This window comes from Sarcophilus harrisii, chromosome 2 (assembly GCF_902635505.1).
Source record: "Sarcophilus harrisii chromosome 2, mSarHar1.11, whole genome shotgun sequence".
Lineage (NCBI taxonomy): Eukaryota > Metazoa > Chordata > Mammalia > Dasyuromorphia > Dasyuridae > Sarcophilus > Sarcophilus harrisii.
The window spans coordinates 385,570,996-385,643,084 of record NC_045427.1 but is presented as its reverse complement, the minus strand read 5'-3'; positions in this window follow the sequence as shown (position 1 = coordinate 385,643,084).

Here is a 72,089-nt window from a genome sequence, read left to right as displayed (position 1 = left end):
TAGCATCAATTCATATAATTCTTTATCTCTGATATGACTAAGCCATGTTCCTTTGCAATTTTTTTCATTAATTCCCTAAAAATTATTGAACTTTTATGAAACATAGTATGTTAGAACTTGAAGACACCTTAAAGATAATTTAATCCAACCCTCTCAATGTACAGACTTGGCAACAGAAACAGAAAAGTTTATTGACTTGGTCAAGACCATGCAAGAATTCAAGAAGAGATACATGAACTTATTGTGTATCTAATTTATATTTTAATGTATTTAACATCTACTAGTCATCCTGACATCTGAGGGAGGGGGTGGGGGGTAAGAGGTGAAAAATTGGAACAAGAGGTTTGGCAATTGTTAATGCTGTAAAGTTGCCCATGCATATAACCTGTAAATAAAAGGCTATTAAATAAAAAAAAGAAGAAGAAGAGATACATGAGTTGTAGGTAAAAAGGAGAGTGGTTAGAGGCATCTAAGTGGTACAGTAGATAGAGCATCAGTCCTGAAGTCAGGAGGACCTGAGTTCAAATCTGGTCTCAGACACTTAACACTTCCTAGCTGTGTGACCTTGGACAAGTCACTTAACTCCAATTACTTCAGCAAAAAGAAAAAAGAAAAGGATAGCTGTTATAACTTCTCAGAAAAGTAAAATTCAGATATCCTCAAAATGAACAATGCCCAATAGTTGACTATATAGCATTATTGATGCAAATTAAATATCAAAAACCCAGCACATTCTATAATTATTTGAACAATGAGATGCATCCAAGATGGTGAAGTAAAGGCGGGAGGCTGCTCAAACTCACCAATTTCCCTAGAAAACCACATGAAACTAAGCCTCTGAACAAAGTCTGATGGAGTGAAACTATTCTCTAGTTCAAGACACATAGGAAGCAGTTCAAGAAAGGTCAGTCTCACTGAATGAAAGGGATAGTCAACCCAGTTCACATGGAGTCTGGGAAAGCCAGTGAGAGAATATTAAACACAGCAGATCAACAACTGAGACCTTTGGTCAGTAGTGGAGTAGATGAGTGGAGCAATCTCCAGTTCCAGTTCAGAAGGCAAATTCTGGGAAACCAGGTTGTTTACTGAGAAGAGCAGGTAAAGCTACTTCCTGCTGTGAGCAAAATACCAAATACAAGGGACCCCTATGCTCAAAGCCAAATCTCAGAGATGTAGAAGAAACGTACAGTGTCCACTATACCCCAGGAGCAGAATTGAACCATAAAAGACAGAAAAGAGTAAATACAAAAAAAGAAAGGAAAGAAAATGAACAAGAAACAGGAAAAAAAAAAAAAAACCACCTTTATCATATAAAGCTACTATAGTGACAGAGAAGACCAAAATACTAACTCAGATGAGGACAAAATCTCAAAAGAGAAATTTCAAAGAGTGATATGAATTGGTATCAAATCCAGAGAGGTTTCTAGGGAGAGGCTTCATAAAAGACTTTATAAGACAAATAAGAGAGGTAGAAGGAAAAAAATGAGAAAAGAAATGTGAGGTATGCAAGAGAGAGTCAACAATTTAGAAAAGGAAGGGAAAAAATTGACTGAAGGAAACAGTTCTTTAAAATACAATTGGTCAAAAGCAAAAAAAAAAAATCCACTGAAAAAATATTTTTTTAAAAAAACACAGCAGGTCAAATGCACATAAGGGGTCAGACAACTAGATGAATTGGGATTTTCCTCAAATAGATTGATTTTAGACAAATTTGATAAAACTGATTTATGTTCACAGAGACATATATTATTTATTATTGCTGAAGAATGCCCTGACAAGGAAAAGGACATTTTGTTGATTTTTGCAAATTCTTCATTTTAACTTTCACCTACACAAAAACTGACTTTGAAAAATTTATTTATCTCTGGCCCTCATTCTGTGTAAAGTTATTGTACTAGATAATCTTAAAGGTTCTTTTAGTTTACTTTCTAAGGAAAGGAGAAAGGAAGGAAGGAAGGAAGGACGGAGGAAGGAAGAAAGGAAGGAAGGAAGGAAGGAATAAAGGAAGGAAGGAAGAAAGGAAGGTAGGAAGGAAGAAAGGAAGGAAAGAAGGAAGGAAGGAAGGAAGGAAGGAAGGAAGGAAGGAAGGAAGGAAGGAAGGAAGGAAGGAAGGAAGGAAAGAAGGAAGGAAGAAAGGAAGGTAGGAAGGAAGAAAGGAAGGAAGGAAGGAAGGAAGGAAGGAAGAAAGGAAGGAAGGAAGGAAGGAAGGAAGGAAGGAAGGAAGGAAGGAAGGAAGGAAGGAAGGAAGGAAGGAAGGAGGGAGGAAGGAAGGAAGGAAGGAAAGAAAGAAAGAAGGAAGAATAGAAAAAAGAAAATATTAAGCATTTTCTAGGTGCAAAGCACTCTGTTAAACATTAAGGATACAAAAAGAAAAGTGAGATAATTCCAACTTTCAATGAATTCATATTTTAATAAACAAAGTTTACACATGTAGAAATATTCATCTGGGGGAAGATCCTTGAGTCCAGATGGCAAGCAATCCACTTTGGTTAGTAGTATGTCATGGGGGAAAAAAAGGCTTATATACAAACACATATACTTTAATGTAATTTCTATTAATTATACTATGCCTCTGTCTTGATATTGAGCTACGTGATAAGCCCAAGAACTTTTATGATGAGAACTTTCTTCTCCAGGTTTATAGTAACTGGGGCTGCTAAGAAGATGGAGACTATAATATATATAAACACAGTTGCCTATTTGCTTCTTCACTACTACTATTGGCATTCCTGGGCATAGATCCTAGACTATCTCCTGCTGTTTGCTAGGCTGAGTTGCCTATTAAAAAATGGAAGTTGAGTGGTGGTTAGTGTTGACAGTGTCAATGAGCCACACACTCCTCTCCACTGGGATAGTTTTGAATGGTGGAAGTAAAATACATTGCAGGCAAGATGAGTGGCTTAGGAAATGCAGCTATGCATGTTCTTCCACCATATTAAGAGGATCTGAGGAAAGAGTAGTGGTATATACTCTTCAGGGTGCTTAGATGCTTCAGTTAAAATCACATGTTCATAATGCGTGTTTGTATACACATATTGTGTATATTTATTACTTTGTTAATAATTAGTCAATAATGACAGTTTTGGGCAGCTAGGTGATGCAGTGGATAGACCTGAGTTCAAATCTGGTCTCAGACATTTAATACTTCCTAGCTGTGTGACCCTGGGCAAGTCACTTAACCCCAATTGCCTCAGAAAAAATAACGACATAGTTTTCTTTAAGAAGAAAATCAGAATTAATGTTTTCATGTCTTTGCACACATATATCCTAATTTAAACAGTGTTTTGCCATCGGTGGAGGCTGTCTAGACGAATACTCATGTTCATCTACTAGGCCTGGTGCTAAAAAGTCAAGGTTCAATCAGTCAACAATTTTTGAATATACATAGCATTAACTTATGTTTATATGGCCTAATCATCGAGTGACTGACATTCATTACCTCATTTGTCTGTAGCAAACTCAGTGAAGTAGAAAATTCAAATATAAGTATCTCCACACTTTAAGAAGTTTAACTAAAGAAGTTTAAGAAACATGAGACTCAGGATGGGAAACTGACAACCAAAGTCACATTGTTAATAAGTAATTCATATTTGAACCCAGACATCCTTATTTTATTTTTTTTTCAAATTTTTCCTCTCTTACTCCTTGCCTCTCCCCTTCCCAAAACAGCAAGCAATTTGATATAAGTTATACATTTTGAACACATTTCCATATTAACCAGGAGGGAGAACCATGGAAAAGAAAAAAAAACAAACAAACAAACAAAAAAGGGTGAAAATAATATGCTTTAGTCTGCATTCAGCTTCCCTAGTTTTCCCTCTGATCATAGATGGCAAGTCTATAGGTATTGTTTGAGATCACCACATTGAAGAGAAAAGCTAAGTCCATCACAGTTGATCACCACATAATCTTATTATGTACAGTGTTCGTGTAAGTCTTTCCAAGCTTTTCTGAAATCTACCTGCTCATCATTTCTTATAGAACAATAATATTCCATTACATGTCCATATCCCATTCCCAGAAACCATTCCATTCATTCCCATGTATTCATTCCCATTCATTCCCTTATTCAGCCATTCCCCAACTGAAGCACAGCCCTTCAGTTTCCAGTGCTACTATAAAAAGGGCTGCCACAAACATTGTTTTACATATAAAGTCCTTTTCTATTTTTTATGATTTCTTTGATAGATCCAGCAGTGACATTGTTGGATCAAACAGTTTGATACCTTTGAGCACAGTTTCAAATTCTTCTTCAGATGGCTGGATTAGTCCACAACTCTACCAACAATGCATTAATGTCCCAATTTCCCCACATTCCCTCCAACATTTATCATGATTTTTTCTAGTTATCTCAACTAATCTGAGAGGTGTGAGGTGCTATCTCAGAGTTGTTTTAATTGGCATTTCTCTAATTAATTGTGATATAGAGATTTTTTTAATAGAAATGCCTTTAATTTCTTCATCTGAAAAATGTCTTCATATCCTTTGACCATTTATCAATTGAGGAATGCTTATATTCTTATAAATTTAATTCAGTTCTCTATATATTTTAGAAATGAGATCTTTGTCAAAAACACTGGCTATAAAATTTTTTTCCCATCTTTCTGCTTTACTTCTAATCTTGAGATCTTCTCATTTTAAATCCAATGTTCTTTCCACTACACCCCACTGATATTTTAAACATAAATAGTGTTATGCTATATATCACAGCTTTATTGGACTTTACTGAATCACTGTTCCTACCTAATCATTCTCTTATTCTGTTTTCTTTGGTACAATACTTTTCATCAGAACATCAAATTTGAGTTAAGCTTATCAAAATATGTGGCAAAGAGGAATTTTGAATAGAGGCAACTTCAATCCTTGTATTAAATACCCTATTTTCTCTTAAAGTTATATAAAAGTACTTAGAGAAACCCTTGAAGTCCAACTAATCTATCTTATAGGTGAAGACATGCTTGTGCTGACCTTTCTGCCTTTATTTACTTACAAAATGGGAATGTAATTCTCCTCACTGTTTGCTAACCATTATTCCTATTGGGTCAGCAACTGTGGGAATATATGGATTTTATGACCCAGTTGTGTATCAGAGTTGGGGGTATGACCCAGCCTGAATAATTGAATTATCAGCACAAAGTTTTAGTTGTGATGGGGTCAGGCGATACAATGGGTTCTTATATTCAAGCTATGTCCAGTGAGACTTTCTCAGTCTCTTGCTGAATGTAATCTCTCCTATGGTGCTGTAGGTATTTCATTAAGTAAGATATTGCATGTCTCATATTTTTTTTTCCTTTAATGCTTATCCCAATACTTGGTTCCCTATAAATAAAAAGGAATGAGAAATATAACCCTATTTCTTGATAGGTCAAAGAACTCCGGGTTGGAAATATTGTATTGGGAGGCTGAGACTTCAATAGGTAATAAAGAAGGGTGGCCCATATGTTACTGACTTAAATTCTTTCAATGTACATGAAAGAAGTCTTATGATTTCAAGAACATTCAATGATTTATAAGCTGAAAGTGGTGAAAGACTGGGTGAAAAACAAAAGTTTCAAATATATTGATAAAGGGTGATTATATGAGCACTATCCAAAATTCTGAATGTCCTAATGTCTTTTTACTGAAAGACTTCATTCTTGGAAATGACATTAAGAGGTCATGTAATTCATTATTGTGTGTTTGGATTAGAATTCAACAAAATAATTACAACTTAATGCTGCTATTTCCTTTAAAGGAAAGAAAAGCCAAGGTGACACATTGGAAAGAATATTGGATTTAGGATTAGAAGACTTGTATTTGCATTCTGACTCTGTTGCTTGCTTGCTTTCCATAATATATAGCACTCAAGGAGGTTGCTAATTCCATCTCTAAGAATATCACACACAGATTTCAGTAGTGGAATTTTATTAGCTCCATGGTAAGGAGTTGCCTGTCCCCATAGATATTCAAACATAGCCTTCACAACAATTTGACAGTGATTTTATAGAAGAGATGTCTACTACACATTGGCATTGGAATAGATAACTACTATAGTCTTTGATTCTATAGAAAGGATTTGTATAAGTCATTTCCATTCTCTGAACCTCAATTTCCTCATCTATAAAAGGAAAATAATAATGGCATTATCTCTCTCATAGGGCTGTTTTCAGAAAATCCTTTGTAAATTGTCAGGCTTTATGAAAATATGAAACATCCATACATAAAAAAGTATCTCAGACATATCATTTCCCCTTTTTCTTTGCTTCAACTATCTTCTTCTTCAATGAGCATTCACATCAGGAAATATAAGCCTTCTTGGCAGGGCCATTATTTTTCCTGATGAGATATGAGTGGATTAGAGTTGATTCTCATGAGAAATTACTGACAGTATAGTTCTGAGACAAAGAGACAGTGAAAATAAATTCTCTTCAAACTAACTACATATGGCATTAGAGATGTGGGAAATCTATGATTGTAAATCTTCTGTCTTCTTTTACTGCAGAAAGATTATATGTACACCTTTGGGAAAGTCAACACAGTCCCTTGCATTCAAATGGAAAGAAGAAATTGAATCTTTAGGGAATGTTTGGCATGATTGCTTAGATTTTTCTATTATTTTACCAAATATGGAGATTTTGAAGGGAAAAAAAATAACATCAGTATCTTCCCCAAACTTGAGGCATGGGATATATGGAAAGACCACTGGATCTTAAGTCATGGGGCTTGAGTGAGAAATCTGGTTTGGCCATTTCTTGTGCGATCTTGGGCAGATCATCTAACAAATAAGGAAGTTTTACCAAGTAACTTATAAAGTTCCCTTCTATTTCTAAATCTTGTAATTAACATACTCCTCTTTTGAAATTCTGCTTTTTTGTTGATAGTAATACCAATCTCCCAGGCAAAGAAGCAAATATTTCTGGGTCACCTTTGACTCTTCCTTTATATCATTCAATAAGTTTTCAAGTATTATTGATTTTATTTCTATATTATCGTTAGAAGTCATGTCATTCTCTTTACTCACAATGAACTAGATGATGCAGTGTATAGAGTGCTGAGCCTGGAGTCAGGAAAGCTTATATTAAAGAGCTCAAATCCAGTCTGCTCAAATCTACACTTGCTATCTGTGTGACTATAAGCAAGTCATTTAATTGTAATTGTCTCAGTTTCTTCATTTGTAAAATGAACTGGAAAAGCAAATGGCAAACTATGTCAGTAAATTTGTCAAGAAAATCCCATATGGGGTCATGAAGAGTCAAGACAACTAGCACACCTTCAAATCTCCCTTTCTATCATCCAATAAGTTACCAAGTCTTATTGATTCTGTTTCCATGTTACCATTTCATACCATGTTACTATCTCCACTTAAAATGACACCAATATAATTCAGGTACTAATCACCTTTCACCTGGACTTGTGCAGTTGTATAGTAATCTGGGGCTGGATTTGGAGTTAGCATATTTCAGCATTACATTAACTTTTATTCTCTGTGATTTTGGTTAAGTTATGTAACTTCTTTAGGCATCAGTTCTTCATCAATAAATGAGAAAGTTGAACCAGATAGTTTTTAAAGTTCTTTCCAACTCTAAATCTATTAAACTGTGGTTACCTTGAGCCTATGAACCTTTTACAACCCATTCTGAATACTTTTTCAGAATAATATTATTTAGGTATATGCCCCCTCTGCTCAAAACCTTTAATACCTATTGCTCCCTGAATAAGATACTAAAACCTTAACTTGACATTCAAGGCCTTTCCACCTGGTACCATTTGATTTATTCAATCTTAATTTATCAATATTCTTCATTATAAAAATGTTCACAATGGATAGAGTACTGGGCCTTTAGCCAGGAAAATCTAAGTTCAAATCCAGCCTCAGACGCTTAATAGTTGTGTGATCCTGGACAAATCATTTATCCCTATATGCCTCAGTTTCTTCATCTATAAACTAAAATTAATAAAATTCTCAGAACTTTCAGAACTTTTGTAAGGATCAAAGCAGATAATATTCATTAAAAAAAAATACTTGGGGCAGCGCCTGTTACATAGTAAGTCTTATGTAAGTATTAGCTATTATGACTTTTATTGTTGATGTTATTAGTCATTGTCCCTTGTAAACATATGGAACTTTCCTGCCTTTACAATTTTGTTCATGTTGTTCCCTACAACTATCATTCTATTCCATTTAATTCAATGACAATTTATTGAATCTACTTAAAGTCAACTATATGCTTGGTTCTGAAGATGTATACTGCTATACCATACTGTCCTCTTTATTCCCACAAGGGAAAGTTATCATTAACACATTTTCATTTATTTTAATAGGGAATTATTAGGCTGATTTATCAGGTAATTTTGAGAAAAAATCATTTCAGAGTTAGATAGGCACGAAAACCCTTACATTCAGCCAGTGAATAGGACTAATAAAGAGATTAGTGGGAATCTGTCCATCTTCAAAAGGTGAATTTTTCAATGTGATGATGCTAAGTAGGATGATTCATGCAAGGAATAAAGATATTTCTATTGAGTCCTGGTTTCTCTAGAATATGTTGGTATGAACTATTGATAAACTCCAGATTGGGTAGAAAGAACAGGAAGGGAAGATAAAACTTCTCTTCAATCTCTAAGAACAGCCTGAAGGCTGCCTATAATTTCTTTTAAAAGGAATTGTTACATTCCCTTTTTTATTGGTAACACTTTAAGATAATGACTTAATCATTATTGATTCTACTGATATGCATGTAATGACATGAAAAGAGATGAGACTCTTGGCTATTACTCTAGAAAGGCAACAGTATCAAGCAGCTTTGCTTCATGGAAAGAGCACTGAAAACTTGCAATACAAAGACTAGAATTCCAGCCCCAGTTTTTTAAACACATAAAAATAGTACAGAAACTGAACTCTCTCTCCAGGCCTCAATTTCTCTCCCTGCAAAGTGGAATAAAGTTATAAATAATCTTTCCCCTGTGGTGTGTGTGCGTGTGTGTGATAAACATGGGATCTGGGAGGTGTAGGTGTGATTTTTTGACTAGTAAGTAGAATTTCTTTTATTTATTAGATTAGATTAAAGCCATGATCTCCTCTTGACTCTCTTCCATTTGGCTTCTGACCTCATTATTTAACTGAAAAGATACTATAAAATAATGGTCTTTATTCCTAAATTTGATAGTCTTTTCTTATTCCTCATCTTTCTTGATTTCTCTGAGTTTTCATGACATTTCTCTTATGATTCGTTTATATCTGAATAATCCTTGTCAATTTCCTTTGTTGATTCTTCATTTATTTCACACCCATTAGCCATAGTGTCCCCTAAGGCTGTTTTGGAACCTCTTCTCTTTGCTCTATACTGTCTCACTTGGTGATTTTATCAGCCCTGAGAGGTTCAATTGTCATTTCTATGTAGATACTTTTCATATATCCATCTCTAGTTCTTCTCCTGAGTTCCAGTCCTGAACTACCAACTGCCTTTTGGGCATTTTGAATTGTATATCCCAAAAAGATCTCAAAAATAATTTGTCTAAAAGAGAATTCATTATTTCCCCCCCAAATCCACCATTTTCCCCCAACTTACTGATTGCTTTTACTATACTTCGTCACCTAGACTAGTCTTCTCAGTGTCATCCTCAATTCCTCACTTTAACCAGTTCTTTATATCCAATCAGTTGCCATATATAGGATATATATCTTTATAAATATATATTTATTTATTTATTATGAAATTTGGCAACTGATATATATGTCTCTCATATCTTTCTCTGTTTTTACTCTTTCAGTCACTATGACTTCTTACTTGTATGATTTCAATAGCCTCCTAACTAATGTCCTTACCTTATCTCACCTCACTCCAATTAACTCAGAAGACGAAATGATTCTCTTAAAGCACATATCTGAACATGTCTTCCTCCCCATCCTTAGTAGTACCCTATAATCTCCAGGACCAAATGAAAAACTCTTGCTTTGTCATTTAAAGTCCTGCAAAACCTTGTCCCTTCTTAATTTTCCTTCCTTTTTTTTTAAACATTTTACTCTCCATGATCCAATTAACAGCCTTTTTGTAGTTTCTTACACAGGACATTTCTTTTCTTTTCACAGATCCGAGCTATGGGCTGACCTCCATACCCAAAACATTCTCTCTTCTCATTGCAATTTCTTACTTTTCCTGACTTCATTCAAGAATCAGATCAAATTTCACCTTCTTCAGCAGTATTATATCTACCACTCTTTCCTAGCTAGACTCTGAATAATGAATTTTGAGGGTAGGGACTGTTTTTGCCTTTCTTTGTATCTTCAGGATTAACATAGTCCCTGACACATAGCAAACATTAAAAAGTAATCTAGAAATAATTAGAAAATACACATCTACTTCAATATCATGGTTAAACCAATCCTTTTTAATCTTAAAGTGTAGTATATAGTTTATTCTTATTAATAACCAAACTAATAATTTTCCATTGAAGTGATATGGAAATGTTCTTGGATTTTAAAAGATTATGACAAGCAACACAGACTCTAGTAGATCCTCCCAATCTGGAATAGCTTCAAGCAAGAGCCTAGCAATTTACTATGTGTCTGTTATCTGAATAATAGCCTAGTGTAGAGAAGGTCATCCAAAAAAACACTGGCCATTACAAATGACTTGTATCTGCCACAGTCACTCAGTAATGAGTGAATGAATGAAAGAATAAAATAAATGGAAAACATTGTATTGATTGTTTACTTTATGCAGACCACTGTGCTAATTCTAAGGGATACAAAAAAAAAAAAACAAAACATAATCTCTTTTCTCAAGGAACTCACATTCTAATGAGAGACAATGTATATTAGAAGTATCAACTATACATCAGAGGGAAAGGTGTAGAATTCTTTAAGATGCAAAGGCAGGATATGTAGTGGTATCATTTCCTTTTAGAAAACTATTTTTGTCCTTGATTTTGAATCATTCAACATTTCCTAAGAAAACTATTTGTTAAAAACAGAAGAGTTGTAATCTGCACCAATTCCAATGAGTCACAAATCCCTGAAATAAGGAATTAAGTATAAGGAAAACTTCAGTGCCTTGGGGGCATACGCAATAGAGAATATCCCTCAATCAATGGAGAAAGTTAGAAAAAAATCAAATAGGATAGGATGGAAAGGGTTAGGAGCATCCACAAAGATAAAATTAAAGATCTTTCAAACTTGAATCAAAATGGGGACAAAAATGACACAGGTCAATTTGAAGCTATGCCCAACGGGCTATAAAACCATGTATATATACACTTTGATACAGGAATATCACAGCTAGGTTTATATCCCAAAGCCATCCAAAAAAAAAAGGGAAAAGCACTTATCTGTATAAAAATATTTATAGCAGCTCTTTTTGTGGTAGCTAAGAATCAAACATTAAAGAGATATTAAAAAATTGTGGAATAGCTAAAGAAACTGCAGTATGGGTATATGATTGTAACAGAATGTTATTGTGCTATAAGAAATGACAGGCAGGATGATTTCAGAAAAAGCCTGAAAAGACTTACATGAACTGATGCTTAATGAAGTGAGTAGAACTAGAAGAAGATTATACACAGTATTAATAATACTGTTAGTTTTGAATGACTTAGCTATTCTCAGCAAAGATCTAAGACAATTCCAAGGGACTAATGATGAAACATTACCACCCCCCCCACCCCACCCCCCGCCCCAGAGAAAGAACTGATATATTTTGAATAGACTGAAGCATGCTGGTTTTTTCTTATTATTATTTTACTTGAATCTTTTTGTATAAAACGACTATTATGGAAATGTTTTACATAATTGCACATGTATAACTAATATCTGATTGCTTACCATATAGGAGGGGAGAAGGAGAAAAAAAGGGGATAGAATTTGGAACTCAAAACTTTAAATAAAAATATTTTTTAAAAATAATAAAGGCCAAGGAGGAAATCCAAAACTCTTCCTATGGAGGTAAGATCTTTCATTAGCATGATCAAGGTAACCAAATGGTCCTCAAAGCAAAAGCAAAATCAAAATCTTAACCAGAGAATCACTCTGGCAGGTACCAGCCCCTGCAATCAACTCTATAATTGCCTCACCTGGAATTACAAGCTGGGCACTACTAGTGAATCCAGGCCTGGAGACTTTGAAAAGCCTGATGAATTTTAGAAAAAATTGCTCAGTGTAAAAGGGGAGAAGCTTCAAGTCCTTCCATAGGTTCTGATCATTCTTTTGAAGGGCTGTGATATAGGGAAGCCATCTTCTTCATTTATTCATTAGTCAGAAATGAAGTTGAAAATGCTAGTGGTAAAATGAAATAAGTAGGTATAAGAAGTGCCCAGGAAGGGAGCTTGATAGTAGAGATAGAGTTGATCCATAGCTATCAAATGCATATTTGTGTGTGTGTGTGTATAACAGGAATCAGTGAAAGTCTTTTGGGGCATATACATACAAACTCATACACAAATGTTATGTCCACAAACATACATGTGTGTTATGTATATGTATGAATATGAAAAATCAAGAGAGTCTGCTCTCAAGGAGATCTCATTCTAATAAGGGGATAAATCCTACTATAAGCAAGGAATTTTATATAATGTTATATACTAGGTTTCAGTCAAAAGTTAAATGGCATGGCACAATGCAGCAATAAAAAAATATAAAAATATATATTTTAGTATCATTTCTATATATCTGTATATATATGCATATGTATATGAAAACACACATATATAAACCTATGTATGGACAAAAATGTATATATTAGTCTGACAGACTGTCAGCATTAAGGGCAGCTAGTTAGTATAGTGGATAAAATGCTAGGCCTGGAGTTATAAAGATCTGAGATCAAATCCAGTCTCAGACACATTTTAGCTTTGTGACCTTGAGCAACTCATTTAACTCTGTTTGCCTAGTTTTCTCATCTGTAAAATGACTTGGAGAAGAAAATAGAACCATTCCAGTTATCTTTGCTAAGAAAACCTCAAATAGGGTCACACAAGTTAGGTAAAACTAAAAAAAAATGACTGAACATAGCTGGAAGTAAGCTCCCCTTTCTTAAATGATCCATCTCACCATGTGAATTAATCTTATAATTATCTGAATACAGCAAGTTTGCAAACTTTTTAAAGGCAAGGACTAAATTCTTTCCTCTTGTTGTCTCTCCCAGTTTAAGATACATGAGTTGCTTGTTGAAGAAATGAAGTATGAATTCTTTCTGTGGTATTGGCAGTCATATCCAGCTTACAGTGATGTACAAATCATTCTCTTCCAAGTAGTCCTTATCATGGTAGTACCAATCCAGTGAGGAAGTTTTCTTTTTCCTTCTATATTGCCTTCTTACAACTTTTACCAACTGTTCCTAGTTATGTCTTAATTCATGTACAACAAATTTAATCCCTTACCCCATAAGTCTTTTAGAAATCTGAATATAGAGTTCATGTCTCCTAGAGGGGAATTGACATATCCAGGAGTCAGGTTAGCAGTTAATGGATTAAAGGAACTAAAAACCAGATCTCTTCACTGCCATTACCCTATTTATTGTTACCACCAACAAGTAAATGGCACAGTGGAAAAATGGACTGAACCTAGTCTGGTAGACCTGAGGTAAAATTTGAACTTACACTAACTAGCAGTGTGATCCTAGGCAAGTCATTTAACACCTTCCTCAGTTTTCTCAGTTGCAAAATAAGAGTAATAAAAGCACCTACCTACCAAGTGTTATTGAAAAATCAAATGAGATAATTTATTGTTATTGTTATTTATCCTTCATTCTTAAAAAGAGACATGACATCAGGGAGATGATGCCATGACATGAAAATGAACTGGATTTCATTGAGGGAGAACTATGCAAAGTCACCAACCTCATTTTCTCCTCCAGAGTCCTCTGAGACCAGCAGCCAGATATAGATCAGGATGATCAAGATGACTGGAGAAGGCCCTGGATGTTAGCAAAAAAAGTTTATTTTCTTCCTTTCTAACACTCCAACATTCTTTGTACTACACTGTAGAGAATTCCTTAAATAGATACTGAGCAAGATAATACAGAAATACCTGCACTAAGTACCTAAGAGAAATGCAGAGTGCTATGAGTGTGAACTCTTCAAATCAGGGACTTTTTCCCTTTCTTTGAATCCTTAGTGTTTAGCATAGGGCTTGGCACATAGTAGGAATTTAATAAAGCTTAACAAGAACTGGAAAGGGACAGATAATTTCCAGATGAAAACTTCAAAGGAAGTTTTTTGGAAAAGATGGATCTTGACCCTTGATTTTTAGGGATGGATAAGATGTCAGATTTTTATTGGAGAACAGTGGTAGTTTAATTTCCATTACTAGTTTATAGAGGGAAAGAATGCCCCAGGAAATGAGCACAGTCCAGGGGGGGAAATTCCAAAATTTAATTATTCAATTCAATTCATCAATTATTATCTTCCCTGGATATAATTAAAGGTACCCATGATGGTTCAGTGAGAACTCTGTAAAGTTTAGATAGCGTGGTACAATAGACTTATGAGATAGCCATCAAAAAGACTAACATTGAAGTCCAGTCTCTGACATATACTCATATCCTGGCTGTATTCTGAATTACCTAACCAACTTGAGGACTATAAATTGCAGGGAAGGAAAGGAGAGAAGTAATTAAAGAAGAAAGGAGGGAAGGAGACAAGGAAGTGAAAAAGGGAGGGAAGAAGGAAAGAGGAAAGGGAGGGAGGGAGAGAGAAAGGAAGGAAGATATTAATTTAGTCTGAGGTTGAATTTTAATTCAGGTCTTCTTGAGTCCAAGACCATCACTGCTGTACTACTATCTAGCCTCTGAGGTACTGATCTGTCTTGTAGGGAGGGTCTCTTCAGGAGTTCCCTGGAGCAATGAAATTGAAAATATAAACTTTAACCTATATCTAAGAACTTAATAGACCTTAGTTCAAGACTAGACTATGGGTCAATAGACTTTAGTTCTGCTACATGTTCCTGTCAAGTTGTTTTCCTTATCTTGGATTTTTTTTTAAACTCTGTTGTCAAATGAAGATAATAATTTTCATTGTACTTACTTCCCAGGGCTGTTGTAAGGACAATACTTTGTAAAATGCAGAATGTTACAGAAACAGGAGCTGTGATTAGTAATAAATGGTAGAACACAGAACAAATCTAAGTCCAACTCCTTTATTAAAATCTTGGGGAAAGAAGGAAAGCTTTCATAATTACTTAAAAGCCAAGACTGAGTGAATGAATGAATGAGCACATATCAAATAATTACATTGTGCTAAGTACTGTACTAATCAATGAGAAAATAAATATAAAATTATGATAACCTCTGCTTGCAAAGAACTCTCATTCTAATAAAAGAAGATAACATACAGGTTTCAGCTGCAAGTCAGAAGGAAAGGTCCAGTGCAAAAACAAAATATATGGAAAGACATCTTCTTTAGTATAATTTCCATTAATAAAATCATATTTGAAGCTGAAATAGTGCATGGTGTCAATGACTTTAGTTGTGAGAAACTTCTTTTCTTTTCTGGGTTTTCAGTCACTGTGGCTACCCCAACTGCAGCATTTACTGAGGTGCCAGTTTGCATCTCAGTAAGGGTCATTTCCCTAGACAATGCCTGTAAAGCAAGTTAGAAGTTAGAACTGGTGGAATGGGCATGTGGAGTGCTTCTTTTACTGGGGATCTTGAGCTTATCTATTAATGGAATTAAATCATCAATTTATTGTGGTAGTGTGTCAAGTCCCTTCCTCATAGCTGTTACTCCCTTAATATTAATAGAGATTGACTGCTAAAGATTTCTATTTGACCTCTTTCCAATATAATAAACTCTATAATTGCTGCCTGAACAGATCTAATAAGCTACAAAGGAAGGAAACCATATGAACAAGGAGGAGTATATAGCTATGAAGTCACTCTAGACAGGAAATTGACAAGGAAGAGAGTAACAGGATGGTAAAGGGACTACAGACCATTTCATGTTTCATCATTTGAAGGACCTCAGGATGTTTAGCCTTGAGATGAAAAGGCTTAAGGGAGGATATGGTCATTTGGTTCAGGCATTTAAGGGATAGGTAAAAGAGCTTAGAATTGCTTTGTTTGACCTCAGAACCCAGAAGTAACAACAATAGGGACATCTTCAGCTAGGTGCTCTGTTATTATTCAGTCATTTCAATCATGCCCCATTCCTTGTGACTCCACTTAGTTTTGTTTTCAGCAAAGATACTGGAGTAGTTTTCCTTTCCTTCTCCAACTCATTTTACAGATGAGGAAACTGAGGCAATCAGGATTAGATGACTTTTAGGGTAATATAGCTAGTAATTGAAGCCAAATTGGAACTCCTAAAGAGGAGTTTTTCTGACTCCAGAGTCAGCATTTATTCACTACTCCACCTAGCTGCTCCTTCAGAAAGGTAAATGTTACCTCAAATGAGTCTGTATACCTACTTAGTATAATACTTGGAACATAGCAACCATTATTTAATAAGTGCTTTTCTTCCCCCTTCCCCCCCCCCCCACACTCCTGAACACAAGGGGGATCTTTCTAAAAGTAAGAACCAACCTAAATATACTGAATTTCCTGTCACTGGATATCTTCAAATGGAGTTATATGACCAGTTGTTTGGGTATTCAGGTTCTAGTATTAGTTGAACTCTGAATTACTTTCAAATTATAAAATTTTATGTGCTATTTAAGGGAATAAATGAGGGAGTTAAATGAGATGGGGAATAATAATACAAATTCCCCACTTTTGGAAACAAAAGAACATTTTCTAACTATGAGAGAAATCTAATTGTGGATTGGCTTTCTTGGGCATAGGGGTATGGGACTTGATTGTTAGGAATGCCATTAAGGGAATTCCTGCTTCAAGCACAGATTGGTTTACTTGTCCTCTGAGATTCTTTCTGGGTCTTTCAGGTCCTATGCTTCTCTGATTCCATGATTTTAGCAGGTTTCAACCATTTGCCTAAACTTAACATAGTACTCCCAGGTGTCAAATGCAGTCCAGCAAATACTAAACTATATTGTCATCAAGCATGGGAAATTAGGTTAAGCCTGCTGCAAGTAGGGCTGGATTGACAGTTCTCTGAATTGGAGTTCAAATATTTAGAAACAATATAGGACAGGCTTCTTTCTACCTCCAGAGTCCTCTAACAGGGTTTGCTTTATGGTGAACAAAGGACATTAGTCAGGGGATTCAATGAACAAGTAACACAGTATAATGCATTCTGAACTCAGTGCAGACATGTCAGACTTCCAACTAGAGATTTCTGGGACCAAACCAGAGTTTTCCCAAGGTTAATGATTGTAAAAATAAGAGGAGTTTGCATTTGTGTAGTACTTTCTCATTCATTATCTCACCTGATTCTCTTAGCATCTATATAACACTTAATGGGAAAGATTGTTCTTCCCATTTTACAGGTAAGGTAACTGAAATGCCATCAGGATGAGTCATTTGTATAAAGTTGCATAGGTACTAAGCAGCAGAGCTGAGACTTGAATCATTGTACACTCACTGGATCATAGATTTAGAGTTGAAAAAGACTTTAAAGGTGATTTATCATTTAACAAATAAGAAGTTGAGGTCCACAGAGGTTAAACATTTGCCTAAGGTCACACAAATAGTAATTAATTCCCAGTAGTGAGATATGAACAAAGGGTTTCTGTCACCAGAACCAGGATTCTTTCTTCTCTCCTTACTCCCTAGGTTGATGACAACTTGAAAGACAATCATTAATACATATGGAGATCGGGGGGGCGGAGCCAAGATGGCGGAGAAGACACACGCGACTTTCTAAGCTCTTCTCTTACCCTCTTTATCAATATTATATCGAGCCTCAAAAATAGTCTTGACTGCTACAATTCGTAAAGATAAGAAGTAGAACAACTCACCGGCCAAAGAAAATCTGCAGTCTCACCAAAAAAGGTTGGTTCCGGGGCCAGGGGGGAGATCGGCGCAGACGGGGAGAGAAATTAGGTTCCGAGGAGAGTCTCAAACCGAGGGTGAAAGCACAGATCTCAGCACAAGCGCGCAGCCCCAACCCGCAGTAAGGGCTTTTCCTTGGGGCAGTTGTGATCCTGCACGGCAGGAGGACGCAGCCCGGGTTAGCCTCCAATCTGCACAGTGGGGAGCTCGGCTTGGGGCCATAGAGCTTTTCCAGGGCCGATTTGCATTGGGCAGAGACACTGGGGCAGAGTTCGGGCGGTCTGCGGTCTGTGGTCTGCGGTCTGCTCAGCTGCTAATACTCACAGTCCCACAAGAGGCTCCGGCCTGGGGCAGTGACACTTTCACCACTTAGTCTCTAGCCTAGGGCAATCGATAATCCACTCAGCCCTACTAAGCCGTTTGATAGCTCGGCCAGTGCTGAATCCACTTCCTGTTGGGGGAAGGGAAAACTCTCACTCGGAGCACTCCCATACCTCGGAGCCGGAAATCGCTTTAAATCTTTCCCTGCTCTGCAGAGGAAGCTGGTAACCCCCTTGCCTAGGAGACCTACCCTAAAGGCTTTAAAACATGAATAAAAAGATGAAAAGAACGATCGACAGCTTCTATGCAGAAAAAGAGCAGGTCAGCAAACCTGAAGAGACCTCAAACAGCAAAAATGCATCAGACTGTCCTCCTTTACATAATGCTCTCATAGAAGAGACCATTAAAAGTCTCAAAAGAGAGTTAGAAGATAAATGGGGAAAGGAAAGAGAAGCCTTACAAGAGAGCAACAACTTCCTGAAATACGAATTGGAAAAGTTAAAAAATTCCCAGGAAGTGCAGGGAAACAAAATTGGTGAATTGGAAAAAAAAAAAATCACAGGAAAGTAAGAATTGTGAATTGGAAAAATAAAGAATTCACTAGAAAGTAGGATCTGTGAATTGGAAAAAGAAAATAATTCACTAAAAAAAAAAATTAGTGAAATGGAAAAAAATTCCACAGACCAAAACAATACATTCAAAAACTCAATTGGACATATACAGAAAGAAGTAAAAAAAGCTAATGAAGAAAATAATTCTTTAAAAATTAGAACTGAACAAATAGAAACTAATGATTCATTGAGACAGCAAGAATCAGTCAAGCAAAAACAAAAAAATGACAAACTGGAAAAAACCATGAATTATCTACTTGCAAAAACGACAGACTTGGAAAATAGATCTAGGAGAGATAATCTGAGGATTATTGGACTTTCTGAAAACTATGATGAAAAAAAGAGCCTAGATACTATTTTACAAGAAATCATCAAAGAGAACTGCCCAGATGTAATAGAATCAGAAGGTAAAATAGGCATTGAAAGAATTCATCGAACACCTTCTGAAAGAAACCCTAAAATAAAAACCCCAAGGAATATTGTGGCAAAATTTCAGAACTATCAGATTAAGGAAAAAATTTTACAAGCAGCCAAAAAAAAACCATTTAAATACCGAGGTGCCACAATAAGGATCACCCAAGATCTGGCTGCCTCTACATTAAAGGAAAGAAGGGCCTGGAATATGATATTCCGAAAGGCACAAGAACTTGGGATGCAGCCAAGAATAAACTACCCAGCTAAGCTGAGCATTTTCTTCCAGGGAAGAAGATGGACATTTAATGAAACAAATGAATTCCATTTGTTTCTGAAGAAAAAACCAGAACTAAACAAAAAATTTGATCTCCAAGAATAGAACTCAAGAGATGCAGAAAAGGTAAAAATAACTCTTGAGAATTGTATTTCTGTTGTGGATATACAAAAAGAATACATGTATAATTTGATTGTACTGATATAACATAAAAAAGGGAAGTAGATATGGAAAAGGGATGATGGCAGAATAAGGTGGGAAGGAGGGATAAAAAGAGGGAAACCACATCCCACAAAGAGGCTAAGGAAACTTATCATATCTGAGGGAATTTAGAGAGGGGGAGGAACATTGTGTGAATCTTACTCTCATCAGAGTTGGCTCAAAGAAAAAATAATTGACATTTGTTTTAGAGAAAATTCTCTCTCGCCTCATTAAAAACGGGGGAGAGGAAAAGGGAAAAGAAAAAGAGTAATAAGGGAAGGAAGGGGGAAAGACTCAAAGGGGGGGAGGGAGGGATTATAAAGAGGATAAGTATCGTGATACAAGAGGGGTACATAAGTTTAAAAGGGGGAAAGAGGGTTGGGGGAGGCAAGAATAAGTAAAGCACAATCTGGGGTTATTAGGATGGCAGGAAATACAGATTTAGTAATTCTAACCGTAAATGTGAATGGGATGAACTCCCCCATAAAGAGGAGGCAGATAGCAGACTGGATCAAAAGTCAGAACCCTACAATATGTTGTTTACAAGAAACACATTTAAAGCAGGGGGATACATATAGAGTAAAGGTAAAAGGCTGGAGCAAAATCTATTATGCTTCAGGTGAAGTCAAAAAAGCAGGGGTAGCCATCCTTATCTCAGATCAAGCAAAAGTAAAAATTGATCTAATTAAAAGAGATAAGGAAGGAAACTACATCCTGCTAAAGGGTAGCATAAACAACGAAGCAATATCAATATTAAACATATATGCACCAAGTGGTATGGCACTCAACTTCCTAAAGGAGAAGTTAAGAGAGTTGCAAGAAGAAATAGACAACAAAACTGTAATAGTAGGAGATCTCAACCTTGCACTCTCAGAATTAGACAAATCAAACCACAAAACAAATAAGAAAGAAATTAAAGAAGTAAATAGAATATTAGAAAAATTAGGTATGTTGGATCTTTGGAGAAAATTGAATGGAGATAGAAGGGAATATACTTTCTTCTCAGCAGTTCATGGAACCTATTCAAAAATTGACCATATATTAGGACATAAAGACCTCAAAATTAAATGCAAGAAAGCAGAAATAGTAAATGCTTTCTTTTCAGATCATGATGCAATAAAAACTACATTCAACAAAAAGTTAGGGGGAAATAGACCAAAAAGTAATTGGAAACTAAACAATCTCATCTTAAAGAATGATTGGGTGAAGCAGCAAATTATAGATACAATTAATAATTTCACTCAAGATAATGACAATGATGAGACATCATACCAAAATTTGTGGGATGCAGCCAAAGCGGTAATAAGAGGGAATTTTATATCCTTAGAGGCTTACTTGAATAAAACAGAGAAAGAAAAGATTAATGAATTGGGCTTGCAACTAAAAAAACTAAAAAAAGACCAAATTAAAAACCCCCAATCAAATACTAAATTGGAAATTCTAAAATTAAAAGGAGAAATTAAAAATATTGAAAGTAAAAAAACTATTGAACTAATTAATAAAACTAAGAGTTGGTTCTATGAAAAAGCCAATAAAATAGATAAGCCTTTGGTAAATCTGATTAGAAAAAGGAGGGAGGAAAATGAAATTAGTAGTCTTAAAAATGAAAAGGGAGAACTTTCCACCAATGAAGAGGAAATTAGAGAAATAATAAGGAGTTATTTTGCTCAACTTTATGCCAATAAATTTGATAACCTAAGTGAAATGGATGACTACCTCCAAAAATATAGACTTCCCAGACTAACAGAGGAGGAAGTAAATTGCTTGAATAGTCCCATTTCAGAAAAAGAAATAGAACAGGCAATTAAACAACTCCCTAAGAAAAAATCCCCAGGACCAGATGGATTTACATGTGAATTTTACCAAACATTTAAAGAACAATTGGCCCCAATGCTATATAAATTATTTGATAAAATAGGGAATGAAGGAGTCCTACCAAATTCCTTCTATGACACAGACATGGTACTGATACCTAAACCAGGTAGGCTGAAAACAGAGAAAGAAAATTATAGACCAATCTCCCTAATGAATATTGATGCTAAAATCTTAAATAAGATATTAGCAAAAAGACTACAGAAAATCATCTCCAAGATAATACACTATGATCAAGTAGGATTTATACCAGGAATGCAGGGCTGGTTCAATATTAGGAAAACTATCAATATAATTGGCCATGTTAATAACCAAATTAACAAAAACCATATGATCATCTCAATAGATGCAGAAAAAGCATTTGATAAAATCCAACATCCATTCCTATTAAAAACACTTGAGAGTATAGGAATAAATGGACTTTTCCTTAAAATAATCAGCAGCATCTATTTAAAACCATCAGTAAGCATCATATGTAATGGAGACAAACTGCAACCATTCCCAATAAGATCTGGAGTGAAACAAGGTTGCCCACTATCACCGTTACTATTTAATATTGTATTAGAAACGCTAGCTATAGCAATAAGAGCTGAGAAAGAGATTAAAGGAATAAGAATAGGCAATGAGGAAGCCAAATTATCACTCTTTGCCGATGACATGATGGTATACTTAGAGAACCCCAGAGATTCTGCTAAAAAGTTATTAGAAATAATCCACAACTTTAGCAAAGTTGCTGGTTATAAAATAAACCCACATAAGTCATCAGCATTCTTATATATCACTAACAAAATCCAACAGTCAGAGTTACAAAGAGAAATTCCATTTAAAGTAACTACTGATAATATAAAATATTTAGGAATCTATCTGCCAAGGGAAAATCAGAAACTTTATGAGCAAAATTACAGACCACTTTTCACACAAATTAAGTCTGATCTAACCAATTGGAAAAATATTAAATGCTCTTGGATAGGGCGAGCAAATATAATAAAGATGACAATATTACCTAAACTAATCTATTTATTTAGCGCTATACCAATCAGACTCCCAAAAAACTATTTTAATGACCTAGAAAAAATAACAACAAAGTTCATATGGAAAAACAAAAGGTCAAGAATTTCAAGGGAATTAATGAAAAAAAAATCAAATGATGGTGGCTTAGCTGTACCAGATCTAAAATTATATTATAGAGCAGCAGTTACCAAAACTATTTGGTATTGGCTAAGGAATAGATTAGTTGATCAGTGGAATAGATTAGGTTCAAGGGATAAAACAGTCAACAAATATAGCAACCTAGTCTTTGACAAACCCAAAGATCCCAGCTTTTGGGATAAGAACTTACTGTTTGATAAAAATTGCTGGGAAAATTGGAAACTAATATGGCAGAAACTAGGCATTGATCCATACTTAACGCCGTACACCAAGATAAGGTCAAAATGGGTTCATGACCTAGGCATAAAGAATGAAATTATTAATAAATTAGAGGAACATAGGATAGTTTACCTCTCAGACCTGTGGAAGGGGAAGGTCTTTATGACCAAAGCAGAACTAGAGATCATTACTGATCACAAAATAGAAAATTTCGATTATACCAAACTGAAAAGTTTTTGTACAAACAAAACTAATGCAGACAAGATTAGAAGGGAAGCAATAAACTGGGAAAATATTTTTACAGTCAAAGGTTCTGATAAAGGCCTCATTTCCAAAATATATAGAGAATTAACTCTAATTTATAAAAAATCAAGCCATTCTCCAATTGAAAAATGGTCAAAGGATATGAACAGACAATTCTCAGATGAAGAAATTGAAACTATTTCTAGTCATATGAAAAGATGCTCCAAGTCATTATTAATCAGAGAAATGCAAATTAAGACAACTCTAAGATACCACTACACACCTGTCAGATTGGCTAAGATGACAGGAAAAAATAATGATGATTGTTGGAGGGGATGCGGGAAAACTGGGACATTGATGCATTGTTGGTGGAGTTGTGAACGAATCCAACCATTTTGGAGAGTAGTTTGGAACTATGCTCAAAAAGTTATCAAACTGTGCATACCCTTTGATCCAGCAGTGTTACTACTGGGATTATATCCCAAAGAGATTATAAAGAAGGGAAAGGGACCTGTATGTGCACGAATGTTTGTGGCAGCCCTTTTTGTAGTGGCTAGAAACTGGAAACTGAATGGATGTCCATCAGTTGGAGAATGGCTGAATAAATTGTGGTATATGAAAATTATGGAATATTACTGTTCTGTAAGAAATGACCAACAGGATGATTTCAGAAAGGCCTGGAGAGACTTACACGAACTGATGCTGAGTGAAATGAGCAGGACCAGGAGATCATTATATACTTCAACAACAATACTAGATGATGACCAGTTCTGATGGATCAGGCCATCCTCAGCAACGAGATCAACCAAATCATTTCTAATGGAGCAGTAATGAACTGAACTAGCTATGCCCAGAAAAAGAACTCTGGGAGATGACTAAAAACCATTACATTGAATTCCCAATCCCTATATTTATGCACACCTGCATTTTTGATTTCCTTCACAAGCTAATTGTACAATAATTCAGAGTCTGATTCTTTTTGTACAGCAAAATAATGTTTTGGTCATGTATACTTATTGTGTATCTAAGTTATATTTTAATATATTTAACATCTACTGGTCATCCTGCCATCTAGGGGAGGGGGTGGGGGGTAAGAGGTGAAAAATTGGAACAAGAGGTTTGGCAATTGTTAATGCTGTAAAGTTACCCATGTATATATCCTGTAAATAAAAGACTATTAAATTTAAAAAAAAAATACATATGGAGATCTAGTTTTGATCTTATGTTGTTTAATATTTTTTCTTAATTTGAAAAATGAATATAAATCAACATGTGCTATGTTTACTTTCTCCCCTTTTTCTTCTGTTTTTCCCTTTTGCTCTGATTTTTCTCTCCCAAAATGATTCATAAAAAAATATGCATTAAAAATTAATGTACATGTATAACCATACTTTGATTCCTGTTTTGTAAATCTTAATGCACTATAGGAATCAGAGTCATGTTAGACTCATCAATTTTTAGTACTGGGTCTTAGAATCAGAGAGTCAGAGCAGATATTAGAAGTATCATTCAATGAACAACCTAAGTCATGAATCTCTTCTGTAAAACCTTTGCTTTTAGGGCATAAAATGTTCTTCTGGTTCCAGTCATTTCATTTGCATCAGTTCATGGAAGTCTGTCCAGATTTTTCTGAGAGCATTCTATTTCTTATAGCACAATACTAAAAAATCTATGAGTCTATAATATAACCATTCAAACATGACATAATAATAATAATATGATTCAGATTTCTATAGTGCACTAAGATTTACAAAAGCCAAAATGTCAGAATAAAGGCACAAATTTGCCTCAATTCTCCCCCCAAATACCTCGAAAAAACTTTAAATAATGAATAAAATTCTAGAGCAGCAGAACCCAGAAAAAGATGAAGTGAAACAATTCTCTAGCCCAAGACAACTTAGAAGATCATCAGGGAAGGTCTGTCACACCAGAGTATGAATGAAGTGAAGTCTAGTACAGGCCTATACTAGCACAACCCTGGCCCCACAAAACTTAAAAGTTTGGCAGAAAAAAGTTTGTCAAATTTAGGTCAGAATAGAGCACAGTCTAGTGCACCATTTTACCAGCACAGCCCCAGAAAATCAGGAGCAGGCCTTGGGAGACACTGAAACAGCAATAGCAATAATGGTGGGGGATTTTCATCTTCAGTAAATTTATTTTTTTAATACATATTACTTTATGAATCATGTTGGGAGAGAAAAATCAGAGAAAAGGGAAAAACCATGGGAGAAAAAAAAAAAAAAAAAAAACAGAAGAAAGAAGTGAACATAGCATGTGTTGATTACATTCAGTCTCCATAATTATTTTCTTGAAGCAAATGGCATTTCCTGCCCAAAGTCTATTGATATTGCTTTGTATTACTGAAGCACTAAGAAGAATCAAGTCTTTCATAATTAATCATTGCACATTCTTGCTATTATGGTATACAATGTATTCCTGGTTCTGCTTATTTTGCTTAGCATCAGTTCATATAAATCTTTCCAGGTCTTTCTAAAATCAGTTTGTTCATCATTTGTATAGAAAAATAATGTTCCATTATCTTCATATACCAAAACTTATTCAGCAATTTCTCTACTGAAGGCATCTATTCATTTTCCAATTCTTTTCTACCACAAAAAAAGCTGTTACAAACATTTTTGCACTTGTCAGTTCTTTTCTCTCATTTGTGATTTTCTTGGGATACAAATCTAGTAATAGCACTGCTGGGTCAAAGGGTATGCACACTTTTATGGCCCTTTAGGCATAGTTTCAAATCACTCTCCAGAATGGTTGGATCATTTCACAACTCCACCAACAATGCATCAGTGTTCCAGTTTTCCCACATCCCCTCCAACATTTACCATTACCCTTTTCTATCATCTTAGCCAATCTGAGAGGAGCGAGTGGTATCTCAGAGTTGTTTAAATGTGAATTTCTCTAATCAAGAGTGATTTAGAGCATTTTTTCACGTGACTAGAGATGGCTTTAATTTCATCATCTGAAAATTGTCTGTTCATATTCTTTGACCATTTATAAATTGGAGAATGGTGTGATTTCTTATAAATTTGAGTCAATTATCTCTATATTTTGGAAATGAGGCCTTTATCAGAACCTTTAACTGTAAAGATGTTTTCCCAGTTTATTGTCAAGCATTCTTGATGAAAACAACTAGAGCTGAATAGAAAATTTAACTTTCAAGTATAAGACTCTAGAGAAGCATAAAAAAGAAACAACAAAGAGAAATCATAAGGAAATGAATAAATTAAACTTTACATTCCTACATGGAAAATGATACTTGTAATTTATAAGAACTTTTTCATTATTAGAGCAATTTAAAGCAATATAGATAGACAGAGGGCACAAGTATTAATTGAACATAACAGAATGATATATAAAAAAAATAAAATTAATAGTGAGAGATAAATGTACTGGGAGAAAGGGGAAAGGAGAAGCAGAATGGGGCAAATTATCATACATAAGAAACAACTTTTACAGTGGAGAGGAAGGGAAGAATAGATAAGGAGAAGTGAATGAAACATTTTTATCAGAACTGACTCAAACAGGGAATAATATACCCACTCATTATAGGTGTATAAATCTATTTTATTCTACAGGAAAATAAATGGGGAAGGAGATAAGAGAAGAGATAGAGTGTGATAAAAGGGAGGACAGACTGAGGAGGATAGTCAGGAACAAAACACTTTTGAGGAGGGACAGGGTAAAAGAAGATTAGGAAATAAAAGAAATGGGGAAATTAGAGTTGGCAAGAGCAATTCTAAAAATAAAGTTGCAGCGATTTTCTTTCATAAAAATCTCATTTCTCAAATATATAAAGAACTGAGTAAAAGTTATGAAAATAAGAGCCATTCCCCAATTGATAAATGATTAAAAGATATAAAAGTTTTCAATTAAAGTAACCATAACTATCTATAGCAATATGAACAAATGTTCTAACTTACTATTGGTTGTAGAAATTCAAATTAAAACAATTCTTAAGTACTGCCATGTATCCATTAAATTGGCTATTAGAGCAGAAAGGAAAATGACAAATAGTGGAAGCTATATGAAGAAAAAGAGACATTAATGCACGTTGGTGGAGTTGTAAACTGATTTTGTAGAGCAATTTGAACTATGGCCAAAGGATTATAAAAGCTTGTATGCTCTTTAATCCAGCAATTCCATTACTAAATCTGTATCACAAAAGAGAAAACAAAAACAAAAACAGAAAGGAAAATGATCTGTATGTACAAAAATATTTATAAGTAGCTCTTTTCTCAGAGCAAGAAGCAGAAATAGAGGGGATGCTTATCAATTAGGGAATGATTGAATAAATTGTGCTATGTCATTATGCTGAAATACTATTGGACTATAAGAAATGATGAACAGAATGGTTCTCTCAGAAAAACCTAGCAAGAATTCCATGAGCTGATGCAAAATGAAATGTACTATGTACAAAGTTGCAGCAATATTGGAAGATCATTAACTGTGAATGATTTAACTATTCTCAGCAAAGACCCAAGACAATTTTGAAGGACTTACAATGAAAAATGCTATCCACAGACAGAGAAAGATCTGGTCGGGTCTGAATACAGATTGGATCTTTTTTTTTAAGCTTCTTTACTTTTCTTAAGGATTTTTTTTTGGGGGGGAGATCTATATGTTCTTTTACAACATAACTATTATGGAAATGTTTGCATAACTATACATGTATAATCTATATAGATTCTTGTATTCTCAATGAAGAAGATTAGGGAGTGAGGGAGGGAGAGAATCTGGAGAGAATCAAACTTTTAAAAACAAATGCTAAAATTATTAACTGAGGGAAAATAAAATACTTTTTAAAAAAATTAAAAATGAAATATGAAAAAATTACAGAATATATTCCCCACCCCAAGTACTTCAAAGAGGCTTTGTGCCAGGGATATTATCCTAAACTGATATAGATAAGAGATTTTTAAAAATCACAGTCCTCACCATGAATTAGCATCAGACCAGGTTATCTATATTCCTTTCCTCAATTCTATAGTTCTATGATATCTAAGAGGGCAGCCATGTAGTATACAAATGCTTGGGGTAACTAGGTAATATAATAGAACACAAGGCCTGGAGTCAGGAAGATCTGAATTCAAATATGATTTCAAACACATTCACATTGTGACCCTGGGCAAGTCACTTAACCCTATTTGACTCTGTTTTCTTATATGTAAAATGATCTGGAGAAGGAAATGACAAACACTACAGTATCTTTGCCAAGAAAACCCCAAATGGAGCTGCAAAGAGTCAGATATGACTGAAAACAACTGAATTGAACTGAACCTGTTTCAAAAGTAGATTTTGATAGAGTCATCAGAGAATGAATAGAATGGCCTGGTTATCTTAGAATCTGTTGGGTAAAAAGACACGACTCATTGAGATTGCTGCAATAACCACCTAATTGGCCTTCCTGAATCCTCTCTTTTTTTTTTTCTTTAATTCATTCATCATATAACTACAGGTTGGTCTTCCTAAAGCTTGTCCTCCTCTGTTGAAGAAGCTCCAGTGGTTCTTTGAGAAGGAATAATGATTTTTATTTGACATTTAGGATCCTTTATAATCTGGTTCCAGCTTGCCTTTCACATTACTCCCCCTTGATGAGGTCTAGATTTTCAGGGTTCCCAGTCAGGGAAGCAAACGATGAGATTAGATTTAGGGAACCAAATGATAGGGTTTCTAGTGGTGAAGGAATTAAATGATGAGGTTAGTGGCAGGTTTGGGGTTCAGGGAACCAAATGAAGAGATTTGGCTTCTCTAAACCCCGTTAGGGATTCAGTGCATGGGTAGAGAGTTTTGGGAATCCCCTTTCTGGAGGTCCCTTGTAAAGAATTTTATGAACTTGAAAAGCTAGACTGATAAAAGTTTATTATCAATATTCGGAAGTCAGCCGTTGCTATGCTGAATTCCTTAGTGGCAAGGTCTGACAGAGAAGTAAAGTTTCTAGTAGAGAAATCCCAACAGAGAGATATAAAGTCTCATTAGGGAAATAGATGAGGATAAAGAAGTAACGCTGAAAGAGAATATCCCAGAGGGCAGAGTTATGCTGCTATGCCAGGGATAGCATATTAGCTCCTCTGTGAGGATTGGGTTTAAAATTGTGGTTTTTATAATAGAAACCTTTGGCTACAAGCCAAAGCCTGCTCCCCTACCAATGAGTCTGGTGGGTGGAGTTTGAGCTGGAATTGAATAGAAAATCTTTAATTGAATAGGGTTGGAATTCTCCAGTTTAGGACTCAACTAACCCCACCTAGATAACAGAATGAAGCTGTTTGTCCTTGGACAGAGTCTTTACAGTGGCAGTATTCAAGGAGAAAGTCTCCTTAAAGGAGCTGTAGAGTTTTGGGGGTCCCTTCATCACCCTCATACAATCCAATCCAACTAGCTTGCTTGTGGTTTCTTGTAAATAATACTCAGTTGTTGCTTTATGTAAATTTGAATTATGTAAATTGAAGAATTCTAAAAGAAATCCTCATTCCCCCCAAAAAAAGTCTTTTCTGTATAGTATTGCTCTGTCTCTCTGTCTCTGTCTCTGTTTGTCTGGCTGTCTCTCTCTCTCTCTGTCTCCATGTTTCTGTCTTTTCCTTTATGTCTCTCTGCCTGTCTCTGTCTCTCCCCCTTTTTTCTCTCCCTTTTCTCTCTCCTCTCCCTTTCTCACCTCAATGCTTCTAATACTCCACAAAATAATAATAATAAGGAAAAAATCCTCCAAATGAAAGCAAGATGAAGGCACATGTGAAAAAACTACTGCTGCTGTGGCCACTGGATCCAGGGCTTGACTTGATATCCCTGTTCCCAAAAGATCTTTGTCCTGCTCTGCCCACGGTCACTTGTCTGGCCTTGTAGTGTCTATCTTCCATGTGCCTACATTGGCCTAGTAAGGGTCTCCCTGACTTCATGAATCTGCCACAATCACCCCCCACCACCACCACCCAGGTTCTTTCCCACTGACTGGTCTTTTTTGAGTGATCCTCTTCATGTTCTCATTTCTCTGTCCTTGGCTCCTCTCATGTTTGAACTGTGTGCTGGCCCACATGTCCTCCTTCCTGCTTCCCTCCCCCAAGTCTGCAGACAAAATCATATTACATAAAAATCACATTAAATGAGGTCTGTGAAATCATAAAGCAAAAGCTGTGTATATTCCTTATTCTCTCAGTATCTTTCATCAAACTGTCCTTGGGTGCCTGAAATGCTCTTCTTCTTTATCTTTTTCCATTGATAACATTTCAAGATTCAACACAATTGTTTCATCCTAAGTAAGAAATCCAACTTGACAGTTTTAGGGCCCTCCACCCCAAATAATACAGTACTTAGTATATATTTTCTGTTTATTTGTCTGTGTGTGCACTGTTTTCCCCAAAAGAGATTAAGCTCCCTCCAGGCAGAGGCTGTTTCATTTTGACTTTGGTTTTCAGAGCCTAGCATGGTGCCTGGCACATTGCAGGTACTCAATGCTTTTTTGAATGAATAGGAGAATAATAATAATTAGCATTTACATAGCCCTTGAATGAATGAGGGATCTCAGAAGGAATAAAAGGCAATTTGTTTGAGAGTATTCTCTTTTTAAAAGTCTATAGGTACATTTTGGACAGATGTATTAAGAATAATGGCCTTCTGAAGAGGGATTTGAGATCACAATTTACCCAAAGCAATTTTCCCCTTTCCATACAGTAACTTGGATATTTTTCTGCATTGGCCAGTAACATCACCTATATTAATGAAATAAACAATTTTGCTGATGTTGAGAGGAAATTCTTTGTAAACCTAAAAGCTCTATGGAAATATGAGTTATCATTATGATTCAGTCACAGATAAAAACAGTAACATTTCAGACACTCAGATATTTTTGCTGTTTCCCAGGTAGCTGGACCTTGTTTATTTTATGGGGAGTACTATAAGGATGGAATAAAGTAATATAACAATGGGGGTGGGTGGAGGAGATAGCTCAAACTATAAAACTAGAAATATGAGGAATTGGATGTGGCCAGATTCTATTGTTCTGGCTCCCCAAATCATCTGTACATATGCTGTATTATGAGCCTTTATTTTGGATCAGCTGGCACCCCATTGAAGGTCTGAGAATCAGGCTATTTAAAATAGAACTATATAGGATGGTGAAGGATGGGAAAAGGAAACAATATTTCATTTCCTTTCTTCTTGATTACTTGAGATGATTTGCATCAAAATAGACTCTTTATTTCTTGGTACCCAAACTTTCTCCTCTTGTTCCTAAACTGGAAACAATGACCTAATCCAACAAGCTTATGTTGAGTGCCTCTTCCCACTACCACCCTAGTAGGGAGGTGGTGAGGAAGAGGGAAATGTCATTTCCCTGAACTTTAAATAAAAAACTACATATTATGATCACACAAGATTATTGCAACAACAATGCATGCCCCCTCATTTAAGATAGAAGCATTTAACAGAGTATGAAGTACAACCTTATGAGATCAGCTTAGACAAGGAAGCTGCCAATGTCAGGGGATTGGAGTATTGCATATTCCTGGTTTTGGAGCAAAAGAGAAGCTATGTGTTCTTATGTAAATCTTTTCCCCTCACTGAATCTCAGATGTATCTGGTCAAATAACCAAACCCATAATTCTCCTCTTCCTTGTGAATAAAATAGTTCATAAGACTCAGTAGTAGCATATCCTAGAATTTTAAGTTGGAAAGCTTATGGAAGAGGGTAACTTGGATGGTGAAGACACTTCAGTGCATTTCATGTGAGAATTATTTAAAGAAACTAGAAAAGACTCAAGGGAAGATATGAAAGTGGCATTCAAGTATTTGAAAGACTACAATGTGTAAGATACATAAGGCAGCAAGGAGGTACAGTGGATAAAGTGCTGGATCTAGAGTCGGGAAAATTCATCTTCTGGCCTCAGATAATTACTATTAACCTGGGAAAGTCACTTAATCTTATTTGCCTCAGTTTCCTCATCTGTAAATTGAGATGGAGAAGAAAATAGCAAACTATTCCAGCATTTTTACTGAAGTGGGTTACAACTGAAAATGACTGGACAATAACAACAATAATAGGTAAAAAGATAATAGCATCATAGGTATAGAGCTAGAAGGAACTTCAGATAAAGAAACTGAAGATGAGAAGTTTAGGAACTTGCATGAGGTCATTCAGAAAGTGTTTAAGGGTAGAATTCTAATCCTGTATTATCCAATTTGGCCCAATAGAATTGAGTCAGAATGTTGGGTGCAAGTTTCATTGAGGCATATTTGGGCTTGATTGATGGCAGTGGAGAAAATATCCCAACAATCTGATGTGTGGAACAAGCTACGCTGGGTGGAATTGAATTTTCCCTCAGCAGAAGTTTTTAAGCAAAAACTGAATGAGCATTTGTAGGTATGATGTAGTAGGTATTCTATTTCAGGTAGTAGTTGGATAAATTGGCCTCTGGAATCCCTGGGAACTGTCAGTTTCTATGTTCTATAATAACCTGACCTGGGCATTTTCCTCTGCTTCAGGAATGCAGGATCTTATGAGAGAAACTTTGTGAAACTGCACAGGTAAAACCTTTGTAGTATCATGATTCTAAGCAGCTCCTTAGTGACCATGTCCCTCCTCTCCCTACTACTCAATAAACTCCACTGGCTCCCTTATCACTTCCAGGATCAAATATAAAATCCTTTTTGAGTTAAAATAACTCTTCTCAGTAATGTAATGATCCAAGATAGTTCCAAAAAACTCAGGATGGAAAATCTTATACCTATCCAGAGAAAGAGTTATGGAGTCTAAATAAAGATTGAAGCATACTATTTTTATATTTTTTAATTTTTTTCCCAGTCTTGGTAATGTGTAGGGAGAAAGGAGAAAAATTTTAAATATTACAAAAATCAATGTTGCAAATTATCTTTGTGTGTAATTACAAAAATTAAAATACTATTTACAAAAAAATTAGCATAATGTTTGACATATAATAAATCTTTATTAGTTGGTGACTGTAATGAAAGCATGACTAGTATATAACTTGCTTGTTTTTGCCTTGGAACCTGCCTATTCAGCTCTGGCTCCAATAGTGAATATTTATAAGGCATGTTGACTTTTGAAACACTACTAACAGAAATTAAAGTTCAGGTTGGCAGAAGGAGGTGATGAAATTATCTTGTTATGAATTGTTGGAACTTTACAGGTATTCTCAGAAGGCAGTAATGCATAACTCTTACCAAACATACACCTGGAAAGGATCTCAAAGATCTTCAAGTTCAACAGCATATAACAAATATAGAACATACTTTCTTACATTTAGAGCTGAAATCTCAGAAGTCATTGAGTCCACCCCTCATTGACAAATGAAGAAATTGAGTCAAAGAGGAGTTAAATGGCTAAACATTGAGTTGGTACAGAAACATTTAGTCACTAATAAATTTACTTTTTTCTTTTAAGGCCACTAGCATCCTACTAATTTCTTGTTTTATGCCACATTTCAGGAGTATTGAATTCAGAAGAATGTGGCCAGGATGCCAAAGAGTCCAGAAATGATGCCTTTGAAAGTGCCTCGGCCCGTGAGGCAGAGTGTGTGGACCCTGGAAGAAAAGAGATAAGGGCAAGAGAGAGGGGACAAGCAAAATGGAGGCAAGTCAAATCATTCTGATCAAGCCTCATTTTAATGGGTGCAATAGTACAGATATATATAGCAGTAGAAAAGAAGGCAGGATTTGTTCAAACACAGTACAGGGTGGGGGTCCTAGACAAAGGGTTGGTATCCCGCCCAAGGATGAGCTGCTCAGATGTTTCAGGTGGCAGGAAGCTCTATGATGCGATTAGGGGATGCCTAGATATCTGCCTATTCAAAGTTAGGATGTGATTAGGAGATTCCTATTCGGGAAGTCTTTGGTATAATGTGATTAGGAGATTCAACCTATTCAAGGTTGGCCTTATGTGGCTGTAGATTAGTGCCGGCTCCCCACAGAAAGGACTAAGGATGCTTCAGAGGGTACATGAAACTTGAACTCTGTACCCCGGACTCTGGATTCTAATAGGAGAACATCTGCTTCATTACATTTGTAACCATTAATCCACATAACTTCCTTTTGTCATATTTCATATCCTTTTTTTGTAGCCTTTTCTAGCTCCCCATTATGTGTTATCTGCCCCTCCCATTACAACTGAAGCTCCTTGTAAACAAGAAACAATTTTTTCATTTCTATTTTCAATACTTAGTATGGAACATGGCTCATAGATCGAATTTAATACATGTTCTATCTATGTATCTACCTATCTACCTATCTATCTATCTATGTATCTTCCTTCCTTCCTTCCTTTTATCCATATATTTGTCTGTCAATTTATCCATCTACTCATCTTTGTTTTTCATTTTATTTTATTGTATTTTGTGGAATTAAAAAAAGCATTTCCATAACAGTATAACAAAATAGAGATTCTATTTGTATTCATCTATAAGCTTAAATATATGATGTACTATCAAACAAAAGGATTAGGCACATTTTGGTTTCAGAGGGCAGAACTAGGAACAATGGGTAGAGGTATAAATGTCAAATTTCAGGTCAATATTAAGAAAGATAGAGCACTGAAAAAACAGAATAGGCTGCTCAGGAAATAGTGAGCTCCCAATCACTGATGGAGTAAATATTTGATGACTACTTGTTGGCCATGCTTTAGAGGGAGTCCTCAGTCCCAGTTTGGATTAAATGACCTCAAAAGTTTCTTTTAATTTAGTAATTCTATGATTCTGTAAATTTTATTTGAAGAGCCATGTTATGCCCACTAAACCACCATGTATTAACAGTCTAAATTGGAGCCTTTCCTTACAAAATGATTAATTAGAGCTAAACCTTGCTGATCACTGCTCAGCAAACTTATTGCATAGGCCTGCACTTACATAGAAGAGAAGTACATTATACCCTAACAAAGCCCCTTCATTTCCTACTTCTTGAATTTTTTGAGTTTTTTGCTTGGATCACCACTAAATCAGATCTTTACTTAATTACAACTGAAACTAACTAATTTTCTCAATTGTCTTTTCAAACAGGAAGACATAATTTCCCTGTCTCCTTGGAGAGAAGAAAATCTATTCCAATAAAAGCTGAGTGCAATCTGCTTCAGTATTCTCTGTCTAGGTCTTCTCTATCTTAAAGACACCTATCACCATAGGAAAAATACTAGCTAGTGCTAGAAGCCAAGCCAGTGAGTCAGACATAGATTACTGGAAGGACCAAATCAAAGTTCTATTGTTGAGTAGCTTAAGGAGAGGTAATGTCAGTCCAAGGAATGACTAGTTAAGGCATTAAAATATGTCATTTCACTCTCAGTATCAGTAATAAGAATGACAACTGGAAGGAGTGGGTGATTGAGTATTTGTATGGATGCATATGTGAATTGATAGGTGGGTAGATGTATAAATGATTGTGTAGATGAACAAATGAATTTTCATCACTGTTCAGTCATTTCAGTAGTGTTCAATTTTTCATGATCCAACTTGGAATTTTCTTGACAAAGATAATGGAGTGGTTTGCATTCCCTTCTCCATTTTTCCTTCCTCCTAACTAAGGCAGAGTCAAATGACTTGTCCAGGGTCATCTAATATGAATACATGTAAGCAAAAAAAAATTAGCACAATTAGCTTACATGAATAAGTCTACTTTCTAGAAGAATGATGAGTATTCATTTATTTTCTGATCATACCACATCTGGGATATCGTGTTTAGTTCTGTGTCACACATTAGAATGGACAATGGCAAAGTAAAAACTGTCAAGAAAAGGACATTTAAGGTGGGAGGAGGAACGAAATCATGTGGCAGTAAAGTGAAATAAACTAAGGACCATTTATCATAGAGGAAAGACTTTGGTATGAGGAAAAGACATAGGAAGCTATTTTTAAATGCATGAAGGTCATATGAATAAGGCCTAGATTTATTGTGCTGATTGTAGGAAAGGAGAATGAGGAGCATTTGTTAAAAAGTTATTAGAAAAATAAATTAACTGAAAGCAATGTGGGTAGAGGGACAACTCCTCTTAAGTAAAGCAATCCAAAAGTAGAATGGGTTATCTTGGTCATTAATGTCATAAAATGGGATTCATGCTTCAGGTTAAGATTTGGACCAGGATAGGCCCTTCCAACACCAGAAGTCTATGATTCAGTGACATTTAAATTCATAAACTGGGAAGGCAAATGATAGTGGATAATTTTCAAGGGTCAAAAAGTCTTAAATGCTTTTTAGACAAATAGTACACAAAATCCAGTGGAAGGTGACAGAGGTGTGGGGAAGTTTATTTATTAATAAATGGGTAAATGACACAGATGGCTGAAAGGGGAAAACTCTGAGTTTCTATGGAAACCTTCACCTAAAATGTTTCATTCAGGCAACACAGACAACTTCCAGAATACCAAAGAGAGAAACAGAAGATGGACACAAGAAAGCAGTTCTTATTTGGCTGTCATACCCTGAGTGACAAGAGGGCTGCTGGAAGGCACAAGCTGTAGAGCAGTCATGGATACATCAGCTGATATTTCTCCTTTATGGAAGGGCAACAAGAAAGGATGACCAGAGGTTTTCGTACAAGGAGATAAGGATGGTTAACTTAATGAGGATTACATGAAAATACAACTGGTATTGCATTTAAATAATCATCAAGGAAATAAAGAGAGGAAGATTCTATTAGAGAATCAGAGGCTAAGAATTGGAGAGAGTGGGGAAGAAGAGAGGGAAAAAAAACACACAAATAAAAACGATCTCTGTTCCCAAGGACCTCTTAGAATAGTTGTAGAGAAATGACATGAGATAGTTTTTAAAAATTAGAGAAAAATTCAAGACAGCATAGAATCAAGTGCTAAGTTGTATAGGTCTCAAAACAAAAGAATCCAGAAATGGGAGAAATTAATGTGCATTAGGAGTCAAAGAAAGCTACATGATGAAGGTGAATCCTCAAAAATGGAAATAATAGCAGCCAATAAAACTTAAGTATTTATAAAATCTTTTAAAATAATTATCTAATTTTATCTTCACAAATTAAAATAATTTATGTAATATTTATATAGTTCTCTAAATATTTTTATAGCCCTTAATTAAATGCTTATTGGCTGAACACTTGTTCTGGCTTCAAATTCAGTGGGTTTCCCCCTATTATACAATATGATCTCTCCCCCAAAATAAGAATGTCTCACTTGCCTTAGAGATAATTAACAGGAGGTGGGATAGCAGACTGTTTGAAAAGGGATTCCAGATAAAGTAGGGGTTTCCTCATCAACCTGCTTCCTCAGTAATTTGTACTCCCTGCTCCAGGATGCCTGGGAAGTGAATAGTCCCAGTTCCCTTCCCTGGGCACAGACAGAAGAAAACACTTGTTCCTCTTCCTTAAAGATATAAGTTAGGGAGAAAAATGATGTGGCTATTCCCTGGAATGTAAAACCAGGCACTGGTTCAGCAAAGAATAGCCCAATTAATTAAGGGTCAAAAACCTGTGCAATTTCCTTCTCTGCACTTCCCCCTCTGTAGTTTATTGATCTCAGTGCTCAGAGCCCAAATTTTCTTTTCCAAAAGAAGAAAATAGCACTCATGCTTTGTTGTGCTTTCTGTACAAAATTCCTAGAATTTTGCTATAATTAAGCTCTCTCCATCTTTGTAAAATTAACATTATCAAACAATAAATTACCAGTCTTCACTATGGACTTACAGTGAGACTATCCTGGTATAAATGCTCTGAAGGATATGTACAAAGAAGTGGAAACTATGGTCCCAAATCCTCCATCATAGGCAGCTGTTTCCTCTACAATGCTCCATTTATTCTACAGACCCAATGCAGTTTCATGCTACTGTGAGCCCATTCTCATCACAGATACCAAACTTCCAATGATGCTTTAAAAATCTGCTTCCTCCTAGTCAAGATCTCTGACCCCAAAGACTCAAATCAACTTGTAAGACCCCAAAATAGGACTTTAGTTTTCAAGATCATTCATTTATAAGGCAGTATCATATAATGGAAAGAGTACAGAGTTTGAAAATTCAAATTCTAGTTCCAGTTCCAGCTTTACTATTTATTACAGTGTGACCTTGGTAAATCTCTTCATCTGTAAATTGAGGAAGTTAGACTAGATCAGGGTTTCTTAACTTGGGGGTTCATGTCCAGAAAGGATCTGAGGATGGATTTTAAATGGTTCGTGTCCATTGCTCTCTGTGTTTATAGAGCAATAGGAGGTTTGGAAATTTCAAGAGCAAACTGATAGGAGTTTAAACTGTTAAAAATTTCCTGTTGTTCTTCCTCATGCTATCAGTCATCACATCATGGCATTTCCTCCTTAACAATCTCTCTTAAATCTTCCTATACCTTACTTTTTTTCCTAGTCTATTCAATAGTGATTCCTAAGGACTTATTTTTATTTTATTTTATTTTTATATTTTGATAATAAAGCTTTATTTTCATGAACCTCTAGGTGAAATTCAGAATTTCTTGCAATTTTTTAACCATACTGTTTGGAGTAAAAGAGCATAGGTTTCACTAGATTGCCACAGGAATTCATCACTCACACACACACACACACACACACACACACACACACACAAACACTATGATTAAGAACCCCTGACTCAGATGATCACTATAAATCTTTCCAGTACTAAATCCTATGGGTCTATAACCAGACACATGAAAGTCAGAGGGAAGAGAGTTCAGTATACCTTAAGATCTGTGATCACAGGAGATACTCTAAATTCATAATCTGAGTAATTTCTTATAATTGAGGTAACTTATTAATGAAGAGACCCAAAGACAATAATCAGAAATGGGTAGGGCCAATATTCCTTACTTGAGAGAATGAACTTATTTTTTTCATGCTACTGATAAAGCATCCCATCCCACTCCATCCAGCCTTCAAGATATTTCTCTCAATCATCTTAAGATTTGCTATTTTCTTAGGGGAGTAGAAGAGTTTAGAGACTTCCAAAGAGCAAGCTGGCTAGAGTTTATAACTGTTTACATCTTGCTGTTCCCATTCCTCTTGAGATTACAATCATCAAGTATTTGATATCTGTCATCAGGGTGTTTCTTCCTTAATTCTTCTTCTTGAATCCATCACCTCCTTACCTTTTCTATCACCATTCTATTTTAGTCCCTAATTAACCTTATTATTTCACTAACCACCAACTTAGGTCCCAGCTTCTAGTCACTTCCCCAATTCAAAAAAAAAAGTCAATTCAAGAAAAGCCACATTCTGTGAGTTAAAGTTTCTAATACATTGCATGCACCATTTTGTTCTGTTACTGAAAAAAAAAACCCTAAAAGGCTCTCTCTGTTGCTTATGGAAACTCCTTAAGCTATCTTTCAAAGACCTCTTCAGTCTAATGTTCATCAATATCTACCATTTTAACATTTTCAGTCCTGTCATTCTGACAAAACATTCTACTTCCTCTTCTTCTGTGCCCCAATATTAAAGGAGATGACTCTAGAAGTTCACTAGTCCAGTTTTTACCTGAAGCAAGACTCTCTTCCACAGCATCCTTGATACCTCTCATTTGCTTTAATATCTCTGTTGCTGAGAAGCTATGTGCCTTTGTTAAAAGAAATCTTGGTTCTGGCTCCCTGGTCAATATGGCAAATTCAGGAAAGCAAAGGGGAAAAGTAACTTATTAGCACACCAAGGCACAAGCAGTTGGGTGTGATCAGCATGGATTTCAAACCATTTGCTACTTTTACAGACAGAAGTAAAGCACTTCCACATAAGTGCAAAAATATGCTGATTGGTACATATACCAATGAGAAGACAAGCTTTGTGCCACCTCAGCTCTCCCTCCATGTCTAAGTGCACATGTGCAAGGATCTTTCCAAATTGCTGTCTCCTGCAGGCTGATTGCACATGTCCCCAAAGTTTAAGCAAGGTTTAAATATAGAGTAATTTGGACTAACTTTGTATACCTTCATTCATAATAGAACAGCTCTAATTATTAAATTCTTTCTTAGTATGATTCTACATCTCTCTCCCTGGAACTTCAATCCATTGTTGCTGATTCTAATTTTTAGAGATGCATGGAAAAAGAAATAAAGATAGATTAATAGATTATAGATAGATATAGAGATATCACCCACCATGCCATTGTTTTATCTATTGGAAGAAAATCATGATGTCATCATCTCTACCTATCACCCCATTTCACTTCATGCAATCTCTTTTACAGAATTAGTATCAGCTCTGGATGGTTTTTATGACTTTTCTCCATGCCTAAAATGTTCTCCCTCTTTGTCACTATATTTTGATTTCCCTGATTTCCTTTAAGTCCCAACTAAAATCTCACCTTTCCCAATCCCTCTTAATTCTAATGCCTTTTCTCTATGAACTATTTCACTTTTTTTTGGTATATGCTTATTTTCTTTTTGTCTACCTCAATAAATTAGTAGGACTTTGTGGGAAGGACTAAGTTTTTGCCTTTTTTGTAACTCCAATTTAGCATAGTGCTTGGCACACAGTAGGTGGTTATTGACTGAAACCCACAATTCCTTCAGCTGACCAAAAAACTTGTCTTATAGTCTCCTCCTCATTCTTGTAACTCCCCTCTGCCTGTATTCTAGTTTATTAATGTCTCTCCTAAAATAGAATATCTGAATAGGACATAAATGAAGTACTGGGAAATGCATAGGACATTTATTGCTCTTATTTTGTGTACAGTTAATAGGGGCAGAGGAGAACTCAAACCCAGTTCTTCCTCTCCAAGTCCAAAACTCTCTCTATTTCATTACTATGCTTCTCACTCTCTTTTCTTGGGTGTCTTTTTCTATTGTAGAAGAACCAAAGACAGTTTGTATGGAAAACTAAGCCAAACATTTGTCTTCTAGGAGGATTTCATACTCTTTCTATTTGGTTTTGTCTTTGAGAGGCTGCTTTAACCCTAACTTCTGCATTTTCATCATGTATAGCTGCTAAGCTGAGAAGGTGGTGTGATCATCTTTATAAATAGAAAGATATAAATACCCTGGAGAGAGGGCAGACTTTCTCCTGGCACCAGAGTCCCAGCCAGTGTATAATCCATCTTCCAATGGCTATTCATCATTCCCAGACCTTACACTTTCCCTGGGCTCTAGAACCAATCATCCTATTTAGAAACTTGGCAAATTAACTAAATATTCAGACTCCTCTGGCTCAGATTTGGATAGAGTTTGGTTAATAGAGTCTTGTGAGTCTGTTAAACACCCTCTCACTCTTTTAACACAGTAAAATAAAGCCTGATCAATTTAATTTAGCAATCATTAAGTGCCTGGCACATAGTAAGCTCTTAATCAATACTTGTTGTCCAAATGCATGCTGTGGGTAAGGTCCTGGGCTAAATCTAGACATGATGCGGCTTTGTATAAAAGAAATCTTAGAAATAATCTAGTCCAATTCCAACATTTCTTTTTCATTTCATTTCATCTCATGTCTTATTGATGCCCTCTTTTCCTTATCACTTCTGAATATAGCACTCTTTTCTATTTCTCATTTCCCCACAGAAAATCTTCCTTTTATTTATAACCAAGAAAAATGATTAAGCAGACAAAAACAGTACAGCAGGCACCTTTGACAATCTATATAACAGTTTGCCTTTCTAGCCATGCCTCAGCTGCCTCATGGAGGAGAATCTCTTACTTCTGTAACACTCATCAACCTCTATGACCTTCTCATGTTGGAATATCCTTCTAACATGTTGCTTCCCTTCTCCACTTAAAGAATTTTTCCTGGGTCCTCCATTTTCTGTGGAAGCAATGGACCCAGGCTAGCTAAACTTAATTCTTTTGTTTTTGTTTGTTTGTTTTTTTACTTCCCAGAAGTCATTATGTTCTACTGAAGTATCTATTTCCCTCTCCCTTTTGAAATCCTTTTTGTGTGGTGTCTTGCCTTAATGGAGTATAAGTTTTTAGAAGGTAGGGGTTATTTGTTTTTTATAATGTTAGCCTCAAAACTCAGCACTATGCTAGGGATACGAATATGAAAATTTTAAAAATGATACTACCTGATTTCAAATAATTTGTATTGTTCAGTAGTTTCCTAGTCATCACACTTTTCATAATATCATTTAGGATCTTCTTGGCAAAGATACTGGATTGCTTTGCCATTTCTTTCTTGTACTTATTTTATAAACAAGAAGACTGAGACAAGCAGGGTTAAGTGACTTTCCTAGAGTCAGAAAACTGGTAAGTATTTGAGGTCAGATTTGAATTCAAGAAAATGATTCTTTCTGACTCCAAGCACAGCACTTTATTTACTGAACCACAGTTTTGATATATATGACATTAAAAATTATCTATCTAGTTACTAGCTCTGGGATTAATTTCCAGAGGTGGAGACAAAATGATGGAGTGAAACCAGAAATCTGCTTGAGCTCTCCTAGTTTCCCTCAAAAACCACATGAAATCAAACCTGTGAATAGTCCGACAGAATGAAATCACTTTCCAGATCAAGATATACTTTAAAAACTTCAAGAAAGGATCTCATAAGGATCAAAAGGGGGTTCAGCCCAGTTCATACAGATCTTGGTAAGCTAGTGAGAGGGTCTTAATCACAGAAAATCAAAGACACCCCCCACCCTGTTCTGGTTCGGTAGAGGAGCAAAACAGTGGGGCAGTTTCCAGTTCTAGCTCAGAAGACAAACTCTAGTAAACCCAGGTTGTTTCCTGAAAAGAGTAGGCAAAACTACTCCCTGTAAACACAAAGAGCTTTTGTGCTCAAAGCTAAGGCTTGGGACAAGAAGCTTGGAACAGCACCCCTTTAACTCATAAGTAGAGGACAACAATAAAAGTAAAAAGAAGAGAGGGGGGGAAGGAGAGAGAGAGAGAGAGAGAGAGAGAGAGAGAGAGAGATCAAAGACACCCCCCACCCTGTTCTGGTTCGGTAGAGGAGCAAAACAGTGGGGCAGTTTCAAAAAAAAAAAAAAAGGAAAGAAAATGAGCAAGAGACAGAAAAGAACCTTGATCATAGAAAGTTATTATGGTGACTACATGGAAGCCCAAAACACCAACTCAGATGAGGATAAAATGTCCACAGAAGAAATCTCAAAGAATAGTATGAATTGGTCTTATGTCCAAAGAGGCTTCTTGGAAATGCTCAAAAAAATTTTAAAAGACAAATAAGAGAAGTAAAAGAAAAAAAATAAGAAAGGAAATGAGAGGTATTCCTGAGAAAATCAACAACTTGGGGAAAAAAGGGAAAAAAATTGAAGAAAACAATTCCTTAAAAAATACAATTGGCCAAATGCAAAAAAAAAAAAAAAAAAAAAAAAAAAAATCCACTAAAACAGAATTAACCAAATGGAAAAAGAGATGGAAAAAGAAGAAAATCATACATGAAAAACTGGAATGGAACAAATGGAAGTTAATGACTCTGTGAGACAGCAAACATAAGTGAAAAGAACTAAAAAATGAAAAAAAAAGGGAGAAAATATGAAATATATCATTTAAAAAATAGCAGACCTGAAAAATAGATCCAGAAGAGACAATTTAAAAATTATTGGCCTACTTGAAAGCTATGAGCGAAAAAAAAAAAAAAAAAGAGCCTGGATAGCATTCTTCAAGACATCATTAAGGAAAACTGCCCCACTATTCTAGAAACAGAAGGGGAAATACTCATTTAAAAAGAATCCATTGATCACCTTTGGAAAGGAATCTCATACAGAAAACACCAAGGTACATTGTTGCAAAACTCAGGAACTACAATCTCAGGGAAAAAATGATGCAAGTTTCCAGACAAAAACAATTCAAATATCAAGGAGAAATAGTCAGGATTACCCAGGATCTGGCAGTTTTTACAATAAAGGATCAGCGGTTCTGGAATATCATATTCTAGAAGGCAAAGGACCTAGGGTTACAACCTAGAATTAATTACCTAGCAAGACTCAGCATCATCTTTCAGGGGAGGTGATGAAGCTTCAGTGAAGTAAGAGGCTTTCAATTATTTCTGTTGAAAAAAAAAACAGAACTAAATAGGAAATTTAATCTATAAACACAATATTCAAGAGAACCATAGAAAGGTAAAGAGGGGGGAAATGATAGATAGATAGACAGATAGATAGATAGATAGATATAGATGTATATTATTTAAAAGTAAAATTGTTTATATCCCTAGTTGGGAAAAATGATATCTGTAACTCTTGAAAACTATACCTGTTACTGGGATACACATAGGAGGCATCACATGGACTGAGGGTATAGTATTGAATGGACTCTGGTAATGACATTAATTAAAAAGACATTAAGAGGTAGGAAAAGGTCTGTACTGGAATAAGAGGAAAGGGTAGATATGATGAGATAAGTAGATCACATGAAGAGACCTATTACAATCAAGAGAAAGAAGGAAGGGTGAGGAACATTGTCTGAAGCTTGATTTCATCAGTTTTGGCTCTAAGAGGAAATAACTTCATCATTCAGTTGGGTATAGAAATTTATCTAATCTTATAAAGAAATAGGAAGAAAAAGAGGAAAGAAAAGGGAGGGGAAGAATAGAAGAGAGGGAGAAACACTGGGGGAAAAGAGAAGAGAAGAGGGAAAGGAGTGATAGGAGATAAGGTAGTGGATGGTGTGGGTAAAAAGAAAAAATCACTACTAAGGAGCAGGTGGAAAGAGAGAACAAAAGTACATACAGGGGAGAAAATGGGATGGAGGGAAATACAGAATTGGTAATCATAACTATAAAAATGAATGGGATGAACTCTTCCATAAAACTGAAGCAAATAGCATAGTGGATTCAAAAAAAAAAAAAAAAAAAACCCAGAATCCAACAATATGTTGTTTGCAAGAAACACATTTGATCCAGAGAGACACATACAGAGTAAAGGTAAAAGAGTGGAACAGAATTTATTATGCTTCAGCTGAAGTAAGAAAAGCAGGGATAGCAATTCTGATCTCAGATAAAGCAAAAGTAAAAATAAATCTTATTAAAAGAGATAAGGAAGAAAAGAACATCTTGGCAAAAGGTACCATAAACAATGAAATAGTAACTATACTAAATGTGTATACATCAAATGGTAAAGAAGAGAAATTCCTAGAGAAGATTTTGTCAGTTAAAGAAAGAAATAGACAGCAAAACTAATTTTGTGGTTAAACAAAATAAACAAGAAAGAATCCTAGAATTCCTAGATATGATAGACCTTTGGAGAAAACTGAATATGGACAGAAAGTAAAACACCTTTTTTTTTTTTTCAGCAGTACATGGCACCTACACAAAATTGATCATGTTTTAGGGAATAAAACTTCATAATCATACAGAAAGACAGAAATAGTAAATGCTTCTTTTTCAGACCACAGTGCAATAAATATTGAATAAAGGGCCAGAGAAGGATAGACAAAAAACAAATTGGAAATTAAATAATCTAATTCTAAAGAATGAATGGGTAAAACAACAAATCACAGAAACAATCCATAATTTTGTCCAAGTATGTGAACAAAATGAAAATGGTACTGGCCCTTATTAGGAACACATGCTATTATCACATATTTAAAGTGCAGTTGAAGCCATAATTTCAAATTGCCAACTAGAAACATAAGGGTAAAACAACCAGATATTACTGAAGCATGTGTACTGACTTTATGCCCTATTGAAGACATAATATGGCAACATAATTCAACTGGGATTTTCTCAAATTATTAGATAAAGAATAATATCCTAAAATGAACAAACACAAATTATTTTAAACAGAAGGTAGTAGTAGGCACATAAAACTAATAAACTCATACATAAATGTCACTATTGTAAGAACCAGCACAAAACACAATTAATTTATTTTAACACAAGGAGACAACATACCAAAACCCATGGGATGCAGTTAAAGCTGTTCTTAGGGGAAATTTTATATTTCTAAATAGCTTCATGAATAAAATAGAAAAAGAGATCAATGTATTGAGCATGCAACTAAAAAAACCTAGAAAAAGAAAAATTTAAAAACCTTCAATTAAATACCAAATTAGAAATTCTGAAACTCAAAGGAGAGATTCATAAAATTGAAATTAAGAAAACTATTGAAATAATAAATAAAACTAAGAATTGGTTTTATGGGAAAAAAAACACAACAAAATAGATTAAACTTTTGGCTAATTTGAAGAGAAAAAGGAAGGGGAAAAAAATCACCAGCATCAAAAATGAAAAGGATGAACTTACCACCAATGAAAAAGAAATTAAAGCAATAATTAGAAGATATTTTGCCTAACTGTGTGGTAACAAGTATAGCACTCTAACCAAAATGGATGAATATTTACAAAAATATAAATTACCCAGATTAAGTGACAAAGAAATAAATTACTTAAATAGTCCCATTTTAGAAAAAGAAATTGTACAAGCCATTAATATACTCCCTAAGAAAAAATCTCCAGGGCCAGATGGATTTACAAATAAATTTTACCAAACATTTAAAGAACAATTAATTCTAATACCATGTAAACTAAATTTGGATACATAAGTAAAAAAGTTCTACCAAATTCCTTCTATCACACAAATATGATACCTAAACTGGGAAGAGGCAAAACAGAGAAAGAAAATTACAAACCAATCTCCCTAAAGAATATTGATGCAAAAAGTTTAAATAAAATATTAACAGAGATTATAGCAAATTATCATCAGGATAATACTCTATAATCAAGTAGGATTTATACCAAGAATGCAGGGCTGGTTCAATATCAAGTATTATTATAATTAGCCATGTCAATAACAAAACCAACACAAATCATATAATAATCTCAATAACACAGAAAAAAAGCTTTTAACAACATTCCTATTAAAAACACTAGAAAGTATAGGAATAGAGTTTTTTTCTTAAAATTATCAGTAGCATCTATTTAAAACCATTAGTAAGCTTTATTTATAATGGAGAGAAGCTGGACACATTCCCAATAAGATTAGAGGTAAAACAAGCATGCCTAATATCAACATGTAGTAGAAATGTTGGCATTAGTAATAACAAGAAAAGGAAATTAAAGAAATTAGATTAGGCAATTAGAAAATAAGACTACAATTAGTCTTGTAATTAATTGCACATGGATAGGCTGAGCTAATATAATAAAAATTACAATTCTGCCTAAATTGAGCTACTTTTTCAGTGCCATGCCAATCAAACCACCAAAAAAAATATGTTATTGAACTAGGGAAAAAATAATAACAAAATCTATTTGGAACAACCAAAGGTCAAGAATATCAAGGGAATTAATGAAAAAAAAAATTACAGAGCATGATGGTTTAGCAGTACCAAACTTAAAACTCTATTATAAAGCAGCAGTCATCAAAACCATTAGGTATGAAAACCATTAGAGTGGTGGATCAGTGGAATAGGTTAGATACACACAACACAATAATCAAGACCTGTAGTAATCTAGTATTTGATAAACCTTTAAACTTCAGTTTCTGGAATAAGAACTCACTATTTGACAAAAATTGCTGGGAAAACTGGAAAATATTATATCAGAAATTCTGCATAGATCTACATCTCACACCCCATACCAAAATAAGGTCAAAATGGATACATGATTTGGGCATAAAGAATGATACTGTCAAACAAACCAGAAGAGTAAACCTATCAGATCTTTGGAGAAGTGAGGAATTTATGACCAAATAAAAACTAGAGAAGATAATGAAAGGCAAAATGAACAACTTTGATTAAATAAAATTAAAAAGGGGTTGCACAAAAACAACAGGAACAAGATTAACAGGAAAGTACAAAGCTGAGGAAAATCTTAAAAAGAAGAATAGCCAATGTTTCTACTAAAGATCTCATTTCTAAAAAATATAAAGAACTGTGTCAAATTTATAAGAATATGAATCATTCCCCAATTGATAAATGGTCAAAGGATATGAACGGAATTTTCAGATGATGAAATTAACGGCATCTCTAGTCATATGAAAAAATGCTCCAAATCACTCACAATTAAAGAAATGCAAATTAAAACAACTCTGAGGTACAACATCACACCTCTCAGATTGGCTAAGATGGCAGGGAAAGACCCTAATGCATTTTTGGTGGAATTGTGATGTGATCCAACCATACTGGATAGCAAGTTGGAACTATGAGCAAAGGGCTAAAAAATTGTGCATACCCTTTGACCCAGCAATGCCACTACTGGATTTTTATCTTAAAGAAATCATAAAGGAGGGGAAAGGACCCATATGTGCAAAAATGTTTGCAGCAGATCTTTTTGTGATTGCAAAGAGTTGGAAAATGAGTAGATGTTCATCAATTAGGAAATGGAGTTGTGGTATATTAGATAATGGAATATTATTCTATAAAAATGATGAACAAGTTAATATTAGAAAAACCTGGACAGATTTATATGAAGTGATGCTGATTGAAACAAACAAAACCATTGTGATAATCACCTATGAAAGACTGTTCTTCTCAGTGGTCCAGTGGTCCAAAGCAACCCTAATAAACTTTAGCTAGAAAATGCCATTTGCATGCAAAAAAACAAGTAAGGAGACAATGTAAATCAATACATGCCACATTCACTTCTTTTTTCTGGTTTTTAATCTCTCCCATAGTTTTTCCCTTTTGCTCTGATTTTTTTTCTCCCAAAATGATTCATAGAGCAATATGTATTATGAACAAATTTATTAGGAAAAAATATATATTATATATATATATATATATATATATATATATATATATATATATATATATATATATATTATATTCAGTTTTAATCCCTGCTCTAAACTCAATCTTTTGGCACTAACAAGTCTTTTCAATATTAAGTAGCTAGGTGACACAATGGATAAAGTCCTAGTCATCTTCCTGAGTTCAAGTCTGGTGTTAGACCCTTTTCAGTTGTATGACTTTGGGAAAATCACCTAGCTTTGTTTGTCTCATTTTCCTCATCTGTAAAATGAGCTAGAGAAAAATGTGACAAACCAATCTTTGCCAAAATCATCCCAAATGAGGTCACAAAGAATCAGACCAGACTGAAAAATGACTGAACAAGAAAAATAGAATAATTAATACTTAATAAAAGCTTGTTGCCCTTCCTTCCTTGATTGCTTCCTAGCCTCCTACCTCTACTAAGAGAATCTTGTAATCATAGCATCAAAGAATTTAGGACTGAACAGAGCTCAACGTTCACTCAGCATGATTTCATGCAAAGTTTTCCACATCACTTTGAATTTGTCATATTCATCTTTTTTTATTTGTATAAGAAAATTCCTTTCTATTTCTATGCCATTTTTTTCATTAATTGCCCAATGAATAGACACTCTCCCCCTACCCTCCTCAGATCTTTGATGCTATGAATATATTTGTATAAATTAAACATTTCTTTATGTCTTTGGCCTCCTTGTGGCATATTTTGAGCTTTGGAATTACTGTGGTAAAAGGGTATGAACAATTTATTTATTTTTCTCAGATAATTCTAAAGTTTCTTAAACATTAGCCTAAAAATTTAACAGAAGTAGAAACTGACATGTATAAAGGGTAAATGACTTCCTAAAGTCACATGTGGCCTTCTCTGACAAAACTAGATACAATTAAGTGATTATATAAGTTGTATCTGGAAGATACATTAGGTCAATTAAGGAAATGGATTCTAGAAGTATAAAATAAGAATACATAGTAGGGATCAGGTTTCTTAGCACTGTGTCCTTTCTACAGCCTATTTCTCATACACCAAATAGTGATCCCTGGAACAAAACAAATTCACAAAAGTTTATTTGAATATCATGGTTACTTTGAGATCTAAGAATTGTCAGTCTTGTCAACCAAATTCAATACTACAAAGAAATTTGATTTCTTTTCTGGAGTATTCTTGTATTCAGGAGAGTGTTTGTTTTGATCTGGACAATGGAATAATTGGAGTTCAGGAGTGATTTTCCTCTGAAGCAAGAACAATGGACTTGGAGCTACAATACTTAAATTTAAATCACAGTTCTGACACTGTACAGCTGTGTGAATTTTTACAAATCATTTAATCTCTTTAAGCCTTCATTTCCTTGTAGGAATTGTATTCTCTTTCCCAAAGTCTTTGTGCTAACCAAGTAAAAGGGGGCATATGAAGGATTTTGAATGATAAAAGCCATACACATATGAGTTATTTTAAATTTGTTAAGTCTATTCTCATCCCTGGAATGAAGGTGTTACAGCACCTTGGTTGGTAATCTTAAGATTACCAATGACCTTTTCTTACTCATTTTTCTTGACCTCCTGACATACTTCAGACTTCTTGACCACCACCTCCTCCTAGATGTCCTTTTCTTCCTTGTTCTCTATAATACCATTCTTCCTATTATCTTCCCCATGTGAATGTTATGTCATAATCTACTTTGCTGGATCACTGCCCATAATATTCTACTTAGGCATCCTTAAGACTGTATTCAAGACCCTCAGCTCTTCTCCCTACATAATTTCTCTTGATCCTCTCAGGAGCTTCCATGGATTCAATGATCATTTCTATACAGATCAGAATGTCAGACTCAAATAGAAACTGCCTGTATATTTAAGTAACCAGAAAGTAATATTAACAATGTTGCATTGTTTTCTTTTCAAAATTGTTTTTGTTGTTGTTGTTGTTATGTTCCACATAACATTTTAATCTGCTTCTATCTACAGTAGCTTTGCAGATGGTCCAGTGAATTTGATATCACTGATGCAGATGACTTGGAGTCTACATCCAGTTCCAATAGCTACCCTGAACTTCAATATTGCATCACTAACTGCTTGATGGAAATCTCCATCCATATAATTGGGCATATTAAATTCCAAATGTCTAATGTTATTCATTATCCTTTTTATTGACGTTACTGCCTTCTCTAAATATCCCTATTATTTGTAAGTATCATTATCCTTCCAGTCATCCTGGATTATAACCTCAGGATCATATGTGATGATTTCCTCACTCATCATGTCCCAGACCCTGAAATCCTAATTTTTTTGTGTCTTGTCAATTCTATCTTCAGCATCTTTTACATCTGTCCATATCTACTTTGGGCCTTTATTACCTCTTGCCTGGACTCTTACAATAGCCTCTTGATTGTAATTTCTGATTTGGTCTCTCCTCTCCCTCATTGATCATGAACACAATTGTCAAAATCATCTTCATAAAGCACATCTGCCTTTAGTATTCCCCTCCTCGAGAGTTCAGGTTCCTCATTCCTTCTGTATTAAATGAAAACTTCTCTCTTGCTTTTAAAGCCCTTTATAATCTGACTCATGCTTACATTTCTAGGCTTATTTCCTATTCCTTTCCTTTAAACATTTTTAAAGCCTTTTCTCCAATCTAGAAAATGAAGTTCATAACCCCACATTTTTATATAAACTTTCCTTATATAAACTTATAAACTTTATATAAACTTTTATATAAACTTACAGTCTTAAGGATGCCTAAGTAGAATATTATGGGCAGTGATCCAGCAAAGTAGATTATGAAATATAATCATCACCTCTCTCTTAGAATCCCTAACTATCTTTAAGACTGAGGTATTCTGCTACCTTCTCCACAAATGTCTCCCTCCTTTCTGATTCCCTTAGTTGATAAAATGTACTCCTATTTCAAATTATTTGGCATGTACTTATCTGACAAATCTTCCAACCTGCAGTAGAATACAAAATCCTTTAAATTAGAACTCATAATTTTGGGGGTCTTTTAATTTTCAGTCCCCAGCACCATGCCCTATATATAGCAGATATTGGAAAATGCTTACTAGATGAATAAAATGGGAGACAGGTGATTTATGATCTAGTTACAATTCTACTACCAGTTGGCTGTGTAATCATGGTTAAGTCATTTCCTTTCCCTGAGGACTCTCTGAGTCCTCTTTTATCTATAAAAGGAAGAACTTAGATCTTCAAGGTCCTTTCTAACTCTAACATTGTTTTTATTAAGGTAACTTCTAACTCTGCCATTCTGTGGCTCTATTTTTTTAGGATTCCTGCTATATGTAACATTCCATGATCCTAAAAAAAAAAAAAAAAAAAAAAAAAAAAAAGTTCTGAACTTCAACCTAGTTTGTGATTAGATTAGTACATCATTAAAAGGAGAAGTGGAATTTGAATTAATGAGGTTTTACCATATTAGGGGACTTCTCACTCTAATGTATTCTCATCCATTCTCCTAATTTAGTTTTGTGATTTCAGGCTGGGAGTCCTTCCCAGTCTTAGCCTGAGAGGGATGGGAAGTGGGCGAGAAGGGCAGAGTGGGAACCTGTTATTCTGACCTTTCTTCCCTTCCCACATATTTCACTTCCTGAAGGTGAAATGGGAACTTCTCTAGCAAGCCAAGCAGCTTCATAACCTGTGACTCAGAAGAACATTCTCTTTTTCTGTAGTTCATTGTTCCCAGATCCAATTCACCTTAATACATTTATTAACGACCAAAGAAACTGACAACCTATTTTTATCATGTGCTCTCTGACTCCTAAGAAATTGCAGATCCAGACATCTATTTGATATTCTTTTTTTCTCATAAAAACCAGACTCTTAGAAACAGCTCTAGAAGAAACCTTAAGAGTTTTCTAGTCAACCCCTTACCTAATTAAAGAATCCCCTGAATCCTTGCTGAGATGCTACCCAGTCTCACCTAAACAATTTGCAGTGATTGAAACTCCATATAACACAAGGTAGCCCATTCTTGCTGTATGACAGTTCTGTTGTTATGATAAGCACATATTTGTATAGTGCTATTCAATTTCGAGATTTTTTTGTTCCAACAACCCTCTAAAGCAGTCAGCACACATTTTATTATTCCCAATTTATTGATGAGAAAAATAAAGCTTAAAGATACTAAGAAACATGATTATAATCACACTGATAGTTAAGTGGTAAAGCCAAGGTTCATTTCCAATTCTTTTAGTTTTAAATCCCAAATTTTCCTCAATGTACCAAGCTTCTGCTTAGTATCCCAGTGTAGCGGATGAGGTAGAGAAACAGCAAAAGGAAAGATAGTATACTTAAAACACTAATTTGGTAGTAGATGTTATGGGTTCAAATTATATTTCATTCTTTCTACCCATGGGACTAAGTTATTTCACTTCTGGAAATTTGAGTTTCCTCCTACATAAATTCAGAGAGTTGTGCTAAGTGATGTTGAGGGTCCCTCCTAGTTCAAAAGTCCAATAACCCTCTGACCTCTCTTTTTTTGAACTTTTCTGCATTATTCTTAATGCATCCCTCTGGAATTAAGTCCTTTCCTATCATAATCTTTCAGATACATGAAGCCATAATCTTGTTTCCCAAGTCTTCATTTCTCAAAGCTAACCATCTCCCAACCCTTCAACAAACTCTCATCTGCCCTCAAAAATTTTTCATGTTGTATTTAATTAGTAATCACCGTATCTCTCCTCACATCTGTCTCTATTTCTCTGTCTCTGTCTGTTTCTTCTTCACACTCAGCTTTTAAGCATTGTCATCCTTGGTTACAACCTAAAGAGGTCTTTTTTGTTCTGTATTTTTCCAGCTTTCAGAGAAATGTGGCAGCAGTCAAAGGTCTTGAGAACCTCTTGCTGGGTCAATCTTCAGATTCAAAGTGACTTCATGCAAGGTAGTGGGTGTAACAATTCGGGGTTCTTTGCTGGATGCAGCTCTTTAAGAGCTATTCTGTCAGAGCACCCAGGAAATATACTTGTGTGTTTTTTTAAAGAATAAATATATATATTTTTAAATGTTCCATAGTTAACTATTGCTTACTGTGGGTACCTCCTATATAATTCAGATTACACCTTCTTCAAAAAGTGTTTATTCCTCCCAGCTTAGAGAACTGAAGGCCCTTGAATATAAACATATGCACATATATACATACATACATATGCCCATAGACATTACATTTATTTGGCAGATACTTGAAATAGTCTCACTAATTACTTAACAATGCTTACCATAAACTGCTAGGGGGGATTAGTGAGGATGTGTGAAAATATGACAGAATGTCTGAGCTAAAAAGGACATTAGTGATCTACTTTTACTCTCATTTACACCTGAGGAAACCAAAGTTCAAAAGTTGAGGCAACATAGAAAAAAATCACAGATCTAGCTGGCAGCAAAACTAGAATTTGACAGGCGTTGACTTCTAATTCTTTGGTCCTTCCATCACAATGAATCCCTGTTACTTTCTTTGAAGTGACAAAAAGGAGAGTATATGAATTTTCCTAATGGACATTGCTGAAAAGGACTAATGTTACTGTTTCATTAATTCCTGAAAGCTGAGCTGTCAGCATCTTCAAATGTTATCTGGTCAAATTTATATCTAAAATAATAATCTACTCTGCAACACCTCTAACAAGGAATTATCTGTCTTATAAATAGAGATTACATATTAATATGTGGACTCACTACAACCTATAGTAGCCCATTCCATTTGCAGATAGCTTTAATTGCTAGGGTTATTTTCTTTATAATTGAACCACTTCCTGCTTCCTTACTACTCATTCTCTGACTCTTATTTACCTACATCTGGATTACATGAAACAGGTACAATCCACTTTTTCCAAGACAGTCATTCAACTATTTGAAATCAGCATTAATATCCCACCACTTCTCCCAAGCTTAATCTTGTACAAAGCTAAACATAGCTAATTCAATTAATCCTGATATAACATGGTTATTGATCCAATCTATCCTCCACACAACTTCCAAAGTGATTTTCCTAAAGCACTGGTTTTACTGTTTCATCTTTCTACCAAACTCAAGTGGCTCTACAAAACTTCTAGGATCAAACAAACACTCCTTTATTTGACAATTAGAGTTCTTCACATACTGGCTCATTTCTACTTTTATAGCATTATTATACTTTGCTCCTCTCCACTAATAACCTAATGTATTTTAAAAAATATTTTATATATGTTTTTATATACTTTTTTCCCATATTAGGATATAAGCGCCATAAGAACCAAACTCTTGTATATTGTCTTTGGATCCTCAGTCCTGGCACATGATGGGGATTTAATGACCATTTGAATTGATTTGCCACACCCTAGTTTTTAAAATTCTTTCCTAAAATGTGCCAAATCTTGGACACAATATTCATATGACTTCTCATAGAAGACAGCAGAATCGTTGCTTCCCTTACTTCTTTTTCTTGCCTTCCTTATCTTGAGAACTGAATAAAATGACAGTAAGTACATTTCTTAAATTGTGTTTATTTTTTTTCCACTAAGACTGGAAAAGCTTTAGATGATCCCTTTGCAATAAAGTCTAAGCAGATGGCAAATAGCATGACTTACCATTTAAACTCTCAGTTATCCAAGATGGGCTGAGAAAGATCTTGACTTGATGCCAACTGATGATTGCTCCCTCTGGTACATCTGCTAATGTTGTTTTAGTCTAGATTTAAATTACTTGAGCAAATGAGGCTCTTATCATTTGTGCAGGGCAATGAAGCTCACCATGATGTCATCTCTCTTGATATTCAGTCAAAATGTGACTGCTTCTGCACTGCTATTCTAATTCCAACTATCTAAAGTAGCTAAAGAAGCTTAATATCTAATCAGGAGATGTGACCTTTTAAAATCCATTTTAAATAACTTATAGACCACCAACCAGAACCATCATAGGCATGGATGTGTACTATAGAGGAAGCATTAGTATCTCTGGCACTTTTAATTAATTTTTGACCCTTTAACCCCACCAAGAATGCACAGATATTTGTATCTACTTCCAGTGGATTATGTGGGTGCTTTAAAGAGTTCAGCTTCCAGACTTATATGACTCAGTAACAAAGAAAACTTTCAGCTGAAAAACCCTATGCTGGAATATGGTAAGGACAGAGGTGGTTCTATAGATAGAAATAATGTAACCAGAAGGAGGAGGAGCTTTGGGTAAAGGTAATGCATTTTAAAATGTTGAGTTCCAAGTACGAGTAGGAGAAAAGAAGATTTTTTTATGCCAATGTGGAATTGCATGTTTATAACTAGTGTAATAAGTAACCAGGGGAGCTACTCATCAATTTGATAAATTCCTTATCTCCTTTCCAGATACATTTTGTGAGAAGTAAGTCTTAGACCTTTATCAGAAGGCTATTTACCACAAAGATAGATATGTTGCCTAATTCCTTCCTAGGAGCACATAAGGAACTCATTGAACTTGGTCCCTTTTTTTTTTCTTTTGCTGAGGCAATTGGGGTTAAGTGACTTGCCCATGGTCACACAGCTAGGAAGTGTTAAATGTCTGAGAGCAGATTTGAACTCAGGTCCTCCTGACTCCAGGGCTGGTGCTCTATCCACTGTGCCACGTAGCTGCCCCCAAATTGGTCCTTTTTAGAATGATTTTGGTCTTTCAAGTGTAGATCAGTACTCTTCCTTTTTTCAAAATCATAACTTTGTGGATGAAATCTGTCTTTATGATGTTGTGACTGACCCTTGAATTAGGGAACTTGGGCTCTGTCAAACTTAGAACTGAAAACAAATGGAAAAGTTAGTCCAGGATCCTCTTTTAAATTTCCCTGGTAAAGCACAGGACACTTGCCGTGAGTTTCTCATGCAAGTTAATGTTTTCGTGGGTAGAGGGAAGGAGGAATCCCTTTACTATTACCTTACTGAATACAGAGTGTCTAATCTAAGGCGGAAGAAAAGAGACAAACCATCTCAAGACTTGCTCTTATGTGCTACAGAAAAGAGGAAGAATGCCCCCTCTGACTTTTAGTCACCAATTATCTGGAGACATTCGTCTCTTGAAAGAAGGATTCCTTATGTCTGCTTCCATGGGGAAGATACCTTTCATGCAAAGGTTTATGTGGGACCGGTACTAGACCCCGTTTCCCAAATTAACTAATCAGAGATATCTTCAGGTACAAAGAGAAAGCATTTATTTGGTCATTGTAGGGAGAGGCCCAGACATACACCTGGGAGCCATGCCAGCTCCCACCATGTAATCATGAACCTGACCAGCTTTGGCTTGTCCAGGATTTAAAAAGCAAAAGACCCAAGCCTTTTCATTGGCTAGATTAAAAGGACTATCTTTTGACCACGGTTGTCTGCTTCCTATGGGTCACATTACTTCTTGTGTGTCATGTTACTTCTTAAGGGTCTGACCTTTAGAGACCACATGACTTCCTGCAACCCAGGGTTCAAGACCTGGGAATAGGGATCATATGATCTAGTCTGAATGCTGAGAAAGTTCCATCCAATCAGTTCCATTCAAGTTCATGTCTTGTCATTTTATCAAAATAATCTCCCTCTTCCTTATCCCTCCGTTTCAAACACATTTAAAAGAGAGGTCAGATCCAGACACATACATTTCCCAAACAGTTTAGTTGAAATCTTAGGAATTAATAAGGTAACCAGTTACTTAGGCCTTTAATAGCTACAAAAGTGAGCAGGTGAGTCCTGTTCATGAGTTACCCTCAGTGGCAAATGTAGCCATTGAAGATGAATAGAAATTGTTGCATTACTATTCAAATGTAATGTTGGTAAGGGGAAACCAGGCATTACAGTTGAGTAGGCAGACAATAAAAGTTATCAAATCCCCAAAATTCATTTATCATTTAGTATAATACAAGAAGAAGCAATTGTTTTATGTTGATTGTTGAAAGATAAAACAAGAACCAAAAAGAACCCATTAGAACCATCCTAATGCTAGTTGAGAATTGTGAGATAACTTGTCAAGGGGAAGTTTGTTTTATTTTTTTAAATCAAGTGTTTTCACCTTTTGGACTAGCTTACTCCCAAGTATTTAAAGAAGTCATAGATCTCTGAACCCAGATCCTGAAAGGTTCGGGAAAAGCTAGAGAATGCTAAGAAGAGATTTTAAATACACATGATATTAGAGCTGGAAGTAAATTTCTAGCCTAACTTCCTCACTTCATTTTATTTCAACAAACTTTCAGTTCAATGCTTATTATATGAGAAGCACAGATACAGTGATACTTTAAAAATATCTCTGCCCTTGTGATACATACAGAGTAAAGCTAAAAGGCTAGAGAAGAATCTACTATGTTTCAGCTGAAAAAAAAAAATCAGGGGTAGTGATCATGAGCTTAGCTAGAGCAAAAGCAAAAATAGATCTAATTAAAAGAGATAAGGAAGGAAACTGCATCTTGCTAAAGGGTACCATATATAAGGAAGTAATATTAATACTAAATATATATGCACCAAATAATATAGCATCCAAGTTCCTAGAGGAGAAGTTAAAAGAACTACTTGAAAAAATAGATAACAAAACTATATAAGTGGGAAATTTCAACTTTGCTCTAACAGAAGAAGATAAATAGAATTACAAAACAAATAAGAAAGAAGTTAAGGAAGTAAAAATAATTTTAGAAAAGTTAGGTATGATATACTTTTGGAGAAAACTGAATGGGGATAGAAAGGATTATACTTTTTTTCTCAGCAGTACATGGAATCTACACAAAAATTAACCATGTATTAGGGCATATAAACCTCAAAATCAAATGCAGAAAGGTAGAAATATTAAATATATCTTTTTTGGATCATGATGTAATAAAGGGCCAGGAAAAATTAGACCAAAAATTAATTAGAAACTAAATAATCTAATCCTAAAGAACAAGTGGATGAAACAAAGAATCATAGAAACAATTAATAATTTCATCCAAGAGAATGACAATAATGAGACAACATTCCAAAATTTATGGAATTCAGTCAAAATAATTCCTAAGGAAATTTTATATCTCTAGATGCTTACTTGAATAAATCTGAGAAACAGAAGATTAATGAATTGGGCATGCCGCTAAAAAAAAAAAAAAAAAAAGCTAGAGAAAGAACAAATCAAAAATCCTCAATTAAATACTACATTTGAAATTCTGAAAATAAAAAGAGATTCATAAAATTGAAAGTAGAAATAATTATTATTGAATTAATAAATAAAACAAAGAGTTGGTTTTATGAAAAAAAGATAAACCTTTAGCTAATTTGATTAGAGAAATGAAAAGAAAATCAAATTGCTAGTATTAACAATAAAAAAGTAAACTTTCCACCAATAAAGAGGAAATCAGAACAACAGTTAGGAGTCATTTTGCTCAATAGTATTCCAATAAATCTCATAATCTAAATAAAATGGATAATACAAAAAAATTAGATCACCTAGATTAACAGGGGAGGTAATAAAATACTTAAATAGTCTCATTTGAGAAAAAAAAATGAACAGGCTATCAATCAGCTCCATAAAAAAAAAAAAAAAAAAAAATCTCCCGGGCCAGATGGATTTACAAGTGAATTCTATCAAACATTTAAATTACAATTAATTCCAATACTATGCAAAGTATTGGGGTAAAATTGGGAAAAAAGGAGCCCTACCAAATTCCTTTTATTACACATATATAGTGCTGATGCCTAACCAGATAGGATCAAAATAAAGAAAGAAAATTATAGACTAATTTCACTAATAAATATTAAGGCAAAAATATTAAATAAAATATTAGCAAAGAGGTCACAGCAAGTTATCACCAAAATAATACACCATGACCAAATAGGATTTATAGTAGGAATGTGGGATTAGTTCAATATTAGGAAAAGTATTAGCATAATTAACTATATCAATAACCAAACTAATAAAAATCATATGATTATCTCAACAGATGCAGAAAAAAACATTTTTAAAACACCAGAGAGCATAGGAATAAATGATTTTTTTTTCTTAAAATGCTCAGTAGCATCTATCTAAAAGCAACAGCAAGCGTCATGTAATGGGAATAAATTAGAAGCATTCTCAATTAGATCAGGGGCAAAACAAGGTTGCCCACTATCAACATTACTATTTAATATTTTAAAATGTTAGCTTTAGCAATAAGAAAAGAAAAAGAAAGGAATTAGAGTAGGTAAAGAGGAAATCAAGTTATCATTCTTTGAAGATGATATGATGGTATACTTAGAGAATCCAATTAAAAAACTACTTAGAAACAATTCACAACTTTACCAAAGTTTCAGGATACCAAAAAAATCTACATAAATCATCAGCATTTCTGTATTTTACCAACAAAATTCATCAGTAAGAGATACAAAGAGAAATTCCACTTAAAATTACTTTAGATAATATAAAATATTTGGGAGATTACCTGCCAAAACAAACTCAGGAAATATATGAATACAGTTACAAAATTCTTTCCACATAAAATAAAATCAGATCTAAACAATTGGAAGCAGATCAAGTGTTCATGTGTAGGCCAAGCTAATATAATAAAAATAACAATTCTACTACTTATTCAGTGCCATACTAATCAAACTGCCAAAAAAAAAAAAAAAAAGCAAAAAAAACTTCTTTACAAAGCTAAAAAAAAATAATAACAAAATTCATCTGGAAGAAAAAAAATGTTAAGAATTTCAATGGAATTAATGAGAAAAATGCAAGAGAAGGTACCCTTCTTGTACCAGACCTAAAACTATATTATAAAGCACTGGTCATCAAAACCATTTGGGAATGGCTAAGAAATGGAATAGTTGATTTGCAGAATAGATTAGGTTCACAAGACAAAATAGTCAATGACTATGGTAATATAGTGTTTCATAAACACATAGACCCCAGCTTCTGAGGTAAGAATTCACTATTTGACAAAAGTTACTAGGAAATTGGAAAATAGTATGGAAGAAATTAGGCATTAACCCACAACTAAATACTCTATCCAAGATAAGATTGAAATGGGTTCATGATTTAGATATAAAGAGTGATATTATAAGTAAATTAGAAGAACAAATGATAGTCTACCTCTCAGATGTGTGAAAAAGGAAGGAATTTATGGCCAAAGAAGAACTAGAACACATTATGGAATGCAAAATGTATAATTCTGATTATATTAAATTGAAAAGTTTTGTACAAACAAAACCAATGCAGAGAATATTAGAAGTGAAGCAGAAAACTGGGGGAAATATTTACTTCTAAGGGTTCTGATAAAGGCCTCATTTCTAAAATAAATGCAGAATTGATTCAAATTTATAAGAATACAAACCATTCTCCAATTGGCAAGTGGTCAATTGGATATAAACAGATAATTTTTAGACAAAAAAAAATTTTCTAGTCATATGAAAAAATGCTCTAAATCACTATTGATTAGAAGAATGCAAATTAAAACAACTGGGAGGTACCAGTAAATACCTCTCAATTTGACTAAGATGACAGAAAAAGATAGTGATAAATATTGAATGGTATTTGGGAAAACTAGGACACTAATATATTGTTGGTGGAGTTGTGAACTGATCCAACCATTCTGGAGAGCAATTTGGAACTATACCCAAAGGGCTATCAAACTGTATATCCTTTGATCCAGTAGTGTCTACAGTTATAGTCTGTAACCAAAAGAGATCATAAAAAAGGGGAAAGGACCCATATGAGCAAAATTGTTTGTAGCAACTTGTTTTGTAGCGTCAAGAAACCAAAAACTGAGTGGATGACCATCAGTTAGGAAATGTGAATATTATGAAATATTATTGTTCTATAAGAGATGATTAATAGGATCATTTCAGAAAGATGTGGAGAGACTTATATGAACTCATGCTAAGTGAAATGTATAGAACCAAGAGAATATTGTACATAATAGCAAGAGTATGTGATAATCAATTCTGATGGACGTGGTTCTTTTTAACAATGAGGCAATTCAGGTCAATTCAAATAGACTTGTATTGGAGAGAGTCATCTGCATTCAGAAAAAGGACTGTCAGACTGAGTATGGATCACAATAGTTTTTTTTTTTTTTTCATTTTTTTTGTTGTTGTTTTCTTGCTTTTTGTTTCTTTTCTCATTATTTTTCCTTTTTGATCTGATTTTTCTTGTACAGCATGATAAATTTGAAAATATAGAAGAATTGTACATATTTAACATGTATTGGATTACTTGCTGTCTAGGGGAGGGCATAGGAGAAGGTAGGAAGAAAAATTTGAAACACAATGTTTTTCAAAGGTGAATGTTGAAAACTATCTGCATATATTTGAAAAATAAAAAGCTATTTTTAAAAAATCTCTTTCCCTAAGGAGTTATGTTTTACTGGGAGTTCTGAAAAGTAAAAATATAAGAGCAAAGTATACATAAATAATACAAAACAATTTCAAAAAGGATAAAGAACTAACAACTGGAAGAGGGATTAGAAAAGATCTGGTATTGAAAGTAGTGCATGCGCTGTTCTTTGAAGAAAGCTAGGGATCTTATGAAGTCAAAGTAAGGAGGAAATAGAAGGAATCTTTCACAAGGACATGGAGATTAAAGATATAAAGCAATATACATGGAACCGCAGCAAGGCCAATTTGACTAGAACAGAGAATGGTCAATATAAATATAAGATGTGATAAAAGATTAGGAAAATATAATCAGAAGCCATTTTGTGCAGATTTTGAATGCTAAGATAAGTATTTTGTATTTTGTTTTAGGAGCAATAGGGAGCCACTGAAAATTTTAAGTAGTGGCTGACATGCTCAGATCCGTGTCTTGGGAATATCAATTTGACAGATGTGCAAAAGGTGATTTTAGATGTAAAGAGTAGAAATAAACAGATTCAGTTTGGAAATTTTTATAATAATCCAAGTGAGAATTAATGAAGATTTGAACAAGAGAAGAAACAATGGATATTGAAAGAAAAAGGCAGATTATGAGATAAGGAAGTTCAGATGGATAAAATGTCCCTTGTTAAAGTGGGAGGCTGGGGAGAGCTAAGATTCTAGGATGCCTCAAAGTTTACACATCTGTTTAAATGGAATGATGACATGCCTAGACAAAGAAAATGGGGATGCTGGGAGTTTTCAAAAGAAAGGAGTTATGGGGTGAGGAGGATATAATGAGTTATATTTAGGAAATGTTGAGTTTGAAATGTCTATAGGCCATGCAGATGAAGATGCCCTGAGAGATGAAAAGACTTGCCCAGACAACTGGTAAGTAGCAGAGGTGAAACTGAAACCCTGTTGCTCTGATTCAAAGCCCGGTATTCCTTCCACTTCATCATGCTGCTTTGCCAGAATTATTCATTTATTGCTCCTTTAAAAAAAAAAAAAAAAGAAAAAAGAAAAATATGGGAAAATTTGATTTGTTCGGATTATGCATAAATTTTATTGCAATGCAAGGAAAATGTGTCTTTCTAATAAGTCTTCAAGTAATTCCTTTGTGTGCATTTACAATTCACTAAGACTTATTCAAGTAATAATCTCTACCATATAGTGAAATATGAGGCAATAAACACATAGTGTCATTGATTAAACAGAAAGTAAGGGAATGCGTTCAGAGTGAATAATAAAACCATTGAGGTTTATGGAGATTTTATAACAAATTCTGATATTTTTCTTTCTCACTATTCCTGCCTCATGGTCACAAAGGGAATATGTACTTGTACAAGCTCTAGCATTAGCTTGCTGTTTGTCTTTAGGTAAAGAGTCAAATTTCTATGGTGCTTAAAGCTTTATGAAGCACTTTCCTCGAACATCACTATGAAGTGGATGGTATTATTGTCCCTTTTTACAGAAGTTGAGAAAGGTGAAGTGACTTACTGGAGTCACACAGCTAGTAAGTAGCACAGTCAGACAGAGCCAGACTTTTTATTATTTTTACTCATGTCTCAATCAACTCATTTAGAGTAATTGGATTTTGGAGTTGGCAAGAATTTTAGAGATTATATAATTCAACTTCCTCCTTTTATGTGGATCTGCTTGGTAGGGTTTGCATCAATCACCCTCTCATTCTCAAGATGTCCCTTCATCTTTGATCTCATGCTTCAGTTCTGCTCCAAAGAAAGATGTCAGAGTTCTTTTCCCATTGTCTCTGGCTTTTTATACCCATAGCTGAGAATAATAATAGTAATAATAGCTTACATTTGCATAGCATTTATTACATGCCAGGAACTGTGCAAAATACTTTCAATTATCTCATTTGATTCTCACAACTACCCTAGGATATAAGTGCTATTATTACATCCATTTTATAGATAAGAAAATTGAGGCAACAGATATTTAATGATTTGTTTAGGGTCCAAGACCAGATTTGAACTCTGGTCTTCCTGACTTCATATTCATCAGCTCTATCATTGTGTCACTTAGCTACTAAAGGAGAAAAAAAAACTTAGAGCTTATTTTGGTTCCTTCAAAATTCAGAAAAATTTCAATATACAATCTAGAAACAGATATAGGAAAGCTATTTATTTCTTCCATACCATACACAAGAAATATTAAAAATACAAAAGATTTCCAAATATATAAACAAACAAGCAAGCAGCAGTAATATAGCATAATCTCCCATAGCTTGATACCAAAATATCAAATATGAAACTATTGTGTTAATGTCTACACAGCTCCCTCAAGCAAGATATCTATTGGTAAACTAGATCAGAAAATGATCTTTTATTGATGGTCAGATTCACCTTCAAGAAGCGCTGTACTAAATAAAGGGGGCACCAACTAAGGAGCCCATGAATTTCCAACTTCTCAGACTCAAAATTTTGCCTCAAAGGCTAGAACTTTCAGTTTTGGGATCATCATTCAAGTGTCTATGCTTAGGAAAAAAAATAAGCAAAACAGAAAAGGCAACAAGAAAACCAACCTTATTTTGGTTAGCACATATATTCAAAGTCACTGTAACTGCTTCTGTTATGAGAAGGGAAGAAGAAATCTCACCCTACCTCCCTCTTTATAAGAAGTTCAAGAAAGTTGCAACCCCATTTTATACATTCAAAAAGAAAAAAATAACCCTCAAAAGAGAGTAACTTCTTTTAATATCTATTGAATGTGCAGGGTTTCTAATAATAACTTTTTTATTTTCAAAATATATGCAAAGATAGTTTTCAACATTCATCCCTGCAAAACCTTAGTTTACAAGTTTTTCTCCCTCCCTTATTCCTATTCCCTTCCTCTAGACAGCAGATAATCCAATATATGCTAACCTGAGCAATTCTTCTAAATATATTTCCACATTTATCATGTTGCAGAAGAAAAATGAGATCAAAAAGGAAAAAAAATGAGGAAGAAAAAAAAGCAAGTAAACAACAACAAAAAAGTGAAAATACTAGGTTGTGATCCACATTCAGCCCCCATAGTCCTCTTTTGGAATGCAGATGGCTCTCTCCAGCATAAATTTAGTGAAATTGGCCTGAATCACCTCATTGTTGAAAAGAGCCACATCCATCAAAACTGATCAATGCATAATCTTCTTGTTGCTGTATACAATGTTTTCTTGGTTCTGCTCATTTCATTTAGCATCAATTCATGTAAGTCTCTCCAGAGCTTTCTGACATCATCCTACTGATCAGTTTTTATAGAATAATAATATTCCATGACATTCATATACAATAACTTATTCAGCCCCAAATGATGGCATCTACTCAGTTTCTAGTTCCTTGCCACTGAAAAAGTGTTGCTACAAATATTTTTGAAAATGTGGGCTCTTTTCCTTTTTTTATGATATCTTTGGGATACAGATGCAGTAGAGACATTGCTGAATCAAAGAGTATGCATAGTGTGATGTCCTTTGGGCATAGTTCCAAATGTGTAGTTTTTCTTAGTTCATGGTTGCCCATCTTCCCTGATGCATTACCCCTTACTCTGCTATATTATGAGGATAAAAGGGATTGCTTCATCATCCTAAAGTACCAGGTCCTTTAGTACTAAGCAAGATGTGTTCCTAGAAGTTGTCAGGGAAGCTCAATATATGTATTGTGTGTGTAATCTAGCCAGAGCCAATTGAATGAGTTTTCCTGATTACATCTATTACAGTGAATTAGCAAACTGAACCTCATAGTGAAAAACTGGCTTAACATCACAGGAATCACAAGAAGCAGAGCTAGAAATACAACACATGCTGGCTAACTCTGAATCTAGTATGCTAAATAAATAAACAAACAAACAAATAAATAAATGAAACAAAAAAAACTACAATAACCAGCAACAAATCTTTAATTCATTTTTTTTTAATTTTCAGTTCCAAATTCTTTCCCTCACTCCACTTTTTCTCCTACCCATTGAGAAGACAAGAAATACAATACCCATTTATACATATAAAGTAATGCAAGACATCATTTCCACATTAGACATGTAATCCAATCTTTTTTTCTTCTATATCACATTCAACTTTGGGGGTTTTCTTTTCTGCAAAAGGGGCAAAGATAGTATTGAATAGATTATCTCTAAATCACCTTCCATCTCTAACATTCTGTGTTTTATATTATTCTAAAACATCTTCTAGCTCTGATATTTTCTTTTCTATGTTCTAAGGTCTTGTCCAGTGCTGACACTCTTATGTTCTATATTTTACAATCCCTACCAAATTCAAATGTGATTCCATGATTTTCCCCCAGAAATGGTATTTCCTAAGAGCCCATGTGACTCATGAACCTCCAGATTCAACATTTGCAGAAATATTTTGTTTTCTTCTCAAAGATATAACTGTTCCATAGCCCCAGTTGGGCTCCAAATGTCTTTTTAATTAATAGAGTCTGCATTTAAAAGTGATGGATCCCACCTTAGCTGCCACTTCTGAAAACAATTTATCATGACTTTACAATCTTCAGTTTTCTAGCCATAATACAACTATAGTAAAAGACACCTGATCTTGGATGAGGGCTGAGGTTTTTCTTTGACTGGAGGATTAATTAGAGACTGAGTTTAGCTTTTAATGTTACTATAGGTCACCATGTGATAAATACAGATGAGCTGCCTTTCTTGATCAAAGCACCCTCTTATGCGGGATAAATTTCTCTTTCTTATAAGAAACATCTCAGCTAAAAGTCTGTTTGCAAACATGTGTAGGTGCAAGAACACACAGAAATATATTGCAGTGAATACTGCAACTTTTTCTCTTTCCTATATGTGGCAACTAGGGAAGTGCTTCCCACGTCTACTCCCACCATGGATAGCACCAGGAAGCAGTCCCAGACATTTGAATAGCCTTACCTCATTGGGCCTTAGCGGGTTGCCTAGGTTCTTAGGGAAACAGGGCATTTTTCTCACCAAGCTTCAAGACTGGTGGGAAGTGATGATGTGTGGGAGAGATATACTTTCTAGGAGTTGGAGAGGAAGAGGAAATCAGATTGACTTTCATCTTTCATATCCACCTAATCTGGTAACAACAATGATGTCTTTATGTTCCTTTCAGCTGGGCTAACTCTTACACTGAAACCAAAAGTTTGTGGAAACCTAAAAGGATTGAAAAGTCAGAGTTAAAGCACCCTGATCTGATCTTGTATTAATACTTCCACCACAGGGAGCTTCAAAGTACTTTTTCTTTCATATATATAAACAAGATCTAATAAGAGGGCTTTTCTTTCTGGATAAGCAGATAATGGTCCTCTCTCCTGGGAGCACTTCTGAGCCACACGATGAGTGCACCTGGAGGAGAACTTCAGAGGAGGAGGATAGACACTGGCTTTCAAACTCTAAAAGGATTCTGCATTCTGATGAGCTATGAGAGGTAGTAAGTATCTCCTGGGATCCCTATTCAATACAATCCTCTCTGGGCAGTGCTTCTGACTCTCCATACTTTAACATGAAATAGCAATCTGTGGAGGTTCACTATGCACCTATATCTTGAAAGTTTATTCTATCTACATCTGATTTCACAGTGCCTCCTTTGGCTTTTTCCTGTTTGGTTCCTCTTGGAAATTCTATTTTAAGGAAACTTCCAGATATATCTTTATTGCTATCCAGGTTTTGATTCAGACGCTTGGGACTTTCTCCATAATGGCTCCATATGGTTACATTCTCCTTCTCTCTCTGGAATTTTTCAGCTTCCTTTTATCTGTCTTTCCCTATTAGAATATAAATTCCTTGAGGACAGGGAATATCTTTCTTTCTGCTTGCATTTATATTTCCAGGGTTTAATACAATTCCATGTACAAAGCAAATGCTTAATAAAAGCTTGCTGACTTGAGGTCTCTTGAGAAGGTTGTTCATTGGTGGGTACTGATAGTTTCCATGAACTCTGCTGTAATTGTTATTTGTTATCTTCAGTTTGTAAAGGGATTTTTTTTTCTTCTCAGAGCTTTGTGATTCATGTGCTTATGAGAGTATGTCTTTTAAGTATCCATCAATCTTTCTCTACAATCTTGAAACGAAGCAAAGAAACTAGTGCTGAATATAAGTTTTAGTCAGGCCCTTAGGGTCCTGATCATTGGCTATTTATTATAACAGATGTATGCCTTGGACTCACTTCTTCTAAGGATTTCAGAAGGAATAAATGATACTATCTTACATCATTATAGGATCCTTGTGGATGGAAACTTAAGGCAAATGTTGTTTCCTCATCTTATGCCCAGAAATATCCCTTGCTTCTTCACCCCTGTGATTCAGGAAAAACTTCCTTGATCTGTCATCCCCATCCACACAAGCCCCATATTTCCAAAAGCCCTTTCCTCCTCTGCCTTATCCTTTAACTATGTCCCCAGGAACTTCATCCTATCATTAAAAGAAGTGCTTTCATCTGATATGTCATTTTAATGTTCTTTCTATATTCTTGGGACAGTGTGGTACGGTAGAATTGAACCCAGAGAACTTGTCTCTGTCAGTTACTTAAATGTGCACTAGAAGCAGGTTTGTAAATATCTCAATGCCTCAATTAACATCTATAAAATGAGTTGATTGGACTAGCATGTCTATTTCTGGGATTTCCTCAGATCTCTTCTAGCTATAAAGCTATGACACCATGATCTGACTACTCATTCCACTCCCTCAAAATATTGGCACCCTGTTAACTCCCTCCAATCCCAGGTACATATTTTCTTTTATAATGTCCAACATATTGGATCTGACAAAAAAAAAAAAAAAGCACGCTTACCTACTATTCCTTATGACCATTTCCAGACCCTGCATCTGCTGTTACAATAACATGTCCTTTGAGTTTCACATCATCAAGATATATTCTTCCTTATCGAGACCTTTGTTAAAATTATCCATAATATTCCTGGTAACTCTCCCTTTTTTCTCAAAAATTTTGGCACCTGACTTACAATTTTCCCCTTCTTCCCATGTCCTCCCCTACTATTTGGATACTTTTATTGTATATCCTCTCAAATGATTTGGTGTCACAGTGGGACATACACCTCAACTCTTTTTATCTAAACCTTCATGATACTTCATCCATAAACATGAATGGTCAAATCAATGATCTCATCACTCATAACTATTCTGCCTCCATGATCCATTATGCTAAAATTTCTCTGTCACCATAATATTCAGTATTCCCTTTCTCACTTTATTGTTCAACCTATTCTTTTTCAAACAATGAACGTCAAGTCATTCCTCTTCTATTGTTTTTGACCTATAGTTTATAAACTTAACTAAATATTATTCTTTATTCTTGAATCCCTTGCTTTCATGTCCTGATGATGCTAATATTTTGACAATTCTCAACTCTGAGATATCTTCATCTACCTTTTCCACTTGTAGTTCAACAGTGCAGAATTCTCCTAGAGTAAAATGGACTGGCTGGAATCAAAATGAACTAACATTATTTATTTCAAATGGACATTCATTGCTGTATACATATTCATTTGTTCTTCCTTCAGTTTCATTTAGCAAGCACATAATAGGCACTGAAGCAATATTTGTGATGCAAAAATTATCCCTGCTCCCAAAAAGTTTATATTACACAGGAGAAAAAATATGTACACTGCTAAATAAAAGGTAAAATATACCATAAGTAAGTAAAAAATACTTTCCTCTCAGATACTATCTGCTACTTTTACTCTAGTCTCTGATACAGAAGTATTTCATTTCTCTTTATAAAGATTGATACCCTCTTCTTTTGTGCTCCCTCTCTCTTTCTCTCTCTCTCTCTCTCTTGCTCTATTTCTCATTCTTCTTTTAACTATCATTCCATCATTTCTATTAATCTCTAGTTTTCCATCTTGTCCAATCTTGTTCACTATATATCACTTTTTTAAAAAGCTCAATTCTTACTCATCCTTAAAAATATCCATTTGTCTCTACTATCCCAAGATTTGCTGCCAAACTCCCAGAAAAAAGTAATATATACTCATTGTCTCCTTTACTTTATCTCCTCACTCACTTCTCAATCTGTTTCAATTTTACTTTTGGCCCCACAGCTCAAGTGAAACTGCTCCCTCCAGGGTTCTCAGTAGTCTTTTCTCAGTCTTCATCTTTGATTCTGTAGATTTTAATATCATTGGCTACTCATTCCTCTTGCATACTCTTTCCTTTTCTTTTTTTTAACTTTCATGACACTTTTTCTTCTTAATTTTGATTTGATATCCCTCTTAAAATTTCTTAAAATCCCTCCATTATCCTTACCTCCTGTTTCTCCCTGTCCTTTCCCCCTTATTTCTTTCTAAATTTAGAAGATTTTTATATATATGCATATATATATATTTCCCTCTAACTAACTAGTTCTTGATGATAATAGGGTTCTAGAGCCACCAGCCCTCCTCCCCCCATCTAATTGCTGTGTCAGTTCTTCCTCTCACACCTCATTTGTAAAGAGATAATTACTTTTTTTTAACTTTTTCCTACACAATTTTTTCCTTTGAGAATCACATCATACTTAGCTCTATCCCAATCTTCCTTTTGAACTATCCAATTACTAATGACAATCTTAGCGATTTGCTTTATATTTCCACCTATAAAACAAACAGTTTGCCCTTATTGAGTTCCTTGTAATTAGCCTTTGATGATTATCTTATATTTTTCTTGCTTCTTTTATGTCAATTTTTTTATTAAGTTCACAACTTTTTGCAACAAAATCCTGAAAGTCTATCGATTTATTGAATGTCTATTTTTTCCATTCAGGATTATGTTTAACTTTGATGGGCATAATATTTTTCAGCCACAACTCCAGTTCTTTCTGTCTGATATACAGTAATAACTCAGCACTTTGCTTCAAAACCCATTGAATTCAGTATTTGGTGCATTTTGATGAGAAAAGAAATGCCTCAGCTTCGCACTTTGCTTGGTACTAGTTTCACTTGGTCATTGTCTTGGTTGAGCAATAGGGTTGTAAGGTTGGCCAGGAATACTGCCCAGCACTTATTGCTGCTTCTATCACTTTTAGATATGGACAGCTTCTCTCCAGGGAAAGCATAAGTGCACAGGACTGGCAGGTTGGAGCTCATGATGTTGAGGTTGTACAAGTTAGAGGGCAGGTCATTTGGGCAATTCATGCAGGATGATATAGCTGCAGAGTATAGTCTCCTGGCCCTCAAAACAGTAGTACTGGAAAGAGCATGAAGGAGTCAGTATGTTCAGCAGAGGGAGCAAATGCAGGGCAATGGAGCAAGTAACATCAGTGGGAGCCCAGACAGAAGCAATTCAGGGCTCCTGGTAGCCCCAATTCCAGGCAGCAGCCTTAATCCTGGACAGTGGAAAGCACTGGACCACAGCTTCCATCTCCACATCCAGTCCCCTATACCTGCTTCAGAAGAAAGGTCCTGAGGTATGTGGGGAAGGCGGGGGGAGAGGGAGTTCTCTCAGAAAGTGAATTGGGTCAAAAATGGAATAAAAGCTGAGCTGGGCTGGCTTGTGCCTTTGCAGCTGGAAGCCCCACTTGTCCCTTTGGGGAACTGAGTAGGGGGAGAAGGGTTAGACTGTGAATCTGAGATGTACTCCTTAAGGGAAAAATTCATTCAGGTACTCACCTATTTTTACCACTTGTAGTGCCTTCTGGAACCAATTAACAACAAATATGAGATATTATTGTATAATATTCTAAAATCTGAGGGATTTTAACATAGCAGCTGCTAGGTTTTGTATGATTCTAATTATGGCTTGACAATATTTGAATTTTTTTGTTGTTGTTGTTCATATTTTCTCCATGACCTGGATGTTTTGGAATTGGACTATGATATTCTTGAATTGTTCCTAATAGGATCTCTTTTAGGTGATCATCAATGTTTTTTTTTTTCTATTTCTCTTTCTATTTCCTCCTCTTGTTCTAATACTTCAGAATAATTTCCTTTAATTACTTCTTGTATTATTGTATCAAAATTTTTTTGATTGTAGCTTTCAAATAGCCCAATTATTCTTATGTTTTCTCTTCTTGATAAAGGTTGTTTTGTTGTTGTTATTTGTTTTTGTTTTGTTTTTCTTTTTTGAGATGTGTCACATTCTCTTCTATTTTTTTTTTCATTCTTTATATTTTGTTTTATTATTTCTGATTCTCTTATAACTT